General features: G+C 29.9%; 9 protein-coding genes and 1 long non-coding RNA gene across 13 annotated transcripts; 5 read left to right on the top strand and 5 right to left on the bottom strand.

Annotated features, from left to right (window-relative positions):
- Positions 1–8,476: 8,476 nt before the first annotated feature.
- Positions 8,477–9,081, top strand: LOC108321109 (flowering-promoting factor 1-like protein 3). The gene has a single exon (XM_017552758.2). It carries the CDS (start codon positions 8,565–8,567, stop codon positions 8,865–8,867), a length of 303 nt encoding a protein of 100 aa, XP_017408247.1. The 5' UTR covers positions 8,477–8,564; the 3' UTR covers positions 8,868–9,081.
- Positions 9,082–22,084: 13,003 nt separating this feature from the next.
- Positions 22,085–24,276, bottom strand: LOC108321103 (vesicle-associated membrane protein 724). The gene is made up of 5 exons (XM_017552751.2): positions 23,907–24,276; positions 22,996–23,137; positions 22,771–22,891; positions 22,393–22,455; positions 22,085–22,309 (listed from the first exon to the last, which is right to left on the bottom strand). Exons 1-5 carry the CDS (start codon positions 24,094–24,096, stop codon positions 22,160–22,162), a joined length of 666 nt encoding a protein of 221 aa, XP_017408240.1. The 5' UTR covers positions 24,097–24,276; the 3' UTR covers positions 22,085–22,159.
- A 1,772-nt stretch (positions 24,277–26,048) lies between these two features.
- Positions 26,049–30,749, top strand: LOC108321051 (uncharacterized). Its single transcript, XM_017552695.2, has 7 exons — positions 26,049–26,309; positions 26,397–26,435; positions 26,522–26,575; positions 26,699–26,752; positions 30,162–30,215; positions 30,290–30,361; positions 30,479–30,749. The coding sequence occupies exons 1-7, from the start codon at positions 26,274–26,276 to the stop codon at positions 30,599–30,601; spliced, it is 432 nt and encodes a 143-aa protein (XP_017408184.1). The 5' UTR covers positions 26,049–26,273; the 3' UTR covers positions 30,602–30,749.
- Positions 26,759–28,839, top strand: LOC128196313 (uncharacterized). The gene is made up of 2 exons (XR_008248483.1): positions 26,759–27,324; positions 28,564–28,839. It is a non-coding gene; the product is annotated as an uncharacterized LOC128196313 (long non-coding RNA).
- A 2,293-nt stretch (positions 30,750–33,042) lies between the features above and the next one.
- Positions 33,043–34,795, top strand: LOC108321115 (heavy metal-associated isoprenylated plant protein 35). Its single transcript, XM_017552763.2, has 3 exons — positions 33,043–33,466; positions 33,597–33,672; positions 34,026–34,795. The coding sequence occupies exons 1-3, from the start codon at positions 33,314–33,316 to the stop codon at positions 34,703–34,705; spliced, it is 909 nt and encodes a 302-aa protein (XP_017408252.2). The 5' UTR covers positions 33,043–33,313; the 3' UTR covers positions 34,706–34,795.
- A 1,267-nt stretch (positions 34,796–36,062) lies between these two features.
- On the bottom strand, positions 36,063–40,120 carry LOC108321038 (probable protein phosphatase 2C 40). Of its 3 annotated transcripts, none has more exons than XM_017552668.2 (4): positions 39,841–40,120; positions 37,064–38,270; positions 36,564–36,828; positions 36,063–36,470 (listed from the first exon to the last, which is right to left on the bottom strand). In XM_017552668.2, the coding sequence occupies exons 2-4, from the start codon at positions 38,243–38,245 to the stop codon at positions 36,343–36,345; spliced, it is 1,575 nt and encodes a 524-aa protein (XP_017408157.2). In that variant the 5' UTR covers positions 38,246–38,270; positions 39,841–40,120; the 3' UTR covers positions 36,063–36,342. The 3 variants fall into 3 exon arrangements, with proteins under 3 accessions (XP_017408157.2, XP_017408158.2, XP_017408159.2); XM_017552669.2 differs by having other exon boundaries at positions 37,064–38,227; XM_017552670.2 differs by lacking the exon at positions 39,841–40,120 and adding an exon at positions 38,725–39,408 and having other exon boundaries at positions 37,064–38,227.
- Positions 40,121–41,228: 1,108 nt separating this feature from the next.
- Positions 41,229–42,854, bottom strand: LOC108321074 (40S ribosomal protein S21). Of its 2 annotated transcripts, none has more exons than XM_017552719.2 (4): positions 42,787–42,854; positions 42,596–42,669; positions 42,344–42,476; positions 41,229–41,434 (listed from the first exon to the last, which is right to left on the bottom strand). In XM_017552719.2, exons 2-4 carry the CDS (start codon positions 42,643–42,645, stop codon positions 41,369–41,371), a joined length of 249 nt encoding a protein of 82 aa, XP_017408208.1. In that variant the 5' UTR covers positions 42,646–42,669; positions 42,787–42,854; the 3' UTR covers positions 41,229–41,368. The 2 variants fall into 2 exon arrangements, with proteins under 2 accessions (XP_017408208.1, XP_052732720.1); XM_052876760.1 differs by having other exon boundaries at positions 42,596–42,681; positions 42,785–42,813.
- A 2,161-nt stretch (positions 42,855–45,015) lies between these two features.
- LOC108321094 (heat shock factor-binding protein) lies at positions 45,016–47,584 on the bottom strand. Its single transcript, XM_017552738.2, has 5 exons — positions 47,406–47,584; positions 46,092–46,145; positions 45,707–45,730; positions 45,574–45,616; positions 45,016–45,455 (listed from the first exon to the last, which is right to left on the bottom strand). The coding sequence occupies exons 1-5, from the start codon at positions 47,406–47,408 to the stop codon at positions 45,304–45,306; spliced, it is 276 nt and encodes a 91-aa protein (XP_017408227.1). The 5' UTR covers positions 47,409–47,584; the 3' UTR covers positions 45,016–45,303.
- Positions 47,585–48,738: 1,154 nt separating this feature from the next.
- Positions 48,739–49,239, top strand: LOC108321064 (translocator protein homolog). Its single transcript, XM_017552708.1, has one exon. The coding sequence runs from the start codon at positions 48,739–48,741 to the stop codon at positions 49,237–49,239; it is 501 nt and encodes a 166-aa protein (XP_017408197.1).
- Positions 49,240–51,339: 2,100 nt separating this feature from the next.
- LOC108321152 (xyloglucan 6-xylosyltransferase 2) lies at positions 51,340–53,296 on the bottom strand. The gene has a single exon (XM_017552819.2). The coding sequence runs from the start codon at positions 53,099–53,101 to the stop codon at positions 51,743–51,745; it is 1,359 nt and encodes a 452-aa protein (XP_017408308.1). The 5' UTR covers positions 53,102–53,296; the 3' UTR covers positions 51,340–51,742.
- Between the last annotated feature and the right edge of the window lie 7,031 nt (positions 53,297–60,327).

The following is a 60,327-nucleotide window of genomic DNA, read 5'->3' as shown; positions in this document are numbered from 1 at the left end:
TTAACCTCATAAACTAGCGTGAGATGTAGTATTCTTCATTCATATTCAAAAATCTCATAGGAATCTTATAAGCACAACAAGCATACAACTCATTTTTCTTAACTACCAAATATTTTTTGTGACATTATAAGCACAATAAGTGTATCATTCACATTTCCCTTTTGCCCCCAAGCATTTCACCCTCACTTTTCATTTGTCATTTTTAAAAATCTTATTGCTTCAATAAAATCTTCCTTTTTTGTGAAGTATGTGTCAATTTCCCATTTGTAGTCTTCCATACATTTAGACATTGAAAATATCTCAAAGTGTCCACAATTGTCTCTATCTTCACCCATTAAATCACTATGTTAACCACTGTTTAAACATTCAGATTCCCATTTAGTTTCCTATATAATATTTCAATGACTCATTATTCACAAATTTTCCGCTATGATGAAACACGAGTTTAAAACATAACATTCAAATATAAACAAATTAAAAAAAAAAACAGTAACCCTAAACTTAACTATGATCGCAATACCACAACAATGAAAATAACACAAAATCAAGACATACACACCTTTGATTGGAAATCCCATTGAGTTCACTATGAATGAAATGTTGATTTTTGAGTTTTGAACGATTCTTCACACTTCGATTATCTCTAAATTTATCTTACCTATTTGAATTTGTTTTTTATTTTTCTTATCAGTCCAAATTTTCACATAACAGAATAGTTGTATCACGTTTGCCTCAAATACCACTAACCATGCCTAATAATTAAGTCATTAACGATTTTAGTGGCATCAAAAAAAATAATTTGATTGAAGCATATTAACAAATTTTAAAACAAAATTGATACAAAATGTTAAGTAGAGATCTAGTTAAAACTTCCCTTAGGACCATTTGAATAATTGCACCTAAAAACTAAGCTTAAGAAAACTTGTGTCTAAGATTAATTACATTACCAATTGAGATTTTAATAGCAATTTGAGGGGCTTAAATATCAATCTCTTTGAGACTATGTAGCAGGCCCAAATAGATACGGTCCAGTTTTAATTTTTCTGCAAAGAGATACCTACTAAATGTTCTATAGTATATAATTAATGTTGAATATGTACGTACGAATCTTCATAAATTAGTACGTGTTTGGTTATTTTAAATTTTATCATAAGATAGAGAATAATCAACCTAAATTGACTAGGTTGTGCAATTACATATTTTATCAAATAAAAAAATATTTCTATTGCTAAAGGATAACATTATTCAAATATTTTTTTTTTATCTAAAAAGGTTATTCTTCTCTATGAATAATTATTGAAGATTTTACATAATTAAAAGTAGTATTAAATTACAGTATTATAATACATAAACAATATGTTGATTTTCTGAGATTAATTAATTAGAAGATATTTTATGTCCATATTTTTTTTTTAACTTTTTTGTGTGTGGCATTAGTAGAGTCCGGCTCAGGGCTATTTGGTATGATTTTTTATACGAAAATTTTCTATTAATCGTATGATATTTTTTTTTCTGCAACAATTTTTTTTGCAATATTTTCACAACAGTATTTCATATAATCTTTCCAATTATTTTACTTCAGTAACAAACGCATACAGACCTCGTAATAAATATTTTAACAGCTTTATCAATAAAATAAAAATATTTCGATACTACCAACTTAATTAAGAAAATAATTAATATTTAAATGATATTATCAAACTTACATCATTCACTAAATAAGCATCCATTTAAAGAGAATATTTTCTCTGTCTCCAATATAAACATATTCAAAGAATGACATGAACAGTTAACCTTCAACACCCTCTTTAGAAAGTCTTCCTTGCTATTTCTCTTTTATACTTGAAATATATATATATATATATATATATATATATAGTTTTGGTCCAAGATTTTTCTCATACAAATATTCATTTTAATTTTCTCCAATCCTAATTTGTTCTTCTGATATTATCTCAACATTTTTTTTATAAGTTTATAATGTAACTCATAAAATCTATCGGTCTATAATTTATGTATCTCTAAACATATGTGTTGTATTATCTTATAAAATTTCCATTGGCAATTATACCAAAATATATTTAATATCTTACACGTGTCACAATTACTATTTAAAAACGACGAGCTTTTTATTTTTGTACGACAAAATTCGATTCGAAGCTTGTTCAAGGAGATAGTGCTTATATTTTATTTGGTGAAGATAATAAATGAAAAAGAATGTCAATAAACGTCTTTAGAATATTAAAAACTAACCTTTTTACTAGAAAAATGTTGATGTCGTATTTTTATGCGTCTTTTAATAAAATTTATCATTATTTTTAATATTTATTTAATATCATTAAAATTCCTTTTAGTAAATATATAGCAGGATCTAAATATATTCTTTACTTAAAATTTTAAAAATAAAAAGGTAGGCATTTATGGTACGTTGGTTCTTTTTTATTCATAGGATTCTGCAGCAACTATTGTTTGTCATGTCATTCGTTTATCACTGTAAAAGAGGAAGCATTCATTCTAACACAATCACCTTACAGCTACATTCGTGGCATGGAATAAAGAAATTTTAACTGTAATTAATTAATTAAATTAAATTACAATAGATTGTCAGTAATCGTATAAAAAACTTTTATATTCTTAATCAATTAAATAAATAAATTAAAATAATTTTTTATTTAAATGCTCGTTTTGTCTCTTAATTATCAATAGTTTGTTAACTTTATCATTCAATAATTTGCTTCCACCTTGGCATATCGTGTGTTTCATTTTACTGAGTTGATAAATGTGTTGGGATATTAGTACAAAAATTATTTATAAAGTCACGCATACAACTCATAACGTAAAAAATTACTGATAACAAATTTAAAAAAATTGTTATAAATGTCAATTACTTTCTTTTCCGATATCTTCCATCGTACAGCATATAGACATCCACTCCCTCCACACCAAACGTCAAAATCTTCACTAGAATCGTACAATTAAAACTAAAAAGTCACTTCTTTTAAGACTTTAGATGTCGGACATAACAGGGGTCGATATCTAATACATATTAGATGTCGGATTCTCTTTCTCGGATGTTAATAAACTGTAAAAATACTTTAAAAATAGTGCTAAAATGGATTTTTTTAGCAATTAGATGTTGGTGGTGGAGGAGGCTGATGCCAAATGCCCTTTCAAATCCCAAAAACTCACAACGCGAGTCTCATTTTCTTTAGCATTTTCGTTTGGATTTACGCTTTGTTTGCGTTCGTTGTTGTTGCTGCAAGGTATGTTTGATTGGTTTTCTTTCAATTAATTTATTTTACCTCAATTAACTTTACTTTCACTGATTAAATTTCGTTTGCACCGATTAATTTTGGCTTATGGAGTAGTTTTGTGCGCGAGTTGACGGAGTTTGACAACAACATTGAGTGTCCAATCTCCATTGCTTGAAACTCATAGTACATATAATTTTGTGATGTGCTAGAATGATTTTCGATATTTCAGATTTGGTAATATTGCAAAAACAAATTAGTTTAAAACAATAAACAAAATGGACATCAGTTTATGAGAGATCTGACATTTAGAATCCAACGTCAAATTGACATTTTCCAGTAAAATGTCGAATTTGAATTATATGTTAAATGTCGAAAATAATACACATAAAAAACTTTTTTTAAATAAAGAGATTGTCATGTAAAGTCACATCATTTTATAATAACATTTTACGAGATGCTGTCATTTCATTAGCTAGCAAAAAACTTGAAGTTTTTATTCACACATGAGTTTTAAAATAATAAAAGGAGAAAGTTTTCTATATAGGTTATAAATATTTACTTTATATTTCATTAAAAAGTTTCATTCTCTCTAATTTTGTTTCAAAACTTTGAGGTTTGAAATTCATTTTTTGTATGGAGGTGATGGATAATAGAATTTTTTATTAGGCTAAATGTTATGTTTTTTTATTATATATTGTCTTAATTTCCTTTTCTTTCTTTATTTACATTTTCTTATTAGAGGGAGACACTACGAGTATAATAGTTTAAGTTTCTGAAAATACAATTAAGTTTTTTTAAAGTATAAAACAAGTTTTATTAATAGGCATGCTATCTCCAAGTGAGAGGAATTAATTTCAAAACTTACTTTAATTTGAATATTGTAATAGAGATGTTGAAATGTGTTATTATTTTTTTATATGAATGGTCAAATAAGATTATGATTATACAAACATGTGTATAATTGTTGGAAGTTATTTAAAAGTTATAAAACAAGATAATCATATTAAGTGTTTGAATAGGTTGTCTGAGGGTAATTATAAGTGTAATATATGTATTAAAATTGAAATATATTTTCTATTTGATAAAATTGTGTTTTTGGGAAGGTTGTGACTAAAACAAATGAGTTATAATTCAAAACAACATAGTCCATCGATTGTTAGTGTTATGTTAATTTTGTGTTAGTGGAGAGAGTTCAAAACACTATTTCTTCCCCCTCGTTGTTTCATCTTTTATCACCAAATAAACTATATAACTTTTAATTATATATAATTACTTTGATAGTTTCTTTATTACAAATGGAAGAATATGAAACGATAATCTTTCCTTATAATGTCCTTCTGAGAGAATTGATCCTTGGTTCATTATGTTTAGTATTTATTCTCAAAATAAATATATTTCAAGAACCCCTCATTCCATCTTTTATTTTAATCAAAGTCAAACTTAAACCTAATTAACAAACAAATCAATCTGTGGTTAGCTTTAATCTTATTCTTTTTTTGGAAAATTCTCCACATTTAGAAAAATTCTGATATTTGACACACCATTAAACCAATAAAAGCAGTAAGGTATTTTTGTGAGTTATTATAAGTCTTAGTAGAATGTAGAAAAGTTAAATTACCCCAGAGTGGGGTTTCGCACGACATGTAACTTGATTCTATTTGCTGCTAAGATCTATAATGACTATCATATTTTGTTATTTATTGTAATTAATTTCTTTATACACAAACAGACATTGATTTTTTATTTTAGTTCCACACCGTAACATAAAAATTGAATTATATGTATGTTAACATTGATTAATCGAATTTATTTACGGGATATATGTGAAGGATGCGATACGTAAGAAGTATCTTGTTTTTGTTAGATATATAGGAGTAGGATTTTGGCTTTTCTACAGGGCAATCACATGGGTTTGTTGTAAACATGTGTTGTGGGGGGATGTTTTCCATCTGCTGTGGAGCCAACCCTTTTTGTGATTATTCTCAATGTTACATGGGATAAAAGAAGCAGTATGTATACAAAGGTTGCTGTTTTTGGGCTAAGCATATGTTCTCCTAATAACTTTATTGCATCAAACCAATATGGCAAAATCTTAAAAGTAATAATGCCAAATGTTGACACTAGCTTCTCAAGAAAGCTCAAAAGGGAAAGTTTTGCGTCTGCTTCAAATTATCAAGTTTTGCTGCCACTTCACTCTCTACATCATTCCCCCCACTGGTTTTATTTATGTTCAACCTAGGTTGCTCAAAATCATAAAACAAGACATGATTTAAAATCTCGGATTTGTGTTTCAAATGGATAAAAAATGTTGCATTGTATGGTGACTATATATGAGGTGCATTAGTTGAAAATTTAGAAGATCACACGGTTGAAGGTTGCACATTTGTCTTATGATATAAGTTAGACCAAATCATAATCAAATAGTATAATTATAAATGAGATACTTATTGAGAGAAAGATTATTATCGATAATCAATTATCACAAAGGTAAAATAAACTATATTATTTGACATAATAATAAATACCCAATCTAACAATTGATATGTGAACCAAAATCATAAGTTCAATTCCATGAAAAATTGTTACGCACTATCAACTAATTGACAGAACATTAGAAATTGAAAACTCGCACGTGGTCCTATTGACAACCAAGGGAATTTAAGGTAAATTGACTAAAGGAGAAGCCCCATCAAATTTGTGTCACAATATATGGCAAATTAATAAGACTTTGATTTTAGACATCATAGTCACTGGACCATGTGACACGAGGAGGAGATGGTTAATTGATGCATAGTCACGACCAAGATGTTGGGTTCAATAGGATGTGTGTCCTAAAGTCTTACAACTTTGATGGCTCAACTTTTGATTTGGTTGGAATCTAGCTCCACCTTTATTCACTCTCAACTTGTTCTCATCAATTTTATTAATAGAAAATATATACATAATTTGTAATCCACACATAATTTATTGCCATGCTACACATACCGTAATGCATGGATAAATTTTAATAGATTTATAAACTATTTATGTTGTTATCTATTATATATTTTATATCTTCTCTCATTCCTGTGGTAGAATATTATACATTGTTTCCATGAAATGAATTACAATAGCTAGTAAACAAGCAACTTCCTAATCCATAACATATATATACCTGGAAAGAAAGCTGGAAATGGATATTGTTCATATATAGTCATTTTCAAAACCATTTCAATAGTGCCGTCAAAATGGGTTGAAACCCGTGAGCCAACCCGGCTCACCACGGGTTTGAGTCGGGTTGGGTTGGAAAAAAATGCAAATTTTTTTATGCGAGCCAATTTTGACCCGGCTCACACGGGTTGAACTCGCGGTGGGTCGGGTTGGCTCACCAACCCACCAATTTTTTTTAATTAAATTAAATTAATTATTCAAATCCTATTTTATTACTGAAATCAAATTAATTAAATTAATTATTCAAAATGTACAACCTTTACTTAGCAATAGCCTTTCCCGTTGTTGTCTCTCCAAAAGTTTCCCTCTACAAATAAAACCCTAAGATTATAGATTGAATAATATTATAGATGGAGATAAAGAAGAAGATACTTCAAGAGAGCATAATACTGTGAATTTATCCATTCAGGATTCCAATTTAATAAATGAATAATATTATAGATTGGATAATTCAAGAATATATCATTTGTTTTATCTTGTTTTTAGACCTATTTACAAGGCTACAGTTTTATCTTGTGTTATATATTTTTGTTAACAACTATATGCAATTTCTTGGTCAAACGATTGTGTATGTCTCATTAAACTAAATTGGCAAAATTTTATGCTTGATAGCTTAGAATATATATAACAATATATTTCTTTTGTTTCATTTTTTTTTATATCAATTGGTCAAATTATTATTGTTTCAATTTGATCGATTAAAGTAATATGTTATAAGAATCTCAGAAGAAAAGGGTGAAAAAAAGTTAATTAAGTGAGCCAATGAGCCAACCCGTTTAACCCACCAACCCGTGGTGGGTTGGGTCGGGTTCAAATTTTTTTGGCTCGCTAATAAATGAGCCGGGTTGGGTTGGCTCACTAAGTGACCAACCCGTGGTGGGTCGGGTCGGGTCGGGCCGGGTTACCCGTTTTGACAGCTCTACATTTCAACACAAGGATTTGGCTTGATGGGGAGAAAAAGTTTATTATTCCTTGTTGTTATTATCCATATTGACCTCTTGCCCCCATAAATTATGCATTTTTTTTCTCTTACACTTCCATAATTTGATAATATCTTTTCTTACTTCATTTTATCTCACGTTTTTCATTTCTTTCTTTTTATGTATTTCTTTATTTCACGACTTATATGATACAATTTGAAGGATAACGATTGAACAATCAACACTATAGTTAGGCCAACAAAAACATTAATTTACAGAAAGTAAAAATCAGACAGCAAAAATAAATGTGAGGAAAATCTCCCAATTGCACATGCTTATCTTCCACACTTAACGATTAAAATTAGTAGAGATCAATTTCTTCATTTTTGGTCCCCACTCCCATATGTTCTTCATATCCTCACCCACAAGCCGTAGAAAAACTTTTTAAAAAAGAGCATAATGTTCACTTGAGTCTACCAGCATCCTTCTTTCTTTCTTAAAGAAATTTATTCCATAGCCACATTCAATTCCAAATGACATTTTCTCACATTAATTCTATCACACATAATTTTTCTTAATGATACAAATTTGTGATGGTAGATTTGGCCCCTTTAAATTACTAATGAGCTTAATTTTCTATATTTCATGTGAATATGTGCTCACACCAAGTTCTTATATTTTTAACTGTGATCTTATTTCTAGAATAAGTTTCTCTTCTAAAAAACAAAAAGATTCCCTTAGTGGGGGTAACAAAATTTGTACTCAGCAAATGGTTAAGGGAATCAAGATTCTCCCAATCCAATCAAGACCAAGGGTGATGAAATAAACTCCCAAACACCCCCTTCTTCCAAACTTACAAACCTTATAGCTATATGGGTCCCACCTTAGCTGTACTCACATCCAAACATCATATACTCTATATACTGTCTTTATCACCACCATGGAATTTTCATTGCATATGTGCACATTATATTATATTAAAAAAAAGAAAAAAAACAAAAGGCAAAATCCCATCTTACCCATTACTTCATCTCACTACTATATATATGTCAATACCCCATACTTCTCTCCTCATCTTTCATTGCACACTCCATCTCAAACACTAAGAGAAAAAAAAACATTTTTTTTTCTGTTGTTGGTTGTTTGGTGTTGCTAAAGTTGTTGTTGTTTGAGTCAAAGAATGTCTGGGGTTTGGGTTTTCAACAAAGGTGTGGTGAGGCTAGTGGAGAACCCTAGCTCTGAGCGGAAGGTGCTGGTTCACTCTGCAAGCAATGAAATCATCACTTCCTACGCAGTGTTGGAGCACAAGCTGAGTTCACTGGGATGGGAACGTTACTATGATGATCCTGATTTGCTTCAGTTCCACAAACGCTCCACCGTTCACCTAATCTCTCTCCCAAGGGATTTCAACAGGTTCAGGTCCATGCACATGTATGACATAGTCGTCAAGAACAAGAACTACTTCGAAGTTAGAGACATGTGAACTTTCAATCTCCTTACAGAGTTCAATTCTTCATTTTCTCATTTATATCTACACTACATGTATTGTCGGTTTCGTTTGGATTTGGGTCTAAATTGTGTATGAGTTCGTGGTATAGAGTTATGGTCTGATACGAGAATGATGAAGTCCGAGGAGTGGATTTGTGTGTCGTGATGTAAATCTCTGTAATCATTAATCAAACTTCAGTTTTCTTACACTATGGGTGTTGAATATTCACATTGAGATATACTCTTTCTTAGTTCATTTATCAGAATCACCTTATCTAGTTCTAATTTTTTCCTATTTTTGTACTTTAAACTTAAGTTTATAAAGTAAGGTTTGTATTCATATATTATAAATTTGTTTTAAATGTAATTGATAAGATCTCAAACGTTTTTTCGATAGATGTTTTTGGTTTCTTGATGGGATGAGTTTCCTTTATCGAGTTTTTGTGTCTTTGTTCTAATTTTAGTTTGTTGCATGGTAATATATCATATACAAGTGTCTAAATTAGTTATACAAAATTTGGTAAGTTAGTATATTATTTTATTGTGTAAATAACATTATATTATTAGGTTTAAAATATTGCAGCAATAAAACTTATGGTTGTGAAGAATGTCTTTTTTCTATATAAATCTTATAATATATAGACAGTATATATACTCCCTCACTCTATGGAGAGACTACAAGTGGATTATTTTTATTATTTTTAGTGGCCAACATTTATCGTTGATAGATAATTTTTTTTTTAATTTTGGGAAATTATAAAACTATTAAATATGATGTGAAACACATGGGTATAGAATCTGAATAAACCATTATCCACTTCAAAATTGTTTTGCATGATTATGCATGTCATGACATGGAAGTATGGGAGAATGAAAAGTGTCACGTGTGGGTGGAGATGTTTTATGCATGTTAAGTTGACTTTTCCCTATTGATCAAGCCGCAATCCATGTAAGCATGGTATGTGCATCCATGTAAACATGGTATGTGGATGCCATGTATATGGAAAAGAATACCTATTTTTCACTTCTTTTTTTTCTTTTTTTTAGAAGGAAAAAATGACGAGAAAGATTTTTCCCTTTCTAATGTGACATAAGGAATAGTTTTGGGTAAGCATGGCTTATCTCATCTCGTAAAGTTTTCTTTCTAAAATATCATAAAAATTAATATAGCATTTTGAACATTAACATGTTCAAATTATATATATATATATTTCTGAAAATTAAGCACAACTCAAATTTATTATTAATTTTAAAATTTAGATCTAAACTATTATCATTTTATTGATTTTACTATTCATTCTTTTTAACATATGTTATTACAGAAAAAAAATGTGTCATGCATAATTTTGTTGAAGTCAATACATTGTCGTTTTGCAAAAAGTGATAACAAATGACGTGGATATACTTTTTAATTTTTTTCTTTTAAAATATATCTTATTATTTATTTTCTCTAATTGAAATTACATATATATATATATATATATATATATATATATATTTATTTATTTAAGTTATATGTCTTCGCAAATACGTTTATGAAGTTATTAATTTTCAAACTAAAATTTGTAACCAGATATAATTGGATATACTACACAATTATATATTTCTGTGAAAATATATTAAAATGTATGTTGACCAATTTAGAGATAAAGTATGATTACTAACAATTGAAGTGTAATTAAGCAAATGTTAATCAAAAGTTCATTAAAAAAATTTACAAATATATGTTTCAAGGTGGGAGATAAACTATTTGTATTTATTGTGTTTTTATTATTTGATCTACAACTGTCTTCTACAAATATCTTTTGAACAGTTTAGACAAGTGGTTGTGATAGGACTTAGACTTCAAGACAACTTTTGAATCTCATACGACTCACCAAACTTTAAATCGTTGACCACGATGATAAAGTTTGAAAAATTTATTAATATATTATGTGAAAAACTAAAATATAATATATATATATATATATATATATATATATGAAAGGAATTTGGGTTGAGAATTTTGAATTTAAGGTGAAGAATTGAGAACCATGGACATGCATTAAGAACAAAAAAGAAAGATAAAAGAAGGATGAGAATAGCATTAAAGAGGATCAAACCCCTCTCTCGACATGCACATCGCACCAACACGTGAATGCATTACTTTTCAATTTAAGTTTAGGCATGCTTCATTCATAGTTCTAGTATCTTATCGTATTGCTTTTCTTTTTAAAAGTGTAAAAAGCATAAACTTTTAAGATTGATTAAGTTAATAAAGCAAAAACATAATTGAAATTTTTTTCGTATGTGTTTTTATAAAAAAAAAATCTATTTTTTGGTAAAAGAAAAATACATAAAATATACCCAATACCAAATCTCTTCCTTATTTTAAAATGATGTTTGGTGTTACAAATCTTTTATTTTTCATGTATGCGAATCATGACTATAGAAATTATGAATTCAAAAATTACAGTTTTTTTAAAATATTAATCATTTTTTTGCGTTAAATTGAATTATTTAATAAAAGTAAATATACTATTTTTATAACAATAAAAACTCAAACGGGTTAAATTCCCAAATTATTTTAGAACAATTCTGTGAGAGAAATTTTTAGAAATTTTACTTTTTTTCAACTTAGATTTATGGAAAACCTGAACTTTTTTTTCTCTTATTGTAAACATCATTTAAGAGTTAGAGTTTAAATTAAGAAACATATATATTTTTAGAAATTTTACTTTTTAAACATGAAAACAACATTTTCATGAAAAATCTAATTTTTTTTTCTCTTATACTAAACATGATTATAACAAGACGACATGAGACGAGTTTCATTATCTGATACATATCCTAGAAAAGAATTATTCACGTCCCCGTATTCAAACTTAATATGGATATGAAATTTTTGTCTCATTCTCACTAAATAACGGGTATACATATGTATCTTTGTCTGAACTCGTACCTGTTACCAATAAGGAGTATTGATAAATCTTGAAGAAATTTGTTTTGATGATGCTACAAGAAGTTTTAGTTGAAGAAGATATTAGAATTAGTTAAAAGCAATTTGTAGAAATTAAATGTAGTAGGAAATTCTTGTAAACCTTGTAAACTTGCATTTTTAACTGCAATAATCGATTATGGAATGGCAATAATCGATTATCACAAAGTCATACAGGAATAATCGATTATCTCTTCATATAATCGATTATCACATTTTGAAAACCCTGTAACGGACTTGAATAATCGATTATCACTTACAATAATCGATTATTCATGGCAGTTGGGAGCTGATCTTTGGCACTCAATGTACTTGGCTATATATTTTGTTTTGGAGAAATTAGAATACAACGTTGTTGAACAGAAGCTCTTGCAGAATACTGTTTGTCAGAGGAAGTTCTCATAAGCTATAGTTCAAGTTCCCTTGCTTGGTCTCGTGAACAGGAGAGGCTCGTGTGTCGTGTGTCGATAGTCGGAGCAAGCTCTCTTCGAGTTAGCAAGGTGCTTTGCCTGGTCTCGTGAAAAGGAGAAGCTCGCGTTTCGTTTGTCGATAGTCGGAGTGGTTCTCTTCGAGTTGGCAGAGTGTTCTTCTTCCGGTTCGTTCGTCGAAGGAAGGTTTATTTATCTGCTTTATTCACTATTTGTTGTAATCTGTGAAACCATTTCTAGTGAAAAAGGTTAATCACTATTTATAGTGATTAACGACTGGACATAGAATCTTTTGATTCGAACCAGGATAAAAATTATGTGTTGATCTTCTTATTCCCTACACTCATTTCATTGTACGTACATCAACTGTTTGATAAATTTTCTCTAAGAAAATTGTTTTTCTAAAACGGACCATTAAACTTGATTTGTGACCGTAACACGCTTTCTAAGTATTTTATTCCGCTGCGCGACTCTATAACGGTACCGATTGTTCCAACAATTGGTATCAGAGCTTGCTTTGATATTTTTTCAAATTTTTTTTCGAAAATGGCCGGTCATCAAACTCAAGTATATGCCGAGGGTGCTTCCATCAACAGACCACCACTCTTTACTGGTGATAACTATGCATTCTGGAAAGTCAGAATGGAAATTTTTATGGGGTCTGTTGACAGAGGCATCTGGGAAGCTGTACTAAATGGTCCCTATATTCCAAAAAGAACTATTGATGGTGTAGAAGTAGAAAAACCATACTTTAACTGGACTCCAGAGGAAAATAGAAGAGCTCAATTTGATATTAAGGCTCGCAACATTATTTCATCTGCTGTTGTACTTGATGAGTTTTATAGAATTTCAGTTTGTAAGACAGCACAAGAAATGTGGGAGGTTCTCAGAGTCACACATGAAGGAACAGAGGACGTGAAACGTGCAAGGAAGAACACTCTCATTCAGGAGTATGAGATGTTCAGAATGCAACCTAGAGAAACAATTTCTGATGTCCAAAAGCGTTTCACTCACATAGTGAACCACTTGACAGGGTTGGGTAAGACTTTTGATACTGATGAATTGAATGTAAAAATTTTGAAATCATTGGACAGGTCGTGGCAACCAAAGGTAACTGCCATCTCTGAGTCTCAAAATCTCACTCAAATGTCAATGCCAATTTTGTTTGGGAAACTCCGTGAGCATGAGCTTGAGTTGAGAAGATTGACGGCTGAAGAAGATCAAGGCAAAAGAAAGACACTAGCCTTCAAGTCCGAAATCTCCAAAGTAAAGAAATCTAATAGGATTGAAGATGATGATTCTGATGATGAGGAGAACATGAGCCTCATGATAAAGAAATTTGCCAAGTTTATGAAGGCAAAAGGTAAGGACAAATTTCATAAAGAAAGGAGAGAAAATCAAGAATCTTCTTCAAGTGTTAAATGCTATGGATGTGGAGAAAAAGGACACATGAAAACTGAATGTCCAAAGAACAAGAAAAGTGAAGAAAAGAAAGAAAGGAAATTCCCAAAGAAGAAGAAAGCTTACATAGCTTGGGAAGACAATGCATCTAGCTCAACAAGCTCAAGTGATTCAGATGAAGAAGCCAATATTTGTCTAATGGCTGAATCAGAAGATACTGGAAGCCAAGTAAGTGATTCCAGCTTTGAATCTAGTGAATTTGATGTACAAAAGGCTTTTCTTGAATTGCTTGATGAATCTGAAAAATTGAATGTTGCTCATAAAAATTTGAAAAAGGAATTTAAACAATTGCAAATTAAGTATGATAATGCATTAGATGAGGAAGTCATATTAAGAAACAAAGTTAGTAATCTTGAAACAAAATTGTCTGAATCTAATTCAAATGAAAAACCTGTTGAGTGTTTATCTTGTAAAAGTCACATGTTTGACATTGACATATTAGAAAATTTACTTTCTAAAGAAATCAAGCCTATCTCACATGTTCAAAATGTTTTTAGGAAGAGCAATCTTAGAAATATAAACATGCATCTTCATAAAAAGTCTAAAGTTAAGAGAACTCGTAGAGTTTGGGTTGAGAAAGGGACTTTTGTGAAAAACAAGGTGCATGATGTTTGTTGTTTTTATTGTATGAAAAAGGGACATACTTCTAACAAATGTAAAATTAAACATTTTGATGTTCCAAATGGAAAATATGCTTGGATTCCTGTTATAAAGTAAATTGTCTCTAACCTCAAAGGACCCAAATGAGATTATGGGGACCAAAACTCTATTGTTTTTACTTTGCAGGTTAAGTTTTCAAAAGGATAAGAGAGCTCTATGGTATTATGCTCTTTGAAGTGATGCTACAAACCAGGATGTAACTCCATCAAGTGGTATCCAAAAGCCTTCATTCAAGCACCAAGTAATTGAGCTAAGTGTTGTTTAAACTGTGGTGTTGCATCCTGTATTTACTTGATCTTCCATTATTTAGTTATTGTTATATTCATGCCTGGTTGAGAAAATGATATGTTGATCACTGTTTCATTCATCCTGTGGTATGTTCGTGTCTGTTTACACATTTTGATCAAGTGAATTCATTTATTTAAAATATTCAGGTGTTGAATTTCATTCATGTCATGTAAAGCCATGTGCATTGTTATTTCAGTGCTTTGTTGATAATTATCTATTGAATTTGTGTTTAACTGGCTTAGTATTCAATTTCATGAGTACTTTGAAGTTACTTTGGTGTAATCTCTGTCAAGCATCAAAAACTATGAAAAAGTCATTTAAATGAGTTGGCCGACAGATTTTCATTAGAAATTTTTAATGATTAAGATATGTGAAAATTAAATTGTCATTTCTATTTCAAAGTTGGTTCTGTGGAGATTTATTTTTAAGTTCAAATGCATAACGAATGAGCTATGATAATATACATTGAGAGCCTGGATGCAGAAAATAAACTTATCAAATTTGCATAATTTTGATGTAAATTATTTTGTTTAAAAAATGTTGAAAGATAGCACCTGAATCAGCTCTTGTGATTGAATTTTTTTTCATATGTTGTTTTGATATGCATAGTTGAATATATGAAGTTGAACAAATTGGGATATGAGAGTGCATGAATCATAGTTGGTGTTTGGGAAGTTGAAATTTGTGTTGTCAAAATTAGTTTCTGAACTGATTGTGCTAGTTGAAATGCTTTCTTGTTAAACCTGGAGATAGATTTTTTGAGCTTAGAAGAGAGTTAGGAGTGTTACACATATCTTAGAATCAAAATCTATGCAAATTTTTGCATTTTTCGTAAACTTAAAGCTTCATAATCGATTATCACTAAGTTATAATCGATTATTCATGCATTAAAATCAATTCTGGAAAATCTTGAACAGATAATCGATTATCATTATGCATAATCGATTATCATGCAATTATGGGCAGTAATTATTGAACTGATAATCGATTATCACAAGCCATAATCGATTATCACGCTGACAGGTTCAAAAATAGAGCCGTTGGAGCATCCCATAACGGCCATAAACGACCATAAACGGCTAGTTTGTCCATTCTTCTTATAATGTAATATTTATTTTCATAAATAAAATGATCTCTTGATTATATGCATCCTTTGATTAATTGAGGGGGAGATCATATTTAGGGGGAGCCTTCAACATCCGATCTTTTTGCTTCTGATCAAAAAGGGGGAGAAGAATAATACAAGGGGAGAAGTATAAATTATTACAGGTATTACTAACCTTGTTGTTGTTTGTTAGCTTGTATGTTTTGCAGGTAAGCCAAACTTGCTTTTAAAATTGAATTTTTGATCATCATCAAAAAGGGGGAGATTGTTACCAATAAGGAGTATTGGTAAATCTTGAAGAAATTTGTTTTGATGATGCTACAAGAAGTTTTAGTTGAAGAAGATATTAGAATTAGTTAAAAGCAATTTGTAGAAATTAAATGTAGTAGGAAATTCTTGTAAACCTTGTAAACTTGCATTTTTAACTGCAATAATCGATTATGGAATGGCAATAATCGATTATCACAAAGTCATACAGGAATAATCGATTATCTCTTCATATAATCGATTATCACATTTTGAAAACCCTGTAACGGACTTGAATAATCGATTATCACTTACAATAATCGATTATTCATGGCAGTTGGGAGCTGATCTTTGGCACTCAGTGTACTTGGCTATATATTTTGTTTTGGAGAAATTAGAATACAACGTTGTTGAACAGAAGCTCTTGCAGAATACTGTTTGTCAGAGGAAGTTCTCAGAAGCTATAGTTCAAGTTCCCTTGCTTGGTCTCGTGAACAGGAGAGGCTCGTGTGTCGTGTGTCGATAGTCGGAGCAAGCTCTCTTCGAGTTAGCAAGGTGCTTTGCCTGGTCTCGTGAATAGGAGAAGCTCGCGTTTCGTTTGTCGATAGTTGGAGCGGTTCTCTTCGAGTTGGCAGAGTGTTCTTCTTCCGGTTCGTTCGTCGAAGGAAGGTTTATTTATCTGCTTTATTCACTATTTGTTGTAATCTGTGAAACCATTTCTAGTGAAAAAGGTTAATCACTATTTATAGTGATTAACGACTGGACGTAGAATCTTTTGATTCGAACCAGGATAAAAATTATGTGTTGATCTTCTTATTCCCTACACTCATTTTATTGTACGTACATCAACTGTTTGATAAATTTTCTCTAAGAAAATTGTTTTTCTAAAACGGACCATTAAACTTGATTTGTGACCGTAACACGCTTTCTAAGTATTTTATTGCGCTGCGCGACTCTATAACGGTACCGATTGTTCCAACAGTACCTCCTTTCTTATTATTTCAATATCAATTAATTAATTTTTATATAAAAAAATTGTACATAATATTATCAAATATTCAATATTAAAATTATGTATTTTTATTTCGTGAAAATAAAATATTTGAAACGAAATTATAATTATATACATTTTAAATTAGAATATCAAATAAAATTTAATGAGAACTAAAATATTTATTAAATTTACAAATGTTAATGAAATAAAGTTGATTTTTAAAAATACTTTTAAAAAATTACACAAAGAAAACTTATATTCAAATTTAAAAATATTTTAAATGTATTTTTACTCCCGTTCTTTAAATTCTTATGAAAAGTCTTTTTTTTACACATTAATAAAAATTGTAATACACCAGTTAAATGAAATCACATAAATAACAAACATGAAACTAATAATAATTGAAATTTAACATATCATATTTTGGAGGTGATAAACAAGATTCATGATATGATATTAAATTATTATATTATAATAAAATAAATTATACAATTGTATTGATAGAATTATACTTACGATAATAAGTTAGAAAATAAAAAATATCAAAGCATGATAAAAATAAACAACAATAAAAAATATAAAAAAGAAAAAAAAGAAAAAAAATCAAATGTGTGTGGTTTAAACAATTTGGTACATCATTGAATGAAATCAAATAAATGAAAACAAATGTATAATTAAAAGTGTGATAAAATGAAAATTACTTTAGAGATTTGAGACAAATATTCAAATATCAACCTAGTTGAATTGTTGAGAAATAATGAAAATTCTTTTAAAAAAAGTTATCTTCTAATGAAAAAAAAATCAGTATAAGAGAATAAAGAAGATATTTGTTTTTTTTATTTTACCTAGTAAACGAAGGATTTAAGTTATTTAACACTTAAATCAAGAGTTCAACATTATCATGTGAAAAAATAAATAATAAATAAAAATATTAAAAAGAAGTAAAAAATATTCAAATTTGAGACATAAAAAATATTTAATTTAAATACAACATTTGAACATAAGTATACAAAAAGTTATGATAAGAGAGAAAATATCTTAGAGACGTGAATTGATTTCATGGTAAACCAAACAATTAGAAAAAAAAAAAGAGAATGTAACTAAAAAAAAGGTTCTAAAAAAAGACTAAAAGTTATATATATATATATATATATATATATATATATATATATATATATATATATATATATTAGATTATTCGAATATTTTAGTAATTAAATGGAGATAGGATGAAGACGAAGATGGATATTAAGGCAAGTATGGAAACAATGACAAAGTAAAAATATGTACAAACTCATCTCCACATCTACGAAGATAAATTTATTTGTCATCTCTAATACTAAACTTCACTTAAAAGTTAGAGTTCAAATTTTCATCACAAGGTATTATAAGTTTTATATTATTAACCAAATAGAAATCTCTTTACATATATTAATATTTTGTTTGATATAAATGAAATTGAGAAAGAAAGAAAACTCATCTCCCTATTTTGGTCTCTGAGGAAATAAAAACTTAACGAGTTTTATTACCTATAAGGATGATAAGTAAATTTCAAAATTTACATTTAATCCCTATAGGTTAAATGTGAATTTTGACCAATTAATTATAAAAATGTTATAACACATACTTGTTGTAGCTTGGTTAGACGAAAATATCATTAGTAACATGAAAAAGAGTTATTATGTTAGTTAATAATAATATAAGCTCAAGAATTTTATTCATGTGTAAAAAATATAAGCAGATAAATAGTATATAATTATAACACCCACTCTTACAATTTATTGGAGATCTAACGTCAATTAAAAATAAAACGAATTTAAAATATATAAGTGTGTTCAATTTTATAGAATTGTTAAAATTAAAATTTACTATTTTTAATGTGATATTAGAGTAATTGGAAGTGTATTCTAATAAAATTTGATATTTATTGGTTTTGAAAAAACAATTTATCTTACCTGTCTTTATTTAATGTAAAACTTTTAAAGTCTGATTTTTTTCTCTTTATTCTTTCAAAAGAACCTCGATCAAATTTTTAAGAAGAGAAAAACCTCATACTTTTTTCTTTCACTTTCTCTACTTTTGAAAGTCAAAAGAAAAATCTATCTTAATACTTTAAGTTTTCCTTTTCACTTGTAAAGCATTATCAGGCATTACTATATAATTAAATGACACTAATTAAACTCAAAGAAAAATACTATAAAAATACTATAAAAACGATATCAATTTAAAAAGTATAGTATACTTTTGACGGGTATATATTTCTGATTTCATTTAAATTTCAAAAGAAATATAAATAGTTTTAATATCATTTAATTTCCTTATTCCATATTCATACCAATTAAGTTAATCTTAACATATGTGTTATTTTTTTTTTCACCAGATGTGATTTAAAGTTGTGTCTCCTATTATCTTTGTTGAGAATGGATGGAAGCATTTGTAATGAACATATTATGGAATCCATCCATCAGAAATGATTTGAAATGTGATGAGTGATACATTTTTACAACGATAAGAATATTTGATTTGTATGTGTTCACAAACTTGCCATACTTGAAACTGTTTTTGCATGAATATAAATAATAATATTCAGTAGTGCAAAATGAAGTTTTCACAACGTGGAATAATGATAGTTAAAAAATCAACGTGGTGAAAAAAAAAATACAGTGACACTTTTGTAACTTTAAAATTTTTTTTAATAATGATTGTCTAAATAATTGTTGTTAAAAGTAGAAATAATAATGATTATATACATAATTGAATAGCAACGATCTAGTCTTTGTCGCAACATGTTGTAAAACTCATGCTGCAAGACTCTTTCATAGAAGGACTATGATATGCTAACAACTTTTCTTAACAATTTTTTTACAATTGATTATGTGTCACTATTTTATTGGTATGTATATTTGAAACGGACCAATCTTAACAATTTACAATTGATTATGTGTCACTATTTTATTGGTCTGTATATTTGAAACGAATCAATCACAAGCTATTACATAGACATTGTAAAAAAGTTGTAAAGAAAAAATTGTTAAAAAACATTTTTCGTTCATAAAACTCGTGACGACAAATTGAATAGCAACAACTATGAAATTGTCTTCCAAAATCCATTTTAACCGTTGTTAAAAGCTCTCTCTATACTATTGATTATACAAACTTCCATTTTTTATGGTCATCATCATCATATGCCCCAATTGGTTTTTGCAATCGGATCACAAGGATCTCCATCGCCCCATGCCTCATCAACCAATTCAAAAAAGCTTGAAAGATTCCATAGGAGATATGGTATAATTCAACACCACAAAAGAATGGAAGCAATAAGATAATAAATTCCACATTGAGTCTCATCAATCATGCCAAAACCCTAAAGACCATTCTCTTCATGCATGGGCAAGGTGCTTTTTTCTTTGAGTGGTCACTTTTCATTCTCAAAAGGATCTTCCAATGAAGAAGAAGAAGCTCCATGCATGCAAAACTTCTACTTCTGTCATATCCATTAAGAATGGGGTGAGAGATTAGTTCCTTCTGTCTTCTAGTCACTTTGCCTTTTTGACTGAACCAATTCTATCTTGTCATCAACATTGTTCTTCTTTTCCAAAGTTTGTTCTTTGAAAACCTTCATCATGCTTTCATTTCACGGAAGGATGTGAAGTTAAGTTTTACTTCTCCAATTAAAAGCAATAATCATTCAAATTCTGAAAAAAAAAAGATTTTTAGTTTTTAAGTGGTAAATTTGAGAGATAAAATTTTAGGTTTTCTCAAATTGAAGAACTAAAATTTAATTTTTAAGTTTCAACGATCAAAATAGAATTTTTATATTAAGTCATGTAAGATATTTGTATATGTACTGTAGTTTCAAAGCTACCTTTTCTTAGTAAAAGAATTTTCTCTCCCATTATAAATGTTTTTTCTACTTTTCGTTTGAACCTTTAATTACATTTTACTCATATTAAATAAATTCTTCTCTCAATTTCTGAATTTTAGTTAGAGATAAAGAATTGTGAATTTACTATAATGCTCTAATTCCTTCATTATAAGGCCATTAAAATTAAAAAATTCATAATAAATTCCAATCCTCTTAATTAAAAAATTAATTATACATTATAGAACCATATTTTAACATTTTTTTTTCTATTTTTTAAAGATAATTTTATTTGAATTTACTAAATTACTCGAAAACTTGGTTAATTACCTAGAATTACGGCTAAGACCTGTTATATATATATATATATATATATATATATATATATATATATATATATATGTATATGTATATATATAAAACTATAAATATGATTTTTAAGAAATTTTAGGAAAATTTTCTTTAAGCTAGAAAAGTCCAGTTTAACCCTTTTTTCTATATATTTATTGATATAACTACAACAAAAGTTGTATGAAAAAGCTACAAAATCACTAAAATGATATCGAAAAAATCCATTTTAATTTGATCAACCTGCTGAAATAATCTATTTTAGTTATAAAATAGTAAATCCTGAAAATCAATATTTTATAATTTATTCTAAAGCTTCTCTAAAACCATGATAGATTAAGCTATTTATCGACCAAATAGTTCCCCCCAAATTTTTAGTTATTATCTAAATAATTTTAAAGAAAACAATTGATATTTCAAAGGATTATTAAGTGTTAAAAACACATAAAATCACTATTTTAAATAAATTTTAGCATTTTCTTAAGTTTTGGGCCTAAAATAGTGCATGGACCCATTAGGGTTTTGACCAAGATTTTGAGCCCCAATGTTCATAAAACTTTTCTGCAATGTACACGACTGGCAATTGGGAAGTTTTATTTGAAGCATTTAGGAAGGTGGTTGGTCCGGATGATGGATTCCAGAACGACCAAAGAATCGATTCCGAAAAAAAATTCCAGAAAAAAATTTTCCAAAAAAAAAATTCTGAAAACTTTTTCTAGAAATATATTTTTCTTTTCCAGATGATGTTTTTCGGAAGTATCTTTTAAATAATTGGTAAAAGCAAAAATTAAATAAATTGATAGGGTGGAGAAAGAAAATGATAGGGTGGAGGAAGCAATACCCTACACAACCACATAAGCTAAATTGCTCACTTGTACATCATCTCAAAAAATCCTACCTGGAAACCTTCAACCAGTGCTAGTTTGTACAGTCAAATCCACCACAAATAGAAAGCCAGATAACCAATACCAAAAACAACAAAATTCCCAGAACAACTAGTTTAATTTTCATGTTCTGATACCACATCTTTCGATGAACTTGTGCTCCTTGCTTTCTGAAATCTTGAGCCTGAAAATTAGAAATTCCTCAGCCTTGAAAGCATGAGTTAAAGAAGAAGAAAAAATCATCTAATCTTAGTTGGCTTTACTCACCTGTGAACGCAATGTCTCTGTCTTATCTGCAAGAATAGTTAGATTTTCTCCTCTTTCAATGGCCTAAAAACACATAATGAAGTATTCAGATACACATGGTAATGGTGAACTTTTCTAGACACTACGCAAAAAAGAGATACAACACCGATATCTGAACCTATCCACATAAGGAATTCACATCACTGTATCCAAAACCTTACGTCAATAGATTAATGAATTTTTTTCTTTACATAATGTTCTACTTTTTTATATTTATCCAAAAAAATTTAAATTCACACTTGGATTTCCAGATGCATAGTGACAACTGCATATGAATTAGGTGATGACTAAATACTAAATACTAATGGGAAAAAACCTTACTCCTGAACTATACAGTACCTTGTCTATGTTTTCCAACATAATACTCTTAACTTCTGAAACTTGAGCCTTCACTTTTATTAGCTTTTCAATCTCTTCAGCATGATCGATGATATACTTCATGTGCCCTTTCATAACTGGTCTGCAAATGTGCATCCATATTATTTAACTTTGTATACAAATTGTCTGCCTAAGCATTAAGATATTCGAAACATCATCAAATATTTATAACAGAAGTTAGTGTACCCAAACTCCTTGTTCAGACTCTTAGCAATAGCTGTATCTGCTTTTCCACCACCATATCTTTTCTTAAAGTCTGCTTTCACCCGTTCAAGGAAAGCAATAGAGATCTGCTTGCCAACAGATTCCTTGGCAACAACACAGTATGCTGCAATTTACAGAAAGCCCAAATGTAAAGCTCTAAAATAGTCATTGCACTACAACACAGTTTTAAATCTCAGAAATTGGATCAACCACCAGATTTCAAACAAACACACTCACAAACATCAATCTAGATGTTGCATTATTGGTTATCTATACAAAGAAAATTAGGCATTGTTGGAATTGAAACTTGCAAAGACTTCAGTCGCGAAAAGGCCAAATTGAAGGAACATCACACACAACTGTGCATTCACAAGATTAGGCTTTCTCTGAACACTTTCTGTTGCATCACTACGTACCTCTAAAGGGTAGTCACAATGATCGAACATTCCATCAAAGATGACATTGAAATCAGGTGTGAATGTATATCATGAATGTACAATTATTTCTTTTAGATGAGTGCCATCATTCACCAAGAGGAAAAATCAAACACTTGAAGCATATTAACAACCCTTAAATTGAACTTAACCCAGATTCTGCTTCTCACCGTTCATTAGTTGACTCCATTTCAGCAATCAAAGGAAAAATTCGTAAAATGTAAGAAGAACCCATAAAAAAAACAAACAAAACCCACCAAGAAAACTAAGTCAAAAGAGAAATAAAACCCAAAAAAGAGAAACCTTTATGCTCACTCAACCACCCTATAGCGACATTCATCTCAAGACTAGATCCAGCATATAAAAACTAGCGATTCAAAACCCACTTTCATCTTTGGTACACAAAAAACATGTCATTTGATAGAAACATAGGATCAAGCGATTGGGAGGGGACATTACCATAACCATCCTCAACCAGAAAATTGAAGGTGTGGTGGTCACAGTTGTAAGTGAACTTGTTGTTGGAAGAGGGAAGCTTGTGAAGACACTGAGCTGCAATGGCGGGGAAGTTTCCGGTGAACTCGGTGTACTCAGCCAACACCACTGTCCCACGAGCCACGAAGCTATATATAAACGATTCCTGACTCATTGCTCCGCAACTGATTCCACTCGGAACTCACAGAAACACAACACAGAGCTTCCTCTGCTTCTTCCACTCTGCATCTACCGGTTGGAATTTCAAGGCCACATTTCCATAATTCTCTTTTCTTCTTTTTACTTTTCCATCAAGAAAGAATTTTCCTTTTCTCTTCATAAATTAAGGAATCACAAGTTCAATAATAAGGTTTTGTTTTTCTTTTCTGAAAGCAATCTTTTGTTTTTCAAGTAAGCAACTGTAACAAATACTTTTGTTCGTTTATCCATGTCAGTATTAAGTTTTTCATATTATTGTCAACTTTTGTTACAAAAATTTAATCAGTTCTATAGAATAATAAATATGTTTTGCTTAATTATTTCTGACGAAGTTAATTCTAATAACACAAAAAAGACTATTTAGTCTAACATAAATATAAACAAATCTTCACCATTTATTAATCTTACATCGAGTAACGTTGTTCCATTCATAATCATCAATGAAAACGAAGCCTTTGTCTTTGTCGATTTATTATGTTAAGCTGTAATAATAGAATTGGATTGGAGTTTTGACTGGTTGACAGAGTATCAAACGAGATCAAATACACGACAATTTTCCTCTTTCGGTGCAGTTTTAGTTTAATGTTAAATGAGTTTAATATATAAATAAATTTAATTAAAGTAGAAATTATGATTATTAAAATGTTATGAATTGTATGATTATGATTATGTTATATTACTTTTTGCTTGATGTGGTTGGATAACAGTACCTTTAATCATTACTTTAACGCATGCTTGTATTTATATAATTATTAATAGGAACAAAAGGTAATTTCAATTTTTTTTAATATAGAATATCTAAAAATACATATAAATAATACAATATTTACACCTAATTGATTTATAAATAAATATTAAAATACTTACTGTTATCCATAAATATATATTATTTATAAATATTAATTATTCATATAGCGAATTTTGTCCTTCAAACACCTGTTGTGTTGTTAAATATATATTTAAATATTTACTATTATCTGCAAATATATATTATGTACAAATATTATTATTTATGTAGCGAATTTTGTCATCGAAAACTTAATATCATGTTTCTTAACTTTTCTTTAAATTAAAGTAAAAGTTATTCTCAAGACAGATATTGTATCATACTTTTGATATAAGATCAGTTCATTTATTTGTTTCCTTTCCTTGTGAAAGTCTCTCTCCAGTAAGATATATATTTAAAAATAAATTTTATTGTAATTTTTTAAACAATAAAGGTTATTGTCTAAAAAAAAGCCTATAACTAGCATTGAGGTCATAAAGCTAGGAAGGAAGAACCATATAAGAACAATCATTTAAAAAAAAAAAGTGAAAAAAAAAGAGAGTGAAAGATGAAGAACTACACAAGCCTAAAAGGTAAAAGAAGTAGGACAATGTTAATGGTGTGAAAGATGGGATCATAAGCAAAGTAAATATGAATAATAGAATTTGGTATATAATTTGATGAGATTTATCAAGACATTAATTTAGAGAGAAATTGATATTTTTAAAATATCAATTTATTTATTCAGTCTTGAAATAATTTTATATTTATTATCAGAATAAAAAACTGCTTTTAAATTTGAATTTTATCGTAAAAAGTACTATTGTTTGACTATTCTTCGTATTTTCTATCCATCAATGTACGGGGTAAATCAAAATTACCAATTTTTTTTAGTTTATATGTATATAAATTTTAATAGAAAAATTAATAATGATAGTATCAAACTAATAAAAAAGTTAAATAATAAGTACTTAATAAACAACAAAAATCAATTAAAAATATATAAATTTATAAAAGAAACTTACAAAATTTAATTAAAGCAAACAACGATACATAAAAAGCTATATAAAAATAGTAAAAAATATGTGTTGGGTAAAATAAAGATGGAGCAATAAATAAGAGGCTTTGCAACTTGGTTGTGTATTTCCAAATCCCGCCCAATTGGATATCTTTATCCTTGTTTTTTCAAAATTTGTGCTCGTTTCTTGTCTGTTGTGACTTTAACGTTGGTGTTTCTTTCTAGAGTCTTGTTCGGAACACTCACCAAACCACGCTCCTCTTCAAATTCATATATACCCAGACAAACCCTAGAACAACAAACAATACAAAACAAATCCTCTTTTCCCAAATCTTCCATCCCATCCTCAATGGCCAACTCAGATTCATCTCTTCCTCTATCCACCGTGTGTTTTCTTCTCTTTCATCATTTTTCCAATTCAATCTTTTATTGCAATTCTCAAAATCCCTTCTAATTTTGTTTTCCTTTTCAGAAGAAGGAGAACGTCACTCCCGTTACGTCTAAAATCGCGGTATTTTTTTTTCTTTTTTTACATTTTCTTTTTATTCGTAAAATGGAACTCACAACCGCGTCTAAACCTTCTTTGTGTTGTTCCAGGAACTTAATGAATCGAGATCGGAGCTTCTCGGAAGAATTCAGAGTTTGAAACAGGTTTTTTTTTCTTAGTTGTGCATTGTTTGTTAGCTATGAAGATTATAGTTCACTATTCTACCTGCTGGTTTGCTGCTGCTGCTTTTTTTTTTTTTTAATTTGTTTCTTTGGATCTATTTGTAGGATTTGCAAAGTTGGAGGTTTAAATTAGATACACAAGTCAAGGTCTATCGCGATGTAAGTGATGATGATGATGATGATGATTGATCCATGTTTGCGAAACACTGCATTTTTGCTTTATAGTGTCGTCTGAAAAGGATTCCTTGGAGTTCTTTGCGTGTTTGGGTGTATTCTTGAAATAGAAGAAATTAAATGATTGATTATTCTGGTATAGACAATCTATGGCTTAATTTATTATATATTAAAGAGATGATAAAGTATCACCAACTTAATGTTTAACTGAATTTTCTTTATTTTTTTTAATGTCATGTAAACTTCTCAACTTTTTTCCTCTTTCTAAACATATATTGCCGACCTGAAATTCAGACATAGTTTTGAACTGCAGTTTCGTCTTGATCTTTGACATTGTGGTAAATTGCTGTTGCAATATGGCTGTGGTGACAAAACACACCTTTACACTGCAGTCCCCATTGCGATTGCAACCCACAATTTAAACCATGATTTCGTGTAGTTTTGAAGATGGCGTTTTGGGACCAAGTTGTATCATACTGGATGAGGATGACTACATATCGCACGACAACATTCAACTCAGTTATTAACGAAAGCTTCAAGAAAATATTTATCAGGAGGTCTCCCTTGACAAATTCCTCCGAAGTTCTTCTTGGTTTCCCTGTTCTTGTTTTTTAACTGGATTAAAATTCATGCAATCCACTCTATTTGGTGGTGCCAAAACCTACTCTTTTCGCTTGCGTGTCTCTTGTGATCTTTTTGTACATGTCCAAATTATCATATCTAATCTTCTGTCATCCTTTTCTCAATCATTGGTATCCCAACCTTACTGATTTTCTTTTTCTGTATGTGTATAATCAATATGTATATCGTCCTTTCTCATTGGTTACACATTCTTATTTAACAATCACATTTTTTCCACTCCCACCTTTCTCTCATGCTGTTCATTTTAAGTCTACCATTCCCTATCATATAGGGTATGTTTGGGCAAACTTTTTCCTAAACATTTTTAGGAAAGAAAAAAAAATGAAAAGAGTTTTTCTGTAAGTTACAATTAGTTTATACGTAACCCAATTTGTGAAAGTTCTTTTGTGTAGCTTGTCTAAATTCTTATTTTTAACTTGTGCATAAACTACTTGTATTTTAGAGAAAATCATTTTGTTTTTTCCTTTTTATTTTTCTCTACTAAAAGTGTTTATGAATAAACATGTCCAAACAGACCCATAGTATAGCAACACGGTAAAACTTGTTTGAGTTTAGTAGATGCTTTTAGATCATGAATAACTCTGGACGTCTTTCTCCATGTTAGCTATACCAATAGTGTAACAGTATTTTTCCATTTTTTGTAATTGCATTTGAGGCTATTATGTTTGATTTGCTTGTAGAAAACTAGCAACTTGTTTTTTCTTTCGTAATTTTTCTTTGTTATTTGTTTTCTTTGTCAGGACTTGTATTCTGATCAAATAAAGTTTCATTCAGGGTGCACATGAAACAGTCTATGATATGCAAACTTATTTTCGCATCATGATTTTTGTGCTTTTAAAGGCAATTATTTGGTGTGTTCCATGTGTGTATCAACTCATTGTTGATGTGTGGTTAAATGCTTATATTGGGTATGCATAACCATGTACTGACGTGGGAAATGGCACAACTGTAATGTACCAATTGGTTGTTTCAACACTCGCCTGACAATTACATAACATATGTTTTTAATTTTATAATTAACTTGATTAGGCATTTCTTGTGCCAAATCTATTGTGTATCTGAAAGGAAACCTTTGGGTCTGCAATTTAAAGCATTGGCCTTCCTTATCCTTATCTTAACACTGAAGTTTGTATTTTGATTTCTGTCAATGCTAGAAATGCTAAGATCACCTGGTGAACCATTGCTTTCAACAAGTGTAAGGAGTTCTGGAGTTGGTACGGTGCACCCTTGAGTGTCGCTGTAAAGAAGTGATATTCAGATAATCTATACTAGATTTTACATCTGTCACAAACTTATTATTCTCAATCTAAACGGCATTGGATTTGTTAATTCATCTTAACAAGATTTCCCAATCATTTTCCGTATTTCATTTCACGCTTACATATTACAAGTCATGTTATGTGGCTCTCTTGATCTTCCTTTTTCTGTTTCATTATTTGTCTCCTTAAGTTCCCTCCCTTTTCTATTCCTTTGTTTCTATGCTCTTGTGTAATAAATTCCAATTTTTATAGTGTCCTACTTCACTTCTATTTTTTGTAAGCTATGTTTGTTCCAAGAAAAATTCTATGTCCTGACCCTTGCTTCATGTATCAAAATGCAAGAGTTCCTTTCGGTGGAGAATGTCTACGATAAAACCAGGAGCTTTTCTGGTTTCACAAATTTTAGTTTTGAGGATTTGAAAACACTCAATCCTCATTCAAACAAAGTTACCTTTGTTTTGATCTTTATTATTTCACATTGTATAGGATTATTTTTTATCCTATGTTCTGTTCATTCTACTTCCTTAGATCTCCCAGTTCACATTATGCTATTTTTTTTATCTAATTTGCTATATTATTTTTCTATTCATTATGCCATCATCTTCCATTGTTTTACATTTTTACTATATTCTTATTGCTTCTGTATTGATGGTGATTGTGTGCGTAAACATGACTTCAATTTTATCTGTAATTCCTTTCTTTGTTTTTTTAGTATTTCTGTCAAGTATAAAATCAGGTTGTATTATCATATTTAAAACGGTGGTCATACAACTATTGATTGTGCTTTCCGAGTTAGCTACTGTGTCATATAGTCTTCACAGGACGTGGAAAGCCCTTACCTTTGACATTGATTCTATGAGGTTGGATTAGTTTCTTAGCCCAAATTCCAAGAACATGTATGAAGACTGAAGATATTATATTCAGTCGTTAAAAGTAATTTACAATTTGATCCTTATATTTCATAGTAGTTTCACCACTATTTCTTGGTTTTGGTTGACAGGCAATAAGAACTTTGTGTAACTAGTACATTTTTTTTTCTATTGGACCAAGTTCATAGTGTGTAATAAATGTATACTATGTAGGACCTAAAATATATTTGTTTTTTCTCTAAGTGTAGTAAGTTGGTGAAAAATCCATTTATTGGATGCGCGTATACACTTAACCTTCAGAGTAGAACAACCAACAAGAAATCTGATATTTTATTATGCTGGTAGATATGCATTTACACGTCATTTATTTGCTCTACTTTCGTAAATGAAATGATTTTTTATGGTCCATGGTTGTATTTATCATTATTTTGCTTAGTTCAGACACGGTCCACACATGTAGTTATAACTAAAGATTTAATGAACAATAGGTTTACTGTACTCGTGTTTTTCTGGTTATATTGATACGTAGCCGAACTCTCTTTTTATTATTGCTGGTTTGGATGTTACTTCAGCTTCACCCTAATTTTATATGTAACTTCTAATGGCTTTTCATTTTTCATGCAGGAGCTGTCAGAACTTAAGAAAACACTTAATGTTGAAGTGGACCAACTTCGAGTAGTAAGTATGCTTTTAAGTTTTTTCTGTCAACTAAGTTTTGTCGCTTGAAACTTTGTTTATGAAATCAAAATCAGGAATTTCAAGATTTGAGGGCTACCCTTCAGCAGCAACAAGAGGATGTTACTGCTAGCTTAAGAAACTTGGGGGTAAGTCTTGGAAGAATCATTTGACTCTACAACTTATGGGTCTTTTTTTGAAAAGTTCTTGCCAGATGACGTTGTATTTCTTTTATTAAATGCACCAACATCAATGAATGATTGCAGCTTCAGGATGCCTCAGACGTCAAGCATGCTCCAGCACAGGAGACAAAGATTGAAGAAGTTGACAAAGAAGAACATGAGGTGGTAGCAGGAGAAGATAATAACATTGAAGTAGCTGAAAATTAAACGGCCTTTAATTTGGAGTATTAGTGTTACACCCTGGATAAGCAGAATGACTCTGCAGTATTGTTAGATATTTGATGTGTTTCATTACTACTATTGGTTGTAATATAGAACTTTAAATCAATGGTAAATTTCCCGTTACCCCTCCTAATCTATTTTACTTGTACAAATTGCGGTATGCTTTTGTTGCTTTTCTGAATTAGATAAAGGATAATAGAGGATAATGATACTTTGACAACATTTTAACATCATTTACGTGTCATTATGTGATTAGTCTAAAATTATTTTACAATTAATAATAATAATAATTATAAATATCAACATGAACTAATCACAGAATGACACGTAAATAATGTTAAAATGTTGTCAAAAAAATGTTGTTAAAGTATCATTATGTTTAGATAAACAAGCGGTTTTCAAGACATGATAGTTTTTGTCATAACTTAACCAACAATATAAGTGGATTGATTTCAATAACTCGAGTGACTAAGGAAAGCATGGTTAAATCATCATTGTTTTATATATTATAAATAAATCATCATTATTTATGAAAATATCAAATATTTGTTGTCAATACACAAGAGGGTAAATGTTATACTTTTTTATGGTATTTTATTTAAGATAACAGTTAAAAAAATATTAATTATGTTTTTTTTAAAATTCATTCATTTGTGTTTTTAATTTAATTATATTAAATATTTTTAACATACCAGATATGTTTTTCATTCGACGTTGAAATAGAAATATAAAGAGTCAAATAGTAAAAACAATTTAAATGTTAACATAAAATGTATTAAATATATTTTAAAAAGTTAAAATAATTATATTTATTCACTTTTAAAATTTCACGATAAAAATGTTTTTAAATTTTGAAAATGGACATTCTAATTTGACATAAAAAAATTGAAGACTGAGACCAAAAGCATTTTTTGAAAATAAAACCTTTAGAAGGTCTCAACTCTATGATAGGCGAAGCGATTTATTGAGTTTACCTACCATATTACTACATATTACTATTATAAGGTCTTAACAAGCTTACCTCATGCTTTGGAAAAGTGCAGTTTTGGATGGGCAGTGAACTATTGCTTTTGTCTAGTCCTAGTCATCCTCCAATTTCACCATGTTAAAACTCTGCTGTAAATGTATTACCTAACCAGACCTTTGCAGTAATATTTCAATTTTATATACCAAGTAACTCGTTCATGATGAAGTTTATAATTTGTATTTTACTGCCTTATTTCTAACGCAATACTATATTAATATTTTCTAAACATAAAGTCACAGAGCTATTACTGTATTTCTATTCAATAATTTAAGGTATTGAGATAATTTCTTCACAATCCTGCATGCTGAACAGTTGGAAAAACTTTAACGCAAAAATATTTACCAAAACAGCAACATTTACCACAAATATCTGTGTTTAGTTTTGATAGATAACTATAGTGAGAGTTGTTGTTTCCATATGGCAAATCAATATCAGGTAGTGTGTCAAGTCTTACCTGAATCATGTGCATTGCTTGAGTGTTGGGTTTCAATGTCATTCTAAGGTGAAAATACATGACATGCTGATTTTCCTCGTGTGAAGATTTTGATGTGGCATGTAGACACTGGAGATGAAAGTACACTGTAACCAATGTTCAAGGGGTTATGTTAAATTTCCTCATCTTGCAGTGCCTTAGATTGGACATTTTCCACCTACATTTTGCTGCAGTCACTTCCTTCATCGATTACTTGATAACACACAAGTCTATTACTTTCTTTGCCAGTAAATTTGGTGAAATGAATTGATTTTTGTTCAAACTATAAGTAATGAATGGCCCCTTTTTTCTTCTTAATTGTTAAGCAGCACACATATTCTTCACTTTTTCTTTATCTTAACTTTTGGATCACATTATTTATTTGTTCTGTGTTGCCTCCTACAATAGAGGAATCCCCCAAATGTCAAACTATGAAATATTAAAATAGTTTATTGACACCAAGAAATACGTTGTGATTTTTATGTACATAAAAGATGAGTATTTTGTTTATACCTTTTTATTTTTTCTTCATAAAAAACATAAGAAAATGGGTTATAGACAACATTGAGGACCTTAAATTTTGCTCCATGCGTTTCTGAAGGCACACTGAAGATAACTTAGTCGTAACCCAACTTGGGGTAATAGCTAAGAACAATCTAAACTGTAAATTATAAAATCTAAAAGATGGTTACTACTATTCATAAAAAGATATAATAGAAATGCCAATTGATTTATGAAGAAGTTAACAAAGTTGCAAAAAAGAATCTTATCTATAAGCATAACGAATAGCTTCCTCCTACAGACAACAAACTAATATCATGCAGATGAAACAAAAGCCTAGTAGTACATTTATAAGAGACAATAAACCAAACATTGCAAGCCTAGAAAAAGAAACAGTGGATACAATAATCACAGTACACGAGTGCCTATAAAAATAAAGTAAGGATCACTATTTTTCATAGTATCCTACTCTTGTTTTAAAATTGACCACTACCACATCAACAAGAAGATATTAAAAAACAAGGAAGGTTGTAGTAGAATCATGCTCTATTGCAAAATAATGCAGTAGGAGCAGTGTGCCCTTCTGTCATTGTCACATTATACTTTGATAGCCATTCATCTTTGCCTGCACACTTTGCTCCCCAACAGAGTGCACACCTCCAAGTACATTCTTGGCATTTTCCCTTCTTTCTTTTTCATGCCCCACATTCACTTCTCTTTCTCTTCTTCCAACTCTTCAATCCCTTCAATCCTTCAATCCTTCAATTCAACTTTCAACCACTACTTCCACTTCCCTCTCTCAATGGCTGCAAAACCTCCTCAACTTGCTGCACAACCTTTAAACTATCAGGTACTACTACTACTACTACTACCTACCACCTTACCTTACACAGTAATTGATGCATGTTTTTTCCTCTTCAAATTTGCCCTCTTTAATCTACTAAAACTAATTATTTAACTCTCTTTGCTTCTTCTCCTAGACATGGTTCTTGAAAGTTTCAATCCACTGTGAAGGTTGCAGGAGGAAAGTAAAGAAAGTTCTGAAGAGCATTGATGGTACTATATCACATTTCTTTGAACAAAAAGTATGAAAGCAGAATTTTACACCAGAAAACTCATGAAAGTACTCGTACTGCATAATTATATGCTAGAAAAACATAACACAAATCCAGCTTCAGATTTCATTTATTTCAACTCTTTTTTCGTACACTTTTTCTTACTCTACAGAGAGCATTCTTCTTTTCCCATGCAGGAGTATTACACTGTTGTAATTACTCCAACATAGCATTCTGAACCAGGAAAGAAGAAAAATTTACAGATCCCAAATTGTTTAACGAAAGGGACAAAACAGTGCATAACAAATAAGTTAGATTCATTTTGAATTCTAAAGAAAAGGTTCCCCTTTGTAGGTGTTTTCACTGCAACAATAGACCCACAGCTGAACAAAGTAACAGTAACTGGAAGTGTTGCTGTGGAGACCCTTCTCAGGAAGCTCGTCAGAGCCGGAAAACAAGCCGAGATTTGGCCGGAGAATGACGGGAAAATCTCCGGCAATGGGCAGCAGCAGCAGAAGAAGAAGAAGAAAAATGAAGTTAGAGAACTACAGAGCGTGGAAAATCACAAGGGAACTGAAAATGCTTCTGTCAAGTGTAACAGTGAGAAAAAAAGCAGCAGCAATGACTCGCCGGGAAATTCCCCCTCCGTTTACCGGATGCCGTCGGAGGGTGGTCGGAGCGAAGGTGGTGCCGGCTCTGCTAAGAAGAAGAAGAAAAAATTGCACCTTGGTGGTGGGAATGGAAACAGTGGTTTGAGTTCAGTGGAAGCAGCTACTGGTGCACCTGCACACACTGGATTGCAGTTTCAAGATCTTGTGGGCCCAGTGAATGTGAACCCTACACGTCAGTATTGGCTTTTATATCCAGAAAGTGGTGTTGCAGCTTATAACAGATTGTATCCTTCTTACTACGTTCCATCTTCACCCTACACGTGGGCTGGTCTGGACCAAGATTGTCATCACTTTCAATCAGCACCGTTGGTGTCCTTTGAGATCTTCAGTGATGAAAATGTCAATGGGTGTTCTGTTATGTGAGACTTGATAGTAAAGAGAGTGTTGTACTATGGATATTATTATTATTATTATTATTTTATTTCCTAGATAGTTTGCAATCCTACTGCAGTTGCAAAGTTTAACACTTTCTTTAGTAAGAAAATAAGAAGAAAAAGATTGTAATTTTTTTCCTTTATTGCTCTTTTTAATGCACGTTATTTATTTGTTGAAATGCATGGAGATCCATTAAAGAAGTTGTCCTATTTCAACAAAGTTAAAGAAGTGTATGGATTATATGAATGTAACAGATTAAAGGTTGATATTTTCTCTTGATGATTTAGGACGTTGTGCATTTTGATTACACAAAAGAGAATAGAAAAACTGAAAAAGAATGGTGGGGGACTCTAATGTCAGGTGGGTAGAATTTGGAAACTGGTTCAAGTTGTGCAACTTGGACCACAAAAAGTTATGTAGTTTGATTTCAGAATATACCTTTGATATGTGTGTGACAAAAGTAATACAATTATACACAGTATTATATATCAGATCAAAATTTGTATACTGAAATGTGTATTATATGAACATGATAAAGTTCCATTTACTATACACCTAGGAAGACAATTGTTGGTGGTTTTGGGGACATGTAGGTGTTGGAGAACTTTATTTGTGGAGCAAAAGTTGAAATTCACTGAAAACACTTTTTTGTCTGCCCTAAATTAACATATCAGTGAGAAGGGCATTAATGTAGGCAACTCTCATTACTTTTTAAACTTCCAACTTTTTCATCTTTTACATAAAATACTATTCAGAGAATAGGATAACTTTTTTCCAAAGATTTATGGTCTAATGATAGCTCTATAATAAAGAGATGTTTGACTACAATTTTCTGTCATCTTGCATTTAGTTAAGGATATTACTTGTATTAACTAACTTTATGCATGTCTGTGTCAAGGACTAACATTTCAAGTTTTACTTACCTCTAGTCAAGCTAGATTAAACTAAAGCTAAACTTTGAAATACTAACTTCAGAAACAAAAATAGTTTCTATAAAAAATTTGAATTTTGAAGTTGAGTAACATGACAAGAATGTTACAACTTTTCATCAAAGATTAATGTAAGTCTTTTGTTTCTTTCCACTTTGATGTCACCAAATCATATTACTCAGTATGCACATTCAAAATATTTTGTCACTTTCTATCAGTAAGTACAAAAAGAATAGCTGTGAGGAAACCAAGAGACTGCAGATTTTCTGCCTGGGAAGGTCCCGAAAGGCAAAAAAGTGAAGCACTTTCATTTTTATGCATGCTTAAATTTATATTCTTTTACTTCTTTTCATATATTCAAGCATGCATGTTCCTCGATTCAAATATAAAGCAAACCAACTAATAAGAAAAGTATATGAAGTAACAATCTTGCCCTTGTCAAAATATAAAGCAGTTATCTACATTTTTTTCGAAACAAAAGCTAATTTTCATTGATATTATATACAAGGAAACCATTTCAAAAATTCATGTTCCAGACGAATAGGAAAAACTACAGAAAGATTTTGGATACCAAGCCAATGATTCTAAGTTCTAAAGGTCTAATGTACACTTTGAACATCAAAACTTCCTAAGAAATACCACTTTAACCAATATGGTCATCTAAGAGCTTCAAATGTATTTTTCTTTGGTCAGTCTCTAGGTGCAAATTGATGCTTTTGAAGTCCGTTGATTCATGCCAAGGATGATCACCATTACCGTCACATCATCATGGTACTTCCTCCTCCTCCCGTCGGGAACATTCATCAACTCCTCCATGCTGAAGCCTGCAAGAGCATCACTTAGTAACTAATCGTAAAATAACATTAACTCATTCATGCAATGAAAATCAAGGTTAGCATGAGATCTTGAAAAATGACCTGCAGAATCAGCTGCTCTTGCAACTAATTGCTCAATAAGAAATTTTGCTGCATCACCAAAAGGATTTCTCAATATATAAGACTCTACAAGCTGTACTGCTTCATCATTACTGAAGAAGTCAAATAAACCATCACTCGCAACTATAACAAATTGGTCAGAATCTGAGATTTTGTGCACATTCAACGATGGATCAGTTGAAATATATGGTGGGCTAGTGAGATCATGAACTCGAAGGATTCCCATTAATGCGTCATTCAGAATTTTCTGTAGGGAAGAAAAAGAGGAAAATCATGTCCTTTTGAAATAGTTGGTGTTCATAAACTAGCAAAGTCGATAAATGTAATGAACTTCCATCCACTCATCATTTGGAGCTAGGATATCAGTACAGGGTTATTACATCTTTATAATATCTTATTGTGTACAATTTCTTTTGCAAAAGAAAATCACAACTCAAAATCTTTTGGAACCTTCTTGTCTAAAATATAAGAAAAATGCAAACCTTTTTCAAGTACCCTGCTCCTAAAGCTCGAGTAACCTTCAGTTTTCCCTTCACTTTCCCTGCTACTATGGTTTTAGGATCATCAGGATGATCAGCAAGAACTCGAGCTCTTTCGGCTTCATTGTCAACTGTATGACAATATGTGAGCTGGATAGCCTTCAATCTCTCATTCCCATTCATTCTGTTATCTGTACAGCATGTCGCCAATACTGCTCTGCTGTCACCAAGATTAAGTGTATATAAATCATTGCCATGAAGAAGCACAAGCAAAACACAAGATCCAATAGAAACTAAATCTGGACGTTCCTCCATTTCCTGTTCAACCATGCATAAGAAATCATTCTCAACCTGACTAAGAACATGCTGGAGACCATCAAGTACTTTACTATGTGAAAATGATTTAGGAGATGCTTCCGACTTGGAAGGTGGAGTAATGTTTGCCAAACAGTCAAGACCAGAATTGTTTCCCTTAAATTTTGAAGGAGATTGGTGCTCCAGAAGAATAAGACTATCATCCAAATTATATGGAAAGGATTCACCCACAGCCACATTGTCAGAAGCTTTTATGAAATCTGGTTCCAAATCACAACGTAACATATTAAAATAAGATACAATGGTATCATAAAGGGTACCCGCCAAAAAGTCGGCTGCATCTCTCCCATTAAAGCCATCATAAATAGCACAGAAGAGCCACCCATTTTCTTCAGAACAAACTGCTTGAACTCTATCTTCACCAGCCGCTCCTCCAGCAACTTGAACATCCATGGCATTAAGAAAACCTTCAGTTCTAGAAGGAGCACTCATAGATTTTAATGAACATGAGTCATATTCAAGTATGTTAGTTGGAGTGGAAGGGCTGCAACTTAGATTTGAAAAACTACTATGGACAGAAGATGATAATATTTCCAATTTTGGAAAACTTGATGAAGAGGGTATTGTTCGAAACGATTTAGGAGAGTCCAAACTCGGAAGGATTTCTTCTCCTATTACGCCATTGCAGATATTTGTGTTGGCAAGTGTAGCATTTGCACTTAAGGCAGCACCGGATAAGCAAGAGAAACTGCTTGTTCTATTGATTTCTTTGTAAGGTATACCTCTATCACTATTGCATTGATAGCCAAAACTTATTTTAAGTTCACCTTCAGGGCTATGCATGCTTATCTCCTGGTTTAAGAAATCCATTCTCAACACTATCAATATTACATCACTGGCACAAAAGTAAACAGTATTAACACACAACATGTATCAACTCAGAGCACGAAACATGAGAGCAGCTAAACTTGATCAATCAAACATGCATGGATGATGAAGACAGGTTTCATTCAAAACTAATAATGACAATCCATATAGGAATGTATAATCAAAGATTATGTGTGTGTTTAATCTGGTAGAAAAAGCCATTTGATTATCTAGAAAACGTAAAACAGAAGATTTTCTAGATAGCAGAAACAGCGGTCAATTCATATACTTAATAATGCCACAATAACAGTTCTTTAAACAAACTTAAAAGCTGTACCACATACCGGACTAGCAACCATTAGTTCAACAAAATAACATTATAACAAACAAACAAACAAATAACATTCAAATAATATTAACCAATTTGAAGTAAATTCTTCAAGCATTAGAAATGAAGGATCAAAGTAAACATAATTATATACCTAAAATTTCATAGGCATTTGGCTGAAACCTTACAGTATCAGTGTTGGCTTCCTTTGTATGCTAATAAAACATATTTGTACGGGAAATGCATCTGAGCAAATGAGTGTAAACATTTTTAAGAGTTCCTCAGGTATTTACTCATATTTACCATATTTAGGAAATAAAACTTTAAATGATTATGCCCGCCTAAGAGGATTTCATGCTTTTGAATATGAGGAAGGTCCATAGCACCAAGACAAGAAAAACAACATAAACTAAATCCTGATGCCAGCACAAATAATTTACAGCAACACGAAAAGGAAAAGAAAAACAATAAAATAAAATTTAAGCTTTATCATGTACCATATTCACTACTTGACGGCTACACTTATTCAACCTCAAACTATTTCTGACAAAATTTGCATATTATTAAATTTTACCATTTGGCTCCAACAAAAAATACCAAATATTTTTCACGTTAATGAATAAAGAAGAATTTCTCCATGCCATCCCTTCACATCAAGCCCCCAGAAACAAGGAAAAGAGGAAGAAAGATCAAGTTCATAGTACAAAAACAGGAAAATTTATTGAAACAATGAGCTTGGTTATTTCCAATCTCTCTCTCTCTCTCTCTCTCTCTCTCTCTCTCTCTCTCTCTCTCTCTCTCTCTCTCTCTCTCTCTCTCTCTCTCTCTCTCTATCTATCTATCTATCTATCTATCTATCTATCTATCTACCTATCTATCTATCTATCTATCTCTCTCTCTCTCTCTCTCTCTCTCTCTCTCTCTCTCTCTCTCTCACACACACACAGAGTGAAGTTTCAATGACAGTGGCAGACAGTAATGATAATACTCAACGTAAGAGTGTAATAGACAAAAATCAACACTAAGAAAAAGGGCGCATTCTTGCACGAGTTCACATTCAGTGATGCTCTCGCCTATTTTGAACGTGAGTAATAATCAAAATCAAAACTTTCCCCTAGAATTCCATTTGGGCATTCTTCATTTGATTTGTTTTGCAAAACAAACAAAACCCAGAAGAGAGAAAAACACGTAGAACAAAAAACCCGCATGAGACACGTGAAATGAAATAAATAAAAAAAAACAGAAAAAGGAAAGGAAAAAAGGCACTTACGAATAGAGAGTGAAGGAACTGAGAATGCAGCTATGGAAACGAAGAAGGAGAAAGAGAAAGAGAGATGGTGAAATAGGAGAGAAGAGAGAAAATGGTGAAGGAAGAATGAGTGCTGAAAGGAAAGGAAGAAAAGGAAGTGGTTGGAAATTCGGATGGTAGAGAAGAGAAGGGAAGATGAATGCTCTTTCATGGCTCACGTTTCGGTCTAGTCAAAGAAACCGGTTCCTTCTCTCTCTTTTTTCTTTTCTTCAAACTTTTCTTTTTCTCTTCTCTTTTTTCTTTCAATTTCCGAATTTTGCAATCAAATATGAAGAGCTATATTATCATTTGGTATTGATATTATAATTTAATCATAAATTACTATATATTATAAATTTGTTAGTGTTTTGTATAATAACTAATAATGAATTTTCATGTGTTGGTAATATAACAACCATTTTTTAACTAATAATCTTTTACATTTTTTTAACAAGTCAATACAAATAACTTTGTATTCATCCATTTTTTACTCCTCTCATTCATTACAAGTAGTTTATTTCTTGTTATAAACAAAGTAATAAACTATCTTATTATAAGTTATAGTTTATTCTTTTAAATCAATCACACTTATTTACAACTTTTCTATTCATTTTCTTCTCTAAACAACCTGTATTTTGACTTTATTTATCATTATTTCTTTCATTTTTAACCTCTCACTTTTTTAACATTTAACCAATTATGTATAACTTTTTACTATTATGTGAACGAATAAAATAAATTAAAAAAAAATGAATATAGACTCTTGACTAAATTTATTGAATTGGAATTACGTAATAAATTAACTAACAGTATAAAATAATGTTATAATGTCTTTAATTGGTAACTTAATTATTGTTTAGTTATTATAATTTTTTTGATTTTGAAAAAAATTTAAATAATTTTATATTAAAAGGTCAAAATAATATACAATGGTAGATTATTTTATTTCAGTGACGCTTAGTAAACAACAAGCTTAAAAATATATACATTCTATAGTGCTCACTGACGTGAAACTGAGAATGTGAATTCCTCTATTATATTTATAGCTATGTTTCCTTCGCTGTAATGACAGAAAAACATTAAAACAAGTGTACGTTTGTCAATAAATGTAAAATTAATTTAAATTAGTTTAAAAGCGTAATTTAATTATCAAAAGCCTCAATCAAGAAGAAGAAAACTTAAAAGGCAACATTTTAAAAGCCTTCAACAAATAAACATTCAAAAATTGACTTGCCAAATCACCACAAATTACCATCACTACTTTTAAACAGAAAGAGAAGGATTACTCCTTCAGTAAAGGATTTTGTAGTAAAACTACAGCGACATATAATTTAAGATTGAAATATAAGACAACCGAATACTCAAAAGCATTGTCAAAAAAACAACCTTAGCTGGGGGTACCAAGTACCAAAGAAAATTCAGAACAAGTATTTGCTCAAAATGACAATCATAATCCTCAAATATTACTAGCAAAAGTAAAAATTAATACGTAACAAAGTAACATGGGCGTCTACTGTTGCTTAACTTCAGCTTTCTTCTTCTGCCACAAGCGATCTAGGGCACTGTCGGCATCACCCTGGATATTAAGAGCAAGAAATGCTACTCAGTAAATAGGTAAAATATCATAAATGAAACAAAAAGAGTTTCAATACAAAAACTGGGACCTGAACACAAATAGCAAACACAACATTCCACGTATTCATAAAATGAAAAGCAAGCTCCAAACTGATAAATCAAAATCACAGTTCATCATATTGCACTGCATTAATTTCATTATCTTTAGACCAACAATGAAACGAGAAAAATATATACTAATGATCTGTTTGTCAGGATTTTTACGGCTGACCACACAGATGCATGTATACCGGAAACAAATTCTAATTGTTTTATATTTTCAAGAATAAAAACAACGCCAATGTATGATATTTACATTGACAGAAAGCAAAACCAATATTCTAATAGAGAAAGATGAAGGGGAAATAAAAGAAGAAAATAGTTAACAAACTCAGCTTGAAGCTAAATTAAATACTATTTACAAGAACATCCAATGCATTCAAATAAATTGATATCAACCGCTGAAACAGAAACTCTATCGACCCAGCAAATTAGTGAACAACAAACCAATTCTTAACGCTGAATTTATGGAAGTAATTTTTCTAAATAAAAAAGGAAACCATTTGTTATACATTCAATTCCAAGCATATAAACATTTATTTTCTCTACTAAAGACATTCATTATGAGGCACATAAAATCAACCCCAATAATTTCGCAAAACAAACCCTAATTTACAATACACATCCAGTAATCACAGAACTAATGCAATAAACCAAAAAAAAAGTACGTAGCAAAAAATACAAAAACACTGCTACCCACTGGCATAACCTAAAAAATAAGTAGGTCACAGTTCACATAAATATCAGTAAATAGAATAATAATAATAATAATAAACAATAAATCAATTCCAAAAGATATGAAAATGCAGACCTGAGCACGGATGAAGCCGCAAAGGGCAAAGGTGGAGAATTGACCATTGTAGATACCATTCTCATCCACATGCCCAATGTTAATCTGAACCGAAGCATGGTCCTTCGCAGTAATCAATCTGTTTGTAGCAGAACTGCACCATATTCACAAAAATCGATATAAGTTCCCAAATTCAACAAACAAACAGATAAATCACTTTTAAAAGGAAATCCCAAAAACAATTAATGGAAAGAATAGAAAAATGACACATACCACTTCCTAGGGATGTAAAGCTCGGTGATCTGTCCTTCCTCGTTCTGCATCTTTGGTTGAACCTTAGAAAACTCCTTCACAAAAATCTTTACAAGCGTGAATGGGATTAAAACAAGATAGTAACAATAAGGATTACATGAAATTTTCAAAGAATCAAGAAAGAACAGAAACACATAAGAGAGGAAGCACACCAGAGAAGAAGACGAACGAAGAGGAGTGCGGTAGAGAAAGGGCTAGGAGGGACACGATTGTTATAAATCCCAAAACCCTAGTCTCCTTCTCTTGGGCTGGGCTTTCTTCGAATGCCCGAATTTAACAAAGGACACTAAAAATATGTTTTTTTTTTGCTAGTCTCTAAATCAATTTTTTGTATTTAAAATTTTCTAAAAGAAAATGGGAGAATTTCAACCTTCATCGCGATACATAGTTACTTTAGTCTTTAGAAAAATGAAAAATGAAAAATACTATTAATATGTAAAAAAATATATATAATAATTTATTTCAAAATATTATAGCTTTATAATGAAATAATCTCTAATTTATTGTCAAATGCATCCCTAAAATTCTATTTTAATAACAAAATAATTTATTAACTTTAGCCACGGAAGATAATTATGTGATTTTTCACAGGTTCTCAAATTAGAATTTTTTTTTCAAAACTAAATTGATACATTTTCACATTATGTGAAAATGAGTTAATTGCACTAAAAAATATAAATAAAATATTCACTCATTCACAATTTTTTACCTACATCATTTTATATAATTGTGTTTAAGAACGGTAGTGTTTATTTATTCCATAAAAGTTCCACTGTATCAAAACCATGAATTTTTTTTGTTGCCACTTACTAATAGAACAGAATACTGACTAATTAAATGGAAAAAACATAATTGAAAATTTTGTGCGAAAATACATACTTAAATGTGTCATGAAATGAAAAAAAAGAAGCATGCATTAATTTTCAATACTATTTTATAGAAACTTAAATTAGTGTATTTTATATAAACTTAAATTAGTGTCTTTTATATAAAATTGAGAAAAAAAATAATGAAAGGGAAATATCACATCAAACAACAAAGAATATTCATATTTTTTTTTATTTCACCTGTCATATATATATATATATATATATATATATATATATAACATATAATAATTTAACTTGCAACCCGCAGAAAACAATCAACTAACCCTAATTGGATAATCGGCCGCATTCAGTATTTGTGATTTGCTTATCTTCCATTAACTTTTACATCAAGATAGTTAATTTCACAATTTTAAAGAAAGTATTTTTTTTAATTTAATTTTTTTAATATCTAATTTGAATAAGATAATTTAATTTATTAAATTTTCATTTTTTTTATTTGATAAAAGTAATTAAATATAATCAATTACACATATATGTTAGTAATTTAGTTATTTAAAAATACAATTTAGAAATGTTTCTTAATTGTTGTTGTTTCTTTTACCAAAGTTTGTTAAAAGGTTTTCAATAAATGTTGACAGTTTTTCCCTTCATTGGTTAATCTTAATTTTAGTTAATATTAAGTATATTGATTTTTATTAATGTCCATTAAAATTAATTTTTTTAACATAATTGGTTAGAGTTATATTTAAGATAAATTTATTTATTTGACGGCATAAAAAAAATAAGAATAACTTTGTCTAAGAAAATAGCTTACCAATCATAGTTAATTTCGGTTTAAAAAATACTTGTATTGACATCACTCGAGAAATAATGTCAACTTAACACTGTTTCGACTTTGACCAAGTAGATAGTAGTTGACAACAATGATTTAGTTAATGAGAAGTATAAGAAAAGGTTAAATATATAAAAAGAAAAATTATAAATTATTATTTTTAGATGAGATTTAAATTTCTATCATTTTAAATAATTAATTTTTTTAAATTACTATATTTTTGTTTAAATCTTTTTGCGTTGAAATAACAGTTTATAAAAAAAAACTTTCAAATTGTTTCTAAAGTTGAATTCGTTCTTAAAAAATCTTCATTCAAACAATATAATTTGATTTCCTACTCCCCTTCTATTCTATATTAGTGAAAATATACAAATGTTCACTTTCTTGTATGATAATAAAAAATTGTAAAATTATAATCTATTATTATTAAAATTATAAAATTAAATATAAATAATTTTTATAATTTTATCGTATGTAATTTTTATATATTTTGTTATGCAAAACATATTTTGTAATCCTATAAAAATAAAACTAACAAATTCTATATGATATTTGTTACGAGGTTGGAATGAATTTTACAAACATTTTATTCTCTTTGACAATAGCTAACACCACAAATAGAAATATAAATCTATGTTTGGATGCATACTGCTTAATATTTGATAACACAACTTATAATCTTTTAAAAATTAAATGTTCAAACTGACCACCCAAAACCATTAAAATCAATCTAATATAATTTTGATAACTTCCTGTGAAATGCTTAATGCAATCACAAATGAATAACGGGGCTGACGATGAAAGATAAAATTCAGTACACTCAAAGATAAAAAGATAAAATTCAGTACATTCTACAGGAATGCGAATATGAGAGATGTTCATAACTATTTGAGCCGAATAAAAAAGATGTGTAATGCATGGAAACAGCTCATCAACCCGTGAAGTTTGAAATGAACCATGCCAAAAGCATTAACACTGATCTATGCCGAACCATTCTGCTGCCATTTTTAAGGATTTTCTGTTTCAGGCTTCAACTCACGCAAAGGAGATTTCTCTCTCTCGGTGACTGAAGGAGAAGGTGAGCTCTCCAGACCAATTTCTGCTCGGAGTTCATTGATGTTCTGCTCCAATTCCTCTATCCTATTGCCCATCTCATCGAGTTCATTGGAGTTAAGAAAACCAGTAATAAAATAATTTAATAATTTATGATATATATCTGACACAATTTTCCAATAATATGTTGTAAGAGATTAGTAAAATTGTAGACCAAAGGATATTCTTTGAAATGATGGAGTTTGACATAGTCTGGAACCTGCTTTGCTGCAAATTAAGACATACACATGATAAAACAGTGTAATGATTTCACTTATTTGTCAATGGAAATTTTAACAATCAGACCCAACAACTTACCATCTGTTGAAGAAGATTTTGTACCTGCAAGGAGCAGCAATTCAATTAGGAAACACACAGCAATTGATTCTTTGAGAGAGGATGGTTGAATTCATCAATGTATTGTTTGGATCAAGAAAAAACTTGATATACATCAATTGACTCTACTCATTTTTTCTTAGACATAAGGTGGCTCTAGCACATATTAAGAATACAGCATACCACAGACCATAGGTCCTTCCGTAATTTTAAATGCAGACTTTCCACTATGATGAACATGTTAGGGTCAGCTTAAAATTATATTCTATGAGAATTTAACCCTACACAAACTCATGAAATCTATAGCTAGCCCATTTTTATTTGGCCATCCACGGTGGAGAAAAGAAAAGATTCGTAAGGTACTCACAAAAGCTGTCATATCAGCAGTGCTCTGTTTAGTGTCTTCTGCATCATGTGCACTCTGCCAAAAGCAAAAATGGTGAGATAAAACGGGGTAATGCCAGATTGCCACTAATGGTTATATATTCCACATTCAAGAGAGTTTAGTTCCATAAAAATAATGATAGACAGAACAACTAATTTCATTTCAATTAAGTCGGCCACAACTATTTGTTGGTACATAACAAAAGCAGCCTTCATACTATAAAAATGCATACATGAGCTAATCTGCAAATGGTTAACAACACTAGTCATACCAAAGTTCAAACACAAAAATATTCAACTTTCTGCTAAATGGTTTGATCAACTTCATAACCACCAATATAACATCCAGTTCTCAAGCACTGTTTAATGAATAATTTGCATCTTAGGCAATAGTTTGTTAATTAGTCCTGCCCATCTCTTAGAAACCCCACCCCAACCAGCAACCAAACACAAATCCTCAGACTAAAATTATTCATAATCAGGGCATTCTCAGCACTACAAAAGAAAGCCACATCCTCCTTGGCGAGTTTAACATCTAAAGCCACAACAAAGCAATCCTTGTTCTCGGGGGAACTACAATCATATACACCATTTGATACTAATACAATGAGGGTTACCACGCCAACAATCAAACACAACATGAACTTCCAAAGTTAAAACTGAATAAATCAAAATTAGACAGAAATATCACCGCCTGCTTCCAAACATCAAACTAAATTCCTCCGAAATGCAAAACAGTTTCTTCAACCACATGTTTTTCTCATTTCAAAGGATTTGATTATCTAAATGAAGTAAGAATAGAACAATATTAACAGTTGACCCTTTTAAATTTGTTATGATTGCATCAATGAATGAAATTACTAACTTTACCTTCTAAAATAAGTTGCTCAGTTAAATCCCAACCTAAAATCTAATCAACTACACAAAATAAGAAAATATTTCATAAATTCAAAATACACCACAAGCCAAACCCAATAGCACAACTAAAAACATGCAACTACTAAAGAAAACAACAATGCTGTAATTTACCCCGACACCACCGCATTTCAAAACACACTATTTGAAAACCCACAAACCCGAAATGAAAAGGTAACACTGACGCAAGAATCACGAATTCAACTAATCGTCACTCGAAGAGTGGGAAAAACAAAAAACAGAAAAGAGTAGAAATTTTGATCACGATCCAATACCTAGGGTTTCCGTTTTCTGAACCGAAAGTGGCAAGTACCGTTCTCCTACGTTTTCTAGCGTTTTAGCGTTTAAAGAAGGAAGAGAATGCAAGGAAAGTAAAGCTTACCATGTTGGAGTGATTGAGCGTGTTGAATTGATTGTTGCAGAAAATGGCGATGGTTGAAATCTCTCTGTTATTGTATTTGAGTGTTCAGGGAATGTTAGTAGCCTTGAGATTCAAGAAAGGGAAAAGCAAATAAAGCTCCTTAAATTCATCCTATGTTGCTCATTTTACTCTCTTTACACTTTTTTGCCTTCCAATTTAGTCAAAAAAAAAAAAAAACAGGAATGCACTTTATAAAATGAAATGAGGACTGTACACTTTATTTTTAGAATGTAAGACAAATAAGAAAAGATAATAAATTAATTCTTCCAGGCTTCTTTTCTGAATGAGATATGTATTTTCTTGCATATGATTATAAAATAAAATTAACTCTTATAAAGTCAAATAAAAAAAATAAAGAAGATAAAAAAAATTGTACCGATGAGAGATCTTGTATCAACTTAAAATCAGATGAATTTATAATTTACAATATATAAATACAAACTGTCATTCTACAAATCGGTTTTAATGAATAAATTAAATTTAAAATTTATTTTTTAATATAATACTAAAATCATAAATTAGAATTTATATCAGTAAAATTTGTTATTAGCTTAGGTTTATCGTGTTGTTAATTATCGGATTGATATTTCGTATCACTAATTTTATATATCTCGATACAAGGTGTTAAAGTTCAACATGTAAAAACCTAATTTTATAAACCGATTTTATAGAATTAAATTACTCATTTTTTTAATATATACATTTGTATTTTATTTATATCTTAGACATATTTATATTATTTTAATAGATTTTTAATTTTATATTCTTTATATGTATCACAAATTAGTTTTGATATAATCTAAAAGACATTGTAATTAGTTTTGATATAAAATTAGGATAATGATATTTTGACTTGACAATATTTTAACATTATTTATGCGTTATTATGTGAATAGTCTAAAATTATTTCACAATCAATAATAATAATCATAAATACTAATATGGACCAATAACAGAATGACATGGTATTAAAATATTATAAAAAAATGTTATTAAAGTATCATTATCTATAAAATTAACTGGTGATTCGAAGGTAGTTGATGGATGATCGGTGGAATCAAGTTGACATGTTCATAAAAGAAATATTGAATATTGTGAATAAAATGAACTCCTTTGAGAAAGTTACTAAATTTTTATTTTCCTTAAATACCTTGAGTTGAAAAAAAGGAAAGGAGAAGTATTAGTTGAACGATGTCCTATTCCTAACTTTGCTCCAAAACACTCATTCACCAATTTAATCTCTATCCTACCATTGCCATGACTCTTCTCCATTTTTGCTCAGAAAAAAGTTTCCATGGCTTCTCAAAGCTTGCACGACGGAAAGAAATCACAAGCCAGAAGAGCATTACGATCGCTAGCCATAGGCCTAGCAGTTCCCTTCAGCCTAACACTCACCATAATCATTCTCTTCGGTTCGGGACGAAGGTACAACAGCGTATCAAAGCCCTTCTGGTTCGCACCACTATGGTTCATTAACTTGGCTTCGTTAGCTTCGTCTTTGTTCATGGGTCTTGCAGCATGGTTAGTCTGGGCTGACGGTGGCTTCCAAGGAGAAACCGACGCAATGTCTCTTTATATAGCTCATCTCTCTCTCAGCATTGTCTGGCACCCTCTTGTCCTCATCATGGCTGCTTATTGGCTTGCTTTGCTTTCTTGCATCATCAACTTTTGCACCCTCTTTATGTGCTACTTGAGGTTTAGAAAGGTTAACCCTTTTGCCAAAGATCTAGCCAAACCTTGTTTGGCTTTCGCTTTGTATCTTTCTCTTGTTAGCTTCAAGCTAATGTTTATCTGATTATTCCTTCGTCGTCACTTTCTGCAAATTCTCGATTCTCTTAGGTACAGAAACATGTGTAATCTTCAAATAGTGTTACCCTATTTTAATCTCCTTCGTATTGAGCATTAGTTAATCATTATTTCTCAGATATGTCGAAAGCTTTTCTCCTCGTTTTGCTGCATTCTTCGTTTTCGTTCACACAAAAACAGTTTCTGCTATATGTTTTGAAGTTAATGGCAAAACCAGGAAACAACTGTAAACAATCACTTTTCATGCTGTTAACTTCGTAAAAATTAACGTAATAAAACATGTAGTTTCGATGTGTTTGCTTGTTGTATATTATAACAATATATAATTTTCTTTTAAAGAGTAATTTTATTAAAAACAAAAATACAACATTGGAATAAAATCAAGATCATGATAAGAAATGGTTTAGTCCAGACCTTTTTTATTATTATTTTGACTAAAATATTTCTTTAGAGTCTGTAAAGTATCTTTTTGGGTTTGGAGTACTGTAGAGCATTGTATGAAAAATGAGTCTTGCTCTTCATATGAATTATTATTTGTTCTGCAAAAATTAATATTAAAAAAATAAGAAAATTTTAGCAACCGATGAGTTATTGTATAAAAACAGATTTAGCAACTAATAATTCAAAATAATTAAGCAGTGAGAAATTGTAATACACAAAAGAAAAAAAAAAACATTGTTTCAGTTTCAATTAAAAAATTAATCACGTTATATAATCCTTTCCTCTTCCAAAATTAGCAATTTTTTCATGGTGATAGTTTATATGTTTGGCAATACATATAATGACAAATAAATTAGTTTATACAAAACTTAATCTGAATTTGTAATAAGGTACAATATTTTCAAGTTTTTATTTGTAAAATACTATAGTTAAAATATTTTAAAACATTCTAAACACAACAACACATGCAAGAGGCCAAATGTGAAAGGGGTCTAATTAGAGGACCACAAAATTTAAAAAGGATAAGCAATTGTTTAGCATTTTTTTAATTCCTGATATTATCATAAAGTACGTATGAAATGAGAACCACAAAATTTAAAAAGTATAAGCAATTGTTTAGCATTTTTTTAATTTCTGATATTATCATAAAGTAGATATGAAACGTTTTCTCATTTTAAGTCTGTTTTTTTCATACTGCCTTGATTTTTTTCCTTTTCAAGTAAAATATTATGCTTGAAAAAGAATATTTTGATTGAATTTCTTTTATAACATTTTGAAATTAAGTAAAATATTTTGCTTGAAAAAGAATATTTTGATTCAGATATTTTTATAACATTTTGAAATCATAAACGTATATTATATCAAAATATTATAAAAAAAATCTGTGTATAATATATTTTGTTTTCTCCCATAACCTTTTAGATGTGATTTTATTTTCTCTGAAAATACTTATCTATTCTCATCTACAAAGAAATTATTAATATATATATATATATATATATATAGACACACACACACACAGAAAAAATACACGTTTTTTTATTTCGTGTGACAGTAGAATACTATGTTTGTCATTGCGAAGAAAAGTGGGATAATGTACTAATTACTGAGCTCAGAGTATTTCCTGACATTACAGTGAAGGTGGTTTACTCAGTCCTTCCGAATGTTCTTCAGTTTAAACTATGAAACATGGTTGCATGTTATATTGCTCCATGATTGCTTAATAGATCCGTCAAATCCTCCCTGTGTACCCAAAAACTGAAGACGAAACTACTAAAATAGTGAGAAATACATATTAAATCCATTGCCTCTTTCAAAACCTTTCTCCACAGCAAATCAGTTCACACATAACTCTGCAAACTGTATTACTGTAACTATCAGAGATTGGATCAAAATTATCATCTTTAACGACCAGTTTTCCTATCTCCGTAACACTTCAAAAAGCTTCAGTATCTAAGTTGCGGTTCCAATCATTAACAATGTCTCTTGTATTGAAATCTCAGACAGAACAGTCCAAACTAAGATTGGCTCAGAAGCAGAAGAAGTTGCATCTTAACAAGAGATAGATTCCTTCCTCGGGCGCTTTACCAACAAGGGGGAATGATAACATAGAAAGAACAACAAATTCATCCAGCAATAAAGAAAGGAATTATTCCGAATCTGACAATTGTCCATTAATCAATTTATCCACAAAATGAACCAACAAAGTCCAGGAAGAATAGACACAGAAAAGAACGGCATTTTTTTTCTTTTCAAATAAATCACTATAACTCAAAGGCAAAACAAATTAAAGATTACAATTTTCAATACTATCATCATCATCATCACAGGCAGCTACAAAGCAGAGTATTGTGGCAGCAGATGATGAATATCAAGTAGCAGTAGTATGAATTAGAAAAATGAACCAACATCACCAAGTTTGGACTAACCCCAACTTTGGCGTCAACCTCAATTTTTTGGGGTCACCGGGACCACAGTTGCAACCGCATCAATCATATATTTCTGCAATTTCCGAAATCGCGCTGACAAAATGTAACCTATAAGCTCCACGATCAAGAAGAAGGGAGCTTGATAGCTTTGAAAGCAGGGTGAAGCAACCCAAGGTCATCCTTGATCTCAAGAGGGTTGCTAGTATCATTCCTCACTTTCTTCACCCTGCGACTAGCAAGGGACTGGTGAGTGAAGCCATACATCTGCAGAATCTGATTATCCCCAAAATTATAAGCCCTATCCATCTGCTTCAAGCACCTCTCCACAGGATAATCCCCAAACTTCCCGCAAGGCTTGCACCCCACAAAGTGGGTCACCAAAGGCCACCTATGATCCCCAAGTCCCGGATGATAATTCTCAATCATCTCCTCATAACGGTCCACCAAAATCCCCCAATACCCGTGCAAGTAATAATGATTCTCAAGGTAAACCTTGTTACCCCATGTTTCCTTCCCAGTGGCCAACAAATAAACCATAGCAGATTGATCATCAGCTTCAAAAACAGGCCTATTCTTAAGCTCCCTAGTGAGCACTTTCCCAGCCTCATCCCTAATCTTCCCTTTAGGCCCCATAGGAGCCCAAGCATCAAGAATATCCAAAGACCATTGGCAATTCCTCAAAAGAAAACTCCCAGTGTTCAACCCAATCCAATTCTTCTCATCATACACCATCTCATTCCACCCGTGCATAACAAAGTTGGAATCTTTGTACCTCTCCCAGGGAACCTCAAAAGCCATGTCGGTGAACATTGCATCACTGTCCATCCACCAGAGAAACTCCACTTCAGGGTGCGACAGTAAAAGTTTACGAATCAAGGGAAGCTTGGCCCAAAACCCTGCCATCTCAGCGTCCAAAAGAGCCATGTTGTAGAAAATCTCAATCCCATGAACCCTACAATAGTCAATCTTGTTCTTGATCGATTTCACAAGGTAGTGATCACCGACCGGGTTTTCACACGGTTTGGGGGACGAACCGGTCACTAAAAGTACACGTGGCTTGTTGGGTCGTATGAAGTTAGGGTACTCAGGGTTGGCTCGGAGCCAGGCTCGGCGCTGTTCATCCCAATCAGAGATTTTGGGTCCGAGAGTGTAGGGAGCATTTGGGTCACGCTTTTCGTCCTCTGTGGGAGGCTCATCCACGAGGATCTTAGAGAGATCGAAGGTGGCGTAGTTGTTAGGGTTGGAATCGGCGTTGGAACCGGTGTCAGGTTTGGTCTCCTCGAGGACGCGGCGGGCGCGGGCGGCGGAGATGTGGTGGCGGATCTCGTTGAAGTCCTGCTCCGGCGTACCGAACTTGCCAGCGCCGATTGTGCCGCGGAGGACGACCACCGTGAGGAAGAGGCAGAGGAAAGTCACCGAACTGTGCCGGCACGCGCGATGAATCTGCCGCACGCGCCGCGTCCCCAGGCACCGCTCCAGCATTGTCTCTCCCAGTCAACTCGGCGGAATTGAACGCGTTTCTCAGATGGCGATTCGCAAGCGGCGGAAGGAATAGAGAGAGAGAGAGTGAAGAAGGAGTGTGAAGAAACGCGTGATTAATATTTAAGATGCTACAAAACATATTATGTCGGTGCAGGACAGGTGTTATGCCATCTTTTACCTATGTAATTTTTGTCTTCAATTAAGGCTATGTTTCTTCCCATTACCAATTATAAATATATATAAAAAAATATTAATTAATATATATATATATATATATATATATAAGTATTATTAAGTTTTCGTTAATGCGAATATAATATTTATTATACTTTTTTAAATTGCATTAATTGTAGTTTTAGCGCGTCGCATGTGTTATGTTGGGTGGCACTGATGGTATACAGCTAAGAACTGCCTGGGCCTTAGGAACATGTATTCCCATTTCGCTTAATTTGGTCCATCGTGTTGAAAATTGTTAATTATTTATTATTTTCAGTTCGCTTAATTATTTTTTGTATGTGAAATTATTATATTTTTTATCATTAAGCTTCAAAATATTTTGAAATATTTAAAATATTTAAGAGGCAGTTATTAGCCCTGGTTTTTTTTTCTCACTATAATGATCATAATAGAGTTCAGTGGATAGTTATGTGAAACAAGAATAATTTAAAAAATCAGAACTACATTCATCAATAACAATAATAACAAACAATTTTAAATAGAGAAAAAAAATGAATATTGATCGAGAAGGAAATTACAGTAAATTAGAATCTAGATACTAAAAATAAATGTAAATGTAGTCTTTTATGTAATTTATTGTTTTTATTTCAATTGAAAGGACAATCTTTTATATAATTTATTATTTTTGTAAGATAAATATATTTTTTATATACTTTTTTTTATTTTATAGTTAGAATTAAACAAAAATAAATAAATCCATGGAGAGAGAGATATATTTAGAGAAAATACTATATGATATTAAATTACAATGATGTTGGATAAAATTAAAAAGAAAATACAATTTTGATACTTAGAAATATTTGAGTTATTGAGCTTAATTTTTTTTCAAATAGTTGTTTCTTTATTTTATGACGTAAAAATCCCTTTAAATAAAGGGAACATATCTTAATTGTAATATATTAAGTTACATGTATGGTTGTGTATTAAAGTTTGCTTTTATTAAATATGAAATCAATTGATATTTTAAGAAACATTATTATATGATTTTAAAAGAGATGGATATTAAAAAAAATTGTTAGGGAAACAATTTAGGAGGAAATTATTTTGGTAGAAAAATATTCTTAAAATATGCAGTAACTTTGATAGTTATAATTTGCGAAACATAGTTTATAGTGAATTACTTGTGTTATATTTCAAATTAAGAAATTAATTATATTGTTTTAAATGTATTTTATTGAAGAGGATGATTAATTATACAATAGATAATATGTTACATTTATTTTAAGAAAATAAAATTATGTTCTTTCTTATATTTAATTTTTTTTATTGGCGGTATTTTATTATTACTTTGTTAGTGTGAATTGACTACTGGTTTAATCCTGTCATAAATACAGACTAGCTAAGGTGTAAACTATTGTATTATTTTGTGTTTGAATTTGGTTTTATTTACATTAATAGATATGACTCTGATAATCTTGTAAATAAATTGTGTACGTAAATTGAGTGGAATAAAATTTACAAATTAGAAAAAGTATTTATTTGTGATAAAAACAGTGCTATAAAATATTATGTTACTTTATGTATTAAAAAATAATTTATAGAAATTTCATTTTAATATGTTTGAATTTAAATAACAGTTTAAATTATGTGTTCATAATTTGGTAATATTTTATTTACTTTTTACAGTGTAATAAAACTTTACATAATTAATAATTCATAAAACTTTATATAATTAATAATTTATAAAGTAGTAAAAGATGGCCGTATAACTATGTTACTACAACTATCCAAAATAATTATACTAGTATATTAAGGGTTTTACATCACTATATTTTTAAAAAAATTAAAGATGATCGAAAGATATAAGCTAAACACAACTCCCACAATCTTATATCTATATAGCTCTCTTACCAATAAACTTACATTTATTTTTTTCATTTGCTCATACAAGTAAAAATAATAATTTAAAAAAAAAATATATTAAACATAATAAGCACAAACATGAGAGGAGAAGCTAGTTTATAAAAAAAATAATCATATAACAATTACATTAATTTTATCATAAAATAAGTGTATTTTAAACATTCATGAAAAAAAATAAAACATACGTTTACAAACTTTATAGACTCAATTTAAATATTAATGTATAATTCTTTGTAGTTTTTACACTTATGGTGATCTCTATTACCCTGTAAAGTCATGGGACAATGAATTCTACCCTGCCACACACAATATTAGTCATTTTAAGTGAACCCGAATGTCACTCTTAACAATATGACCTTTTGTCTCTCTTGCTACTTAACAAATTTTACTTTACATGAGTCTTAAATGAGTATTAAAGTTTCAAGATAAACTTTCAGTACTGCTTATTGCATCAATGAAACACTCAATGAACACTATTATAGAATCTCCCTACAATATTTCTGAAATTACATCAAACTCATACTTCCATCAACAAACATGATTCCACATCAAATTCTAAATATCAAACAATCATTTATATTTGCATTCATCCAAATATCAAACAATCATCGTATATTTTCATACACGTCCATATCCATTAACAAACTCATCATCAGCGTTACAATTTCATACATCATTATAAACATGCATATTTGTCAATGAATCTACCAACAATTCTATAAACAACCATATAACTTATCTTATTCCAATATTAAACCAAAATCACAAATAAAATTTGTTTTTTTAAATATATAAATTAGGACAAACATAAGGGACTAAATTTTCTAACTACAAACCTCTAATTAAGATTTCACCAATCAATGTAAAAATTCATGTGTCTAAGACCATCAAAATTTCAACTTGATTTGATAGTTAACAAAACAATAATCTTTTTTTTAAGATGACCCAAACTAGAAAAACAAGGTGGCGTACAACTTTGGAAAAATGACACCCAACTCTACAACACTCTAGGATTCACTGATTTGAGTGTGCCCGACAATTCAAAAGTGGGCCTAACATCCCCAAGTTAATAGTCATTTTTTAAGTGATACCTGACAGCACTCTAATGGCGTCCAACAACACTGCAATGATGCTTGACGGTATTTTAAGTTTAATTTAAGTAATTTGAAACTCTTTGAGTCAATTATAAGTGTTAAAACATTATAATGATCACAAATTTCTTGCTTCTTAGCTTAATTAGTTTCATATTATCCAATTGAAATTTCATATAGACATTCTCAACAACTACTGATTAATCAATTTTAAGATTTTTACAAACTAAGTACACATTAACCATGATTATATATACATATTCACATATAGTTTAAGTAAAATTATTTAATAATTCAACCTAATTTAGCATTTTGCATTAAAAAAAAAATCTTTCAAATAAACTAAATATGCAATTTCACCATTCAAAATACGACCCATCACCAATTTGATAACGAAAAAGATGAAATTTTGAGTGAGAAAACTTAGGAAAAGAATAAGACTATAAAGAGAAAGAGTTGGAGAAGAAAATACACACTATCTTATTTCTATAAAGCTGTTGGATTTTTTGTTTTTTTTTTTAAAGAAAATTGTTTTTCATTCTACAGGATTTTACATTTTATATTTGTTTTTATATTATTTTTATAAGAACTAATGCAAGCTTAGATTTTTTATAAAGAAAAATACACGAATTAATTAATAAAAATAAGTGAATATTACAATTTCTATTATCTTCCTGAATTAGTTAATGTTTGGATAATTTTTTTACACTTGTTAGTTTGGAAAACATATTTCAAATTTAATGAATTTTAATATATATATATATATATATATATATATATATATATATATATATATATATATATTCATCAATTACTTTAGTTATCACCATCTGATAAAGGTTATTTAAATAACAAATAAATGTTACTATTTGAAAAATACAACATCGATGATCCTTTTCTTACTTTTTATTTATTTTTAATTAAATTATGTCAAAATAAATCAACTCATCTGAAAAACTTTTTTTTTGTTGTTGTCAATCAATATTCATTTTTATGGTGATGTTGGTTGGGGAGGGTTTTAACATTTAAACGTGTATAGACTACAGAATCCTCTCCATGTACATTGATAATAAAATATTAATTGACAAAAAAAAAACAATCACAGAAAATCCTAATTAATATTAGAGCAGAAAATTATATACTGATTTGATGATGATTTTAATAATTTTTACATCTCTTATTGATAATTCCTTTCTCCATTACTAACTCATCTCGGTGTGATCAAAACGCAAAACACAAATGAATCTCTAATACAATATCAAGCAAATTTACAATGAAAATACATTTTTTTAATTTTTTTTAACATAATAATTTACTAGGTTAAGTTGTAATTAATCATCTGAATCAAAAATGATTTCATACATCTTCTCAAATAATTGAATAAAAAATGTTTCATACATCTTCTCAAATTATTGATTAGTTTAAGTGATAATGGATTATGTTTGACGATAAAAACTTTACATTTGCAAATAACAAATTAAGTCATGTGCATTAACAATCGATTATATTCGTTTAAAAATTAGTCATAGCTTACTCGATGACCATGATAATAAATTATAGTCAATAATAATGCATTATTTATTTTAGTAACTTCAAACACCTTTAAAAGAGAAAGATATTTCTCTTTCAACAAAACTTCTTCTTGCACCTCTATACATTTCTATCAGCACCTCCACATGTTATGGGAAAAGACATTTCTGCCTTTATCTTTTTCTATTTTCTTCCTTTTTCACCAACGTACCCCTCTCCTTCTTCTTCCTCCAAAAAACATTATGAACTACAGTTTCAAAATACAAAATACAAAATATGTTGCACAGTCTGATAATATATATTTTTTATTTTAAATTTTATAATTGGAAATGTATTCTTTATTTTATAATTCAAAATAAAAACAGTTTGTATTTTAGAATTCAAAATATAAAAAAAGGTAAAATTCGAATTTTTAAATATATGGAAGTACAAGAAAAAAAATTACAAAGTTGCAGAAAAAAATGTTATTGATACAATATACAATTTTTTTTATATATTTCTTTTTCATTTTGATCGAATTGTCTTGAATTCTTTTTGTCTCCATAATCATTGAAGGTTGCATTTAATTATCCTCGTTAACGAATTTTAACAAGGATTTTTTAAAATCTCTTCAGGTTAATTATTAAGCCTTTTCATCTATTTTTTTTTTGTGTTATAGGTATTCATTCTTTTACGTAAATAACAATGGTCCATAAACAGTAATTCCAATAATTTAAATCATAAAAATGTGTAATTTAAATTACATCTCTTAGGCCTTGTTCACTTGAATGGATTTGGGAGAGAGTAATTGAAGGGATTTGAGAGAATTTGAAGATAAATTTTTTTGTTGTTTATTCGAGTGAATTTGGAGGTAAATGAGAGTGAATTTGGAAGTAAAGTTTCTTAAAGTGTAAGATTTGACAGATTAAAAAAATTTACTTCAAAATCCATTCACATTTACCTCCAAATTCACTCAAATAAATAACAAAAAAACTATCTTCAAATTCTCTCAAATCCCCCCAATTACTCTTCCAAAAATCCATTCAAGTGAACAAGGCCTTATGCTTAAATTCAAATAGACAAACAACTAAAAAAATTAAATATATGAGTAGACATAAAAGAGGGTTTAAAGTGGTTGAGAAAGAATTTTTGAATCGAATGTATAATAATGCGGGAAATGTACATATGAATGAGAAAATATAAATAACATTGAAAATGATTAAATAAAAAAAATGAGAATTTTATTTAATTGAGAGTTTTAGTTTATAATATAACAATGCATATAATTTTCTTTATTTCTTTTAGTGTTTGTATTTATTTTACTTGGTTTCTTTTTTCTTTTTTAAATTTAATTGAGTCTCTAGTAAAAAATATTGAATGTAGTCATTTAAATGTGTCAATACTATTTGAATGTATCATGTGGATTTTAAAATAGAAGATTATTATAATTTTGATGGGAGTCCTTGAATTTTGACACTTGACAGATGATATTAATGTCAAGTTAATGGAATATTATATTAAGTTTTTTTTCACAAAAATATAAACTAAAAACAAACAAAAATAAATTAAGTGTTTAAATATAACAAAAATCATATTTTGAAAATGTTTTTATCTTACAACCTTTTGCAACCTTAGGTGACGTCCCATGTAAAAAAAATTGTCGAACACCTATACATCGTTTAAAGGTTAAAGACATACCTTTCAAATGATATTAGTAGATGAAAAAGTCATTAAATACCTAGTATCTATTGTAACAATTAATGGTTGAGTTGGATCAAATCTGAACCCAACCCATCCAACTTAATCTAAATTCAATATTTTAAAATTAAGATTTAATCATTTAATTAATTAGATTCAGTTATTTGAGTTACATGCTAATTTGATCAGATCTTTCGAATTGTGAATTTTTATTAAATTATTTTTTTAATAAAATCACATAAATATTGTGTATATTTAATTATAATAAATACACGTATTGCTTTAATAATAATAATTAATTATGATTTTTTTACTTATTATTAATTTTTAACATAATAGTAGTATATTAAAATTTTAAATATATTTATGAATTTATAAATATTTTAAAATACAAACGAGGTATTCAAAAAAATTCAATTTCTTATGAAAATCGATCATAATTATCTATTTTATTATTCAATATTATCTGTTTATTCAATTTAATCCGATCACATGCTTAAATTTAATGAATTAGATCACAGATACAAATTTTTTCTCACCCTAGTAAAAATAGAGCTATGTTGCTAACCATGTGCATTTGTTTTTTTCATGCAGAACATAAATTGGTGAAATGTTGCTTTCATTTTGAACTATTTTAATTTCTTCCATTGAGTGTAACATACACGTGCTTCAATGTGAAGATGTGAATGACAAATCTCATATCCAATTTGTAACATACACGTGCTTCAATATTCATACCATTTTTAGTTTACAAGTTAAATAGATTAATATAAGTGCTTGATATCAATCATCTATTTTTTTTAGTCAATAAATTTTTCTTTCACAATA

This window comes from Vigna angularis, chromosome 4 (assembly GCF_016808095.1).
Source record: "Vigna angularis cultivar LongXiaoDou No.4 chromosome 4, ASM1680809v1, whole genome shotgun sequence".
NCBI lineage: Eukaryota > Viridiplantae > Streptophyta > Magnoliopsida > Fabales > Fabaceae > Vigna > Vigna angularis.
Note: the sequence above shows the minus strand (reverse complement) of the source record. Positions and strands in the feature narration are given on the sequence as shown.

Excerpts from the sequence above, each read along its gene's own strand:
- LOC108321152 (XM_017552819.2), bottom strand. The coding sequence starts at position 53,101 with ATGCTGGAGCGGTGCCTGGGGACGCGGCGCGTGCGGCAGATTCATCGC.
- LOC108321103 (XM_017552751.2), bottom strand. The coding sequence starts at position 24,096 with ATGAGTCAGGAATCGTTTATATATAGCTTCGTGGCTCGTGGGACAGTG. Across the intron at positions 23,138-23,906 it reads TCTGGTTGAGGATGGTTATG|CATACTGTGTTGTTGCCAAG; the intron begins GTAATGTCCCCT and ends TGTAAATTGCAG. Across the intron at positions 22,310-22,392 it reads CAGAGACATTGCGTTCACAG|GCTCAAGATTTCAGAAAGCA; the intron begins GTGAGTAAAGCC and ends TCTAATTTTCAG.
- LOC108321074 (XM_017552719.2), bottom strand. The coding sequence starts at position 42,645 with ATGCAGAACGAGGAAGGACAGATCACCGAGCTTTACATCCCTAGGAAG. Across the intron at positions 42,477-42,595 it reads CTTTACATCCCTAGGAAGTG|TTCTGCTACAAACAGATTGA; the intron begins GTATGTGTCATT and ends AATATGGTGCAG. Across the intron at positions 41,435-42,343 it reads GCGGCTTCATCCGTGCTCAG|GGTGATGCCGACAGTGCCCT; the intron begins GTCTGCATTTTC and ends CTTAATATCCAG.
- LOC108321064 (XM_017552708.1), top strand. The coding sequence starts at position 48,739 with ATGGCTTCTCAAAGCTTGCACGACGGAAAGAAATCACAAGCCAGAAGA.
- LOC108321109 (XM_017552758.2), top strand. The coding sequence starts at position 8,565 with ATGTCTGGGGTTTGGGTTTTCAACAAAGGTGTGGTGAGGCTAGTGGAG.
- LOC108321115 (XM_017552763.2), top strand. The coding sequence starts at position 33,314 with ATGCCCCACATTCACTTCTCTTTCTCTTCTTCCAACTCTTCAATCCCT. Across the intron at positions 33,467-33,596 it reads CACAACCTTTAAACTATCAG|ACATGGTTCTTGAAAGTTTC; the intron begins GTACTACTACTA and ends TTCTTCTCCTAG. Across the intron at positions 33,673-34,025 it reads AGTTCTGAAGAGCATTGATG|GTGTTTTCACTGCAACAATA; the intron begins GTACTATATCAC and ends TCCCCTTTGTAG.
- LOC108321038 (XM_017552668.2), bottom strand. The coding sequence starts at position 38,245 with ATGGATTTCTTAAACCAGGAGATAAGCATGCATAGCCCTGAAGGTGAA. Across the intron at positions 36,829-37,063 it reads GAGCAGGGTACTTGAAAAAG|AAAATTCTGAATGACGCATT; the intron begins GTTTGCATTTTT and ends TCTTCCCTACAG. Across the intron at positions 36,471-36,563 it reads AAGAGCAGCTGATTCTGCAG|GCTTCAGCATGGAGGAGTTG; the intron begins GTCATTTTTCAA and ends ATGCTCTTGCAG.
- LOC108321051 (XM_017552695.2), top strand. The coding sequence starts at position 26,274 with ATGGCCAACTCAGATTCATCTCTTCCTCTATCCACC. Across the intron at positions 26,753-30,161 it reads AAGTCAAGGTCTATCGCGAT|GAGCTGTCAGAACTTAAGAA; the intron begins GTAAGTGATGAT and ends TTTTTCATGCAG. Across the intron at positions 30,216-30,289 it reads AAGTGGACCAACTTCGAGTA|GAATTTCAAGATTTGAGGGC; the intron begins GTAAGTATGCTT and ends AATCAAAATCAG.
- LOC108321094 (XM_017552738.2), bottom strand. Across the intron at positions 45,617-45,706 it reads AAAATCTTCTTCAACAGATG|CAAAGCAGGTTCCAGACTAT; the intron begins GTAAGTTGTTGG and ends CTTAATTTGCAG. Across the intron at positions 45,456-45,573 it reads AAACTCCATCATTTCAAAGA|TCGATGAGATGGGCAATAGG; the intron begins ATATCCTTTGGT and ends ACTCCAATGAAC.